This window comes from Phaseolus vulgaris, chromosome 1 (genome assembly GCF_000499845.2).
Source record: "Phaseolus vulgaris cultivar G19833 chromosome 1, P. vulgaris v2.0, whole genome shotgun sequence".
Classification (NCBI taxonomy): Eukaryota; Viridiplantae; Streptophyta; class Magnoliopsida; order Fabales; family Fabaceae; genus Phaseolus; species Phaseolus vulgaris.
The window spans coordinates 31,434,886-31,506,974 of record NC_023759.2 but is presented as its reverse complement, the minus strand read 5'-3'; the positions used below and the strand labels follow the sequence as shown (position 1 = coordinate 31,506,974).

Genomic DNA, 72,089 nt, shown 5'->3' with positions numbered 1-72,089 from the left:
TAGGAACAACCACAGGAGCAGAGACCTCCACATGATGATCATCAATAGAAGTTGTAACAATATAAGGATCACCTCCCACATTCGTAGATTCCAAACCCTCGAGAGAGGAAAAATGATTTTGCAGGACCAACGATGGGGGTGGTACAATCATAATTGTAGAGATCTCCACGTGATGACCATCAGTTGGAGTATTGATTGGTGTTGTAGAATCTGCAGGTGATTTAGCCCTCCGAGGAGAGGTGGGATGCAACGAAGATGGTACCGCTACAAGAGCCCGAACCTCCACATGATGATCCTCAATAGGCGCATGAGACTCTGAGCCCTTCGCTTGAATAATAGTAGGTAGCATCCCTTGATCTGGGAAATCTGAAGTGTGAGGGGACAACTCCTTCCTGGATTCATGATCCGAGGCATCCTCAAGAGGAGACATATCAGCAAAATAATCTTCCACTCCGCCTGGTTTATCAGAAGCAATGTGGCCCAAGGGGGACCCTGCATTAGCCCCGCCTGGAACATCAATGTTCAATGTGAAACTTTCTTCCGATACTCTTTCCGTTGTTTAGGAGCCGCGGTCCTCTCCAAATTCCGTTCATCAAAAATTTTCTTCTTAGAAGGTTTATGTTGAGGCCCAGAAACACTACCCTGAGCATGAACCACCCAACACTTAGCAAGCTCATCCCCTATCATCTTACAATGAGAGCAAAAAGGAGGAAGCCATTCATATTTCATACCAGCTACAAAAGTATAGTTTGGACGTTCAACCTAGATGTGATCGGGAAGAATGGAAAACATATCAATATCCACCAGGACTCTAGCAAATATACCCCTATTCTTTCTCATAGTACTCTCATCCAAAGACAAAGGAGTACCAAGACCTCTGATGATGGAAAAAATCGCCCTTGGTCTCCAATACTCCAAAGGCAATTTGTAGATTTGAATCCAGGTCTGAGTTTTGGTACTCTTCATAGTAGATGGAACAAATTCTATTGTCCAGGCAAACAATCTCAAGAAACCCGGAGATAACTTTAAGGAACCCATTCTGAGGGCCCATCGCATGTCTTCTAAAGAAGCGAACTCAAACCCATAAAAACCCTTTCCAAAAGGGATTTCTTTCCACAGTCCAAGAGCCTTCCACATCGGTTGCAACTTTTTAGTTAAATCCAGGTGTGTGTGAGGTTTATCTCCCTTAGAAAGAATAACTTGACCATGTAGATGGGTCTTGCAATCCTTAAGTTCAGCCAAATAATCTGCCTCATCGATCCGGACCATAATCATGTCTCCCTTAATATAAGGAGTAGGTAACTCGAACAAAGGAATAGTTCCCAAAGCAAAAGTTTTCCTTTGGCCAGGCTTAGCATACACATTCTTCCCAAAAGATACGTCACAATTCCATGGGATAAGGAAGCCTTAGAACCCTCCACCATTTCCAACAACTAACAAGTTACCACCATGAACCGCATCGTGCACACACCGCACCACCGTCGCACACCAACCACACCAGAACGTCGCGCACTCCAGACCACCACTGCGTTACCGCCTTCGCCCAAGCTGTCATACGTCCATCGCGCTCGGAACACCACTGTGTGAGCCGCCGTTGTCATAGACCACCCCGAGCAGTCCCGCACAACGCCGCCTCCACCCAGCACGACCAGCGTCGCCGCCACCAGCGCAAACAGCGTCGCACCACTAGCAGCGCCGCCGCCCCTAACGCAAAAGATGCGACCTGTTGTGTCGCCGCGAGTCTGGGCCACCACGAAGCTCCACGGAACGTGTCTCTAGGCCACCGCGAAGCAGATTTGGGTCTTCTATTGGCACCGTCACAAAGCTCCACAGAACGCAACTCTGTGTCGCCGCGACTGGGATTGCACCGCCGCGAAACCCAGGCTTCTTTTTAACCTTCGACCTTTTTTTTAGCTCCACGGACTCGTCCTTTTACTTCAACTATCTCTTGATTTCATGTATTAATTCAATTTTTTTAAAATTATTTATGACTAATCTTTATTATTATCGTCTTCATCACCACTGTTATTATAATCATATAATCATATGGTGCTTGCAATAGTAGCAAATACAATGTTAAGAAATAGTTCTAGTCGTGGTGGTGGCAAAAAAAGTGGTTTTCATAATTGTGGTAATCAATTAGACATTAATGATAATGGTAGTCATGCTTTTTAAATTCAATGATGTAGTGTTGGAGATAACAATGTTAGTGACGACAACAATAATCATAGTGACATTGTGAAAACAGAAAAAACACAAGAAGGAGGTATTAAAATTGTGTTTTTGAGAACTTTTATGCACTTTCCATAGATATTGTTTGATAGGGAATACTTAGATAATAAATTTTTAAATTGATTAATTAGTTAATGGCAATTATATCTCGAAGATATTAAACTTAACGAATTAGTCTATATAAAACATTTTTGGTTATATGTCATATCACAGTGGTTCTCATTTTTCGTTAGTACAAATAACCATATATGCAAAGTAGAGAGATAGAGAAAAAGATCATACACACTATAATTTTTATAATGGTTTTGTTCTCGCCAACTAACCTGGGTCGGGTTCTGGTGGTGGATGTTCTCTCACTCTGTCTTTGTTGATTGTTTGTGACCTTGGAACCATTGAAGCTCCAACGGAGGATGCTCCACCTGTTAATTACACTCCGACGATCAATTCAATGAGAGCACTTATATATTAGAATGCAATGTATATAGCGTAGGATCAACTTACCTGGTGGTTAGGGTCTCATGGTCCTTTTATACTAGTAGTCAAGCATTGATAACTGCATAATTTATCCGTTAATATTCTCCCTTATATTTTGGGGTTATATCTTTGCAGAGTATCGTCTCTGCCTGTGTCTCTTTTCTTTCCACTCTTCCAAACAACTAATTGAATCAGATAAAATGTACCTTTGTTGTTTGGACTGTGTTAATTTTACCAAAAGTGAATGTTCTTTTGGAGATACTGGACCTTATCGTATTTGGGCCGATTTCTAGAGTTATGGTTTGATCAACATGTACTGCTTTGACTGATGGACCAGAGACCCAAATGTTTGGACTATGGGCATAGCATGCCATGATCGGGTTGTAGGTTGAACATGTCGAACAGTACACAATCCCCCAGCCTCAAGCCAAGAAGAACGAGGCGAAGAGGCTACAATGAGACGTAGAGGTGTCGTCAGTGACAAGACATTTTGCCAGAGGGTAGGTGTCGCACAAGTTTCGAAGCGTTTCTGGATGAAATGGCCATCTTAGAGGCGTACACGTGGCTTAACATCAACGATCCTTATTCCGTGACGTTTTTACTTCCCTTATACTTTCAAAGAGCATTCTTTTATCCCATTTTTACCTTCGCGCCTTGCTTAAAAGAAAAGTTGTGTCCTATGCGATAGTTCCTCGTCAGTTCCTCTGTCACGTTGGTTATCAGGTATGTGCAGTCCCCTCCTCGTACTATTTTTCCTGGGTTTACACTGTGTTTGAGATTTGTTTCTAGTGTTGCTTATATTTTTTAGGTTGGGATTGTTATTTGTTTCTGGGTTGAGATTGATGTTCTTTCTTTTTAAAGTTGTTCTATCTAGATTTTTGGTGTGTTTGTGTGCAAAAAATTTTCATAAATGGATTATGCATCCACCTATCCCTGGGCCAAAAGGGAATTGCTTAAGAAATCTCTGTTTAAAGATTAAAGAGTTGAGGGAGTCGGGGGTTTAAGTAAGAAAAACGAGAACATGCTTTCCTCGATCAACAAAATCGAGTTGGCTGAAAGCGCAAGGAAAATAAGGACGACCAAGGATAACTTAGTGTCGAAAGAGATTGCCCCGACTAGCGTCGTTCATGTTCAATCTGAACAGGATTAACGTACTGCTTCTGGGTTAGTTTTCAAGAGAAAGAGATCGGAAGTGTCGATTACTTCGGAACACTCGCACTCGGATGGTCAAGCTCCTACCCAGGATGCTCTGAAAATCCAAGAATGCGAAGTTGTTAGAAGCTCGAAAGGGAAGAGCCCGTCGCATCCAAGTTTGGATATCTCGGCCTATAATAAATCATTCTTCTTACTAGAAGATGATAATGCAAGGCTAAAGATTTGTGATGGAGACCGACTCCGCCGTGACGCTGAAAGTTTGCTCGGCCAAGCTACTACACTAGTGTGTTTGGCCAACATCAAGGTGGAAGTGCGGAAGAAAACTGAAGGTAAAAAAACTCAGCAGATTGTCGAACTTTAAAAAGAGAATGAACGCTTTCGAGCCTAGACCGTAGAGATTGATCGCTTACACTCGGAGTTGGCTTGCAAGACAAAGGAAGGACTTGTTCTGACCAGAGAGAAAATCGTTTTAGCTGATATGGTTAATATTTTGGAGAATATACGAGACCGAGAAAAGGATATGGCTCGTAAAGAGGTTGATCTCTCAAAGATGATTGACACACTGAAAGATGATGTGACTCAGTCATATGTCGTCGGCTTCGAGGCCACCATGGAACAAGCAGCCATTGTTCACCCCTCGGTGGATTTTTCAGAGCTGAGCCCATGTAAAGCAATGGTTGATGGGAAGCTGATTGAGGAGTCTTAATTATTTTTACCAATCCCCAAATCTACGAACAATGTTTAACCCTTATATGTATATTTGACATTTCAATTTGGACAATGTTTAATGTCTAACTGTTTTTTATATTTTAAACTTATAACTTCCTTAGTTATGCCTTTTTATGTGCCGTCGAATTTTCCTATTATTATACAAACGAATGCAACATTCTGAAAAAACTTAAGAAGTAATTTTGACAAGGTGAACACGTGTTAGGTTCTAAACATAACACGGTTAGGAAATTATAATTTACTGACCTGGTGTACCGATTGAATGCCCAAGCAGATATAAGACAATGGGGATGTTCTTTGGCATCGAGTTGGGTCGTCGTTGGGTTGCCCTTCTAGGGTCAGCCAAGTTGTTTGGTATCTTTGAGTTGATTCCTCTTTCGTTGTTAGTCAATTTGATATGCGGATAATGATGTTGCGTAGTTGGTTTGACCTTAGGGTTCGTTCACACCAATATGTGTAAACGATGTCATCAAGTTAGTTTGACTTTCAGGGTTCGACTAGAACGATGTGTAGAACATAATATTGCCGAGTTAGTTTGACCTTAGAGTTCGGTTAAACGATGTGTAGAGAATAACATTATCAGATTAGTCTTACCTTAGGGTTCGACTAAACGATATGTAGAAGATGATGTCACTAAGTTAGTTTGACTTTAGGGTTTGGCTAAACGATGTGTAGAGAATAACATTACCGAATTAGTCCGACCTTAGGGTTTGGCGAAACGATGTGTAGAGAATAATGTTATCGGATTAGTCTGACCTTAGGGTTCGACTAAATGATGTGTAGAGAATAACATTATCGAATTAGTCCAACCTTAGAGTTCAACTAAAACGATATGTAGAAGATGACGCCACCGAGTTAGTCTTGACCTTAGGGTTCGGCTAAACGATGTGTAGAAAATAAAGCTACCGAATTAGTCCAACCTTAGGGTTCGACTAAAAAGATATGCAGAAGACGACGTCACCGAGTTAGTCAAACATTTGGGTTCAACCAAATTGGTTCGTTTGTAGAAGTCGTGATGGTCAAGTTGGTCCGATCTTAGGATTCGTCCAAGTCGGTCTGTTTGTAGAATCATTAACGACCGAGTTGGTCCGATCATAGGGTTCGACCAAGTCTTGTAGAAACATTGTCGACTAAGTTGGTCTGATCAAAGGATTCAACCAAGTTGGTCTGATCATGTCCTTGGGATTACTCCTCTATCGAGAATTTCAATATGATATGCTCTGTTGCCCATCACTTCTATGAACCTGTAAAGTATAAAAGTTTTGTGTTGTACTGCCTTTAAATGGAGAGTTGCGATAGGACATCGACATAATCATTTGTCATTCTCGACACTTGAGTTATGACAAATTTGTCAAAGTGTTTATCTTTGTTGTATGTATCTTTTTTTAATCTTTTTTTTCATAGTTAAAATTGAATCATAAACTATGAATAATAATGCTTATTGGAATAATGATTATACACTGTGAACTAGTACCCAAGTAAGTTTCCAGGAAAGAGAGGTGGGTCACCAATGGACGCGCTTAAATACCAAGTCTTTTCTTGCCAGAACTTTCCTAGACATGTACTTTTACACTACTACGCTCTACATGCAGTACAAAAATAATTTCTCTCATGTGGGAGATCATGATAATGATGATGCTAATAATATCACAATAAATTTAAATGAATATTCATTTGCGTTATCTTTAGAATAACATGATAATATATTTAAATATATTTGTGATTTTTAGGATAATATGATAACAAATTTAAAATATCACAATAGGTTTAAATGATAATAATCATTTATGTTATCTTCATAATAATATGATAACAAATTTAAATATATCTGTTATTTTCATAATAATATGATAACAGATTTTAATAATAACAATCATACTTGTTATCTTCAGAATAATATGATAACAAATTTAAATATATATGTTATTTTCATAATAATATGATAACATATTTTAATAACAACAATTATATTTGTTATCTTTAGAATAATATCACAACATACTTAAATGATAATAATCATTTGTGTTATCTTCATAATAACATGATAACAAATTTAAATATATCTGTGATTTTCATAATAATATGATAAACAATTTAAATAATAATAATTATATTTGTTATCTTCATAATAATATCACAACAGATTTAAATGATAATAATCATTTATATTATCTTCAGAATAATATGATGACAAATTTAAATACATATGTGATTTTCAGAATAATATGATAACAAATTTAAAATATCACAACATATTTAAGTGGAAATGATAATTTATGTCACGGGTAGTTAGCGGGATCAGTTTCACCTACCTCACGGTGGGCGCCAAATGTTTTCGCCGACTAACTTGAGTTGGGTTCTAATGGTGGATGCTCTCTCACTCTTTCTTTGTTGCGATTTTTTGTGACCTTAGAACCCTTGAAGTAAATGAGATCACTTATATATTAGAATGCAGTGTATATAGCGTAGGATCAACTTACCCAGTGGCTAGGGTCTCATGGCCCTTTTATAGTAGTCGTCAAGCATTGATAACTACATATTTTATCTGTTAATATTCTCCCTTACATTTTGGGGTTATATCTTTGCAAAGTATCATTTTTGACTGGGTCTCTTTTCTTTCCCTTCTTTCAAATAACTAACTGAATCAGAGAAAATGTGCCTTTGGTGTTTGGACCGTGTTAATTTTACGAAAAGTGAATGTTCGTTTGGAGATACTGGGTCTTATCGTATTTGGGCCGATTTCTAGAGTTATGATTTTCTCAACATGTACCGCTCTGACTGATGGACCAGAGACCCAAATGTTTGGACTATGGGCATAGCATGCCCTGATCGGGTCGTAGGCTGAACATGTCGAATAGTACAAGTTCATTTTACCAAACAAACTACATTTAGTTCTCAATCAAATGATTGAGTTACACTAACCAAACTATTGATATGAAGTACAAGTTGAGTATTCTTTAGGCATATAACTATATCTAGTTAACCCCTTGATTATTCTTGACATAAGCCACTCCTAGCTTAACTAAGTATTCTTTAGATTCATAGTCACTCCTGACTAACCGTTTGAGTATTCTTGGCACAAGTCACTCCTAACTTAAGTGAATATTCTTTACTTAATAGGCACCCTTAGCTAAGATGCAGAAGTTGGATACAAAGTGATCAATTGATCACGTTGAAGCTTTCTAGAGAGGACTATCATCATCTAAAGACGTATGTAGAATTTGATCACTCTCTCAGTTAGCTTATTGAACTCCAATAGTGTTCTTTTGTGAAGCTTTAAATGGGCACAAAAAGTTTGAACAACGTTACAGTACTATACAAGACCCGGTCTCTCTAAAATGCTTCTTTTCCTTGAGATATTTTATATAGACTTTGAAGAAGGTGATTGTTGTGAATCGGGTTTTTCCCATTGAATTGATTCTAGTTCTTTTGTGTGTTCTTCTTTTATTTATGAGTTTGCTTGATTGAAATGCATTAAATTCATTTTGTATATAACATTAAATGCAAGTATCCTTTCCAAAGTATGCTTAGTGCTTAAAAATTGGAAAGAAGAAGCAACTTTAGTTTAACTCTAAGAGATCTTTTGATGTTGACTTTAGCTTATGCTTTTACCGAATCTCCTTCGTAGATGAACATTCCATGCAATATAGAATAATCATATAGATATATATTTTCGTACAAGGTTAGCTTAGACTATGTGAATATCATCTAATGTTTTATGTACATTTTATCATATCTTATATGCGCCTTATTAAATTTAAGAAAAGACTCCACAATATTATATTGTTTGTCAAACGAAACAATTGCGTCTTACATTATCGGTTACTTTTACAAAGCTATCATCTTAAAGACAAAGCATGATTATGTTTTATATTTAACTATTTTTAGCACTTAATCAAAATTCTAGGATATGATACTTTTGTTTTAACGAATACAAATCAAGAAAATAGCTAATTCTTTTATTAACGAATGAGTAAGATTTAGTCCACTAGTCCATTTTACCTTGTTTGTTTTGTATGGTGTGTCAATCCATTCCTTTTAAAATAAAATAAAAAATCAAATAATTGAGTTTATAATTGTTATAATATAATATTTTTAAGTTCTTTTGTATTCTTAAAAAGTCAAAAATATATGTTTATTATTGTACCGGTACTGGGCGAGGCTAGGACCTGCCTGGCTGCCCGATACCCAGTCGGTCTGGCCGATAGATTTGGATGCTTGGCCGAGAGACCGGGTGGCCGAGACCTTTGGGGACTCGGCCGAGGGTCCGAGACCTTAGAAGACCGAGCTGGGACGGTCGAAGACCACATGGATTTGGCCGATGGCCGACCCTCACCACGAGAAGGTGGCCGATGGTCGAACCCCGTCACAATTAATTCCCAGACCAAGATCAATGAACCTAATCCACCATCAAGGATTAGGTAATGCAACCCTAAGCGGTATCCACCTCGATAAACGGGCCCAACAAGGTAGGCCCATTAGAATAATATAAATAGCACACATTCCAAGGAGTAAGGTATGTCATTTATTACTGTTCACCTACCTGAGAGCTGACCACCCGCTTTACTGACTTGAGCGTCGGAGTGCCTTCGCAGGTACCCCCACCATCCGGTGTTCACCCGACGACCGAGTCCCAAGTGCTGAAGGATAAGCAGGAGGACGAGGAGAATCCCAGTTCATCACCCAGTCACCTGCCCGACCGAAGGAAGGAGAAGAAGACTTCAATAGTTCTCTAGGTCCCATCTCCCTAGCAGGAACAATTATAGTTAGTTCATTTTATTTAAGTGAAAATTTCCAATTTAGTTATAAAAAAATATATTTAATTTAAATTTAAATGTAGGTAAAGTTATTGGACAAAATATCAATTTTCTTGCTTAGAAAATATAAGAAATGAAAGACAAATCTCTAAAAAAAACTTGATGGCCTTTAGGTTCTAATAGAAATTCATTTGATGAGGTTGATTCTTCTATTAGGATTAGTCAAATAGACAATAGGGTGGTTCTTATATAGGATCTTTTACTAACACATTAGTCAAATTGAAAACTCTGTGTCAATTGCTTAGGTAAGAATGGTTCTCTTTCCAAATAGCCATACACACTTAATCATGCTCAACTAAATTACACAACACAACTTTTTATATACTATTTTAGAATTTCTACAACAGGAATTCCTATGTAAAGAATGCACAGAACCAACACCAACCCAGAATAGAACCAACATTTAGACGGTAAGAAAAATGCACGAAATGAAAACAAAACGAGTTTAAACAAAATATAATTATTAAGAAAAACAGCAATGTTAAAATTTTCTCCAATTCTGGCCTGGTGCTGAATACTAAACCCTAAACCTCCTTTAATCATGATTCCTCAGTGTATAACGGAAAGAATGAAGACATTATTGCGTGGATTTTTAAGGATGTCCATGAATGGAATAAAAGGAATTTGCACTGCAATAGGTAATGATTGTTCATTAAATGAACCAACTCTGCCAAATGAAGCATTTTATTTGGAACTTCTGAACCAGACAAAGTGAGCAAATAAGAACCATCTTTTAGATATTAGACAAATTGAAGAGCTACAAAAAGTAGAACTGGATCAGGAAACCTATTTTCATTTGACCAAGGGTTGGTGACAAGCTTAAACAGAAGAATTGATATGCTCAAAGGAAGAAAGCTACAGGACAAAAATTCAAAGATCTATTTTACCACTAAAAAAACTCATTAAGTAATTAATCTTGCTCAGTAATATGCAGTCAATCTAAGTCCCAAGCACAAGAAATTTGTTTTAACAGAATGAGAACACTTTTTAGCATCCAAATGCGACTACCGTGTGTAAAGAACCATTTTATAATTCTTATTAGAGATAATGGCAGAGAAAGACTTTGACAAGAGATAAAAACGAGGACATAGCTAGCACGTGAAACAACATTTGATGACTGTACAAATTCAAAAACAAATCTAAGAGTTTTAAAAAACTATTATTAAAAAGATTTGTCTGTATGTTGAGGACCCTTTCATTAGCCGACAAGTACGGCATCATATTGGTCAAAAGTGGAGTGCATCAATGATTCAATGTCCATTATTACGCCTGCGTTGATCCTAATCATTGTTATTATCAGAGCATGGTCTTCACCATGCTTGTTATTTTTCATCCATGTTAAGATTTTACATTTTGGAACACACAAATTTAGAACAACTGAGCTAATACAACATAGTGATAATTCTTTACAATTTTCATCAATTGCATCAGCAAAGCAATGGAATTGTGTAGTCTGCAGCATGATGATAATTTCCCACGTAAATCTTTGAACCAGGTGTCAAGTTATACATGCAAAACTATTTTTTTAACATAGGAAACACAGTTGCATCACGCAACTATAATTTCCTTTTCACAAAAAGAAAGAGAAAGCCAAAATTAACAATGCTAAATTACATATAAGCAACAACCAGAACACCAGAGTGAGAAAAGAATACAAAAAATAGGATTGAAAATGAATCACCGCACTTGCCACTTGCATCCAACTGTTGAAGGACAGAAAGAAAGCAGTAAATGCTCAAATAGTTTAAAAGCCATGTTCTGAAAGACCCTCTGAAGTGACTTCAATACCAGAATTCTGGTCTATGCAGCAGCCACTGATGGTTCCTGCATAAATGAAAACACAAAAAATATATTATCTTCTACTTATTATTCATTTTCCTTAACAAATGAAAAATTACAGGTTTAAAATTTGACAAAGGTTAGTTCCAGTTCTTTAAGCGTTTTTGGTATGGTTCTCCAGTTACGAAGTTTCACCTCGATAATCTATATAAAAAATTATAATAAATGATTAACTTAGATTATCAAGATATAACTAGAATGATGTTTGGAAAACAATATCACAAATACTTAAAGAACTATGTCCCAGTTCAGTGCTTAAAATTTCTTTTATCTTTATTACTAACATTGCAAGAGGATATCAAAATCAAACCTTTGATGCCAAGTTTGAAACAGCCAAATTAAATTTTTCTCTAGTTTTAGAACTTGCAACATGTCCAGCCTTTGCCACCTTGCTAAAAGCACCATTTAACCATGCTGTTCCAGCAGTCACATATCTGCATCAGACGAGGAAAACCCATTAACAAGTATACCTTATTATCATCATCCAAATAACACTCAAGGAACATCATGCATATTTCATTTCTCTCCAACCTGTAGTTAATCCATGTAGGAACTAAAGAAATTTCTAAATTTCATTATGTATTTCCTGGCTGGATCTCACCACAAACTCATCATAATTTCATGGAGAAATTCAAGAGTGGTAATGGAGATCATGCATCATATGCAACAATACCTGCTTGTTTTGACAGCCGATCCAGTATCATTCAGCTTCCTCTCCGCTGCAATTATTGCTGCCATTGTTTTATCTGAAACATGAAGCCTCTGATCCACAGATTTGACTTTCTGATTCACTGCAGCAATGCCTACTGTCCATTTCTCAGTCAGTCCAACTCTCTTGTCAAAAGAAATGACCTTTGCAGATGCATTGGCAGTCAATTGATGTTTTTCGTCAAATGCTTTAGCTTTGTTCACGGCGTCCTGTCTTATTGCTGAACCTTTTGCCAGCATACTTGTAACTGCATCTTGTGCTTTAGTAAGGTAGATTCTTCTATTGTTGGGGCTGGCTTTCCCATCCTGAAAGAGATATTAGCAGACCATGAACTCAATCAGAGAGAAACGTTAACAGAAATTTAACGGAATGAACCGCTGAAGATTACAAGGAAAAGATGCAAGATTGACACAATGCAAGAAGCCTCAAAATTTGGATGCAATTGATGTAACTTGCTGCAAGCAAAATATCATGACAGGGACTTTCTTTACTAGTTTAAGGATGCAATGTCCAGTAATCTGGTATATTCAAAGCACACTCCAATGAACTAACAAAGCCCTGGGTATAATATAAATAATTTCAACGAACTTTTAGTCTACTCCACATGCCAATGAAGAACAACCCATGGGGAGAAAAAGATCATGCAAAATCTTAATCTGGTTTCTGGTTTTACCTCAATATCTGTAGAGACATTTTCAGAAGGAGCAACATTTATAGCATTTTCCACCACCATTACTTCCTGCATAAATTGCTTCTGATAAGCACTAAATTTTATGTCAATAAGTGCATGTATGATATTATAGTTCTTGGAATTTTACCTGCATCTCACGATTTGGTACATAGTTCTCAGCTGGAGTTATCCTCACAACTTGGTCTACTATTGTTGCTCCCTGAGAAAAAGACAACAAAAAGTTTACTCGCACAAGCCAAAAACTGCAAAGGCATATATAAGATTTATATCTTCCCAAAACTTAATATCAAGACCAAATTGTTATGATGCAATATGAAAACAGGCCAGAGAGGGAAAGGAATCGACTCAATTAATACAGATATTCAAATAGACATTGCTAAGGAAATACAGACCTTTCTAATGTTAAAAATGGTTAAGCTCTGTCATTCGTAACTTTAATGTTCAACATATCTGTGTTTCAAATTAAAATGACATGATGCTAACAGATACTAAAAGTTTAAAATATAACACAACAACTTTCATATGCTTGCAATCTTCATAAGCTATATAATGGCATGTTATTCTAAAGGATTTTACTTTAAGGTTTCCTTGTAGAGTCACTCTCCTTCCATCTGTTAGCAAACACATTCAGTACACAATACCTAGTATCTACCATGATTACAAATCCAACTCGATAAACTGCCACAGCTCCAACAAAATCATAAAAGGAAAAGTGGCATTACCGATAACAACAATGCAATTTCAAGTGCTTTGGGATCTTTAAATGTCACATATGCAGTCTTTGATTTCCCATCTTCACTGCAACAGACAACACAAGAAGCAATCATAATACAGATTTGACTTCTTTCAGCTGGCTTGGAAAAATAAAAATAAAAATTCGTAATTTCAATAACTGAATTCAACGCACGGATTGTTTGAATTTTGAATACACAAGAAGAGTTCAAATCCTAAAGTAGAAGACTTTGAGTTTATCTTCAATTACGTTGCTTAGACTAAGATAAAGTAAAAAAAAAACAGGAGATTAATGCACTGCGACAGCACAGTTTACCCCACCAGCTTAACTTATTAAAAAGTTAAGCCCTTAACTGAACTGTCTTTCTTTGTTTCATTTTCCTTTAATTAATACAACTTTTTTCACTAAAACCAAAAGTAAGACCACCCCATGATTTCTTCTCTGAATTTTCCAACCCTTTCGCCCCCTTTTTTTTCCTTTCTGAGCACCCTTCAATCAGAGCTGGGAGGATTAGAACTAGCAGAAACCCAATTCAAGAAGCAAAAAAGAGGCAAACAAATATTGGTACAAAAACTACCCACCTCAGGATCTCAACATGCTCAATTTCTCCAGAAAAGGAGAAGAACTCGTGAATCTCTCTCTCACCAGCTAGATCTGAAAGCTGCTTAACTTGAACAGTCCTGGTCTGCAATAATCAACACCCACAAACAGAAAATTATATAATGCTCAAATTCCAACAAAAAAAGGGTGAAAAGACAGGATTTTGAATTCAAAGAATAGGTGAGAGCTTGTTACCTCAGTTGCCTGCATTGCGATTTACACAGCGGAAGCTGTTTCTGTTCAGAGAGCAGAGTTGTGGAAGAGCGAGAGAAAAGGGTGGCGCGTGTTAAGTTCTTGGGAGTGGTTTTGTGCCACCGAAAGAGAAATAGAGTTGTATTGAAGAAGAACACAGAGAGAAAGAGAAAGAAATAACAGAGAATGTGTGATGTTTTAGAATGTAATCATGTCCCAGCTACCTCGTAAAGACCAGAAAGAACAATGCAGTGATTCTCACGTAAATTCCACAATTGTCCCTTTAAACTTTTGCCCATTAACTTTTTTTTATTATTAAAACAAAACTTAATTTCTATGTAATTTCCCATTATTTTTAAAATAAACTATTACTATGCAGACCCATAAATTTACAGTGCATAATAATTTATAATTAAACGATGAAAAAATTATATTATAAGTGCATAAACTATTTATTTTCAAAATTTTGGAATAAAGTCATGTGGAGATTCTTCTAATAAAAAACTATAGGTTGGCTTATGTGTTAACCTTTCCTTTGTAACACGGGAACACGAAATTCAATGTTAAAAAAAGCAATAAGCCATTTAAATTGGGTAAATTTTAAGTAATTCATAAAGGCTTTATTAGGTTTAAGTTATTTTGTGGTTAATATAGTTTTGTCAAGTTCTTAAAAGAAATAGTAAATACTATTAAATGTAATGGGCTTTTTGAAATAATTATATTTATGAAATTTAAATTAAAAATATTACTATAATCTATAATATTCCTTGTATGAACTAATTCGAAGTTACATTTCAAATTAAATTAAGGAGATTATATTAAAATAATTTCTAATTCATTTCATACGTTATATGGAAAATTATAAATTTAAACATAAGTCTTATTTATTATAATGTATTAAGATAATATAAAAAATTTGAAATTCACAACCTTAAATCTTAAGTAAAAATTTAGAATTGTAAATAAAACTCTAAATTATAAGAATAAAAACACTTTTTTACAAAATAATTTTTTCCTAAGAATTTATTCAAAAAATTATTAGAATATGGTTTTATAAGAATTTTGTATTGTAAATTTTTTTTACATGAATTTTATAGCAATGATGTAATAAAGTGAGATTAGAAAATAAATAAATTAAAACCTCTGTCTCATAACCTTTTAATGGAGACTCTAACAAATTAATAAAGTAATTTTGGTAAAAAAAAGTATGGGTATTATATTTTGTTAAAATATAGCATGTTTGATTGGATTTGATTGAATTTATTATGAAGAGAGAATTTTCAACAAACAATAAATAGGAGAAGGAATCTAGTTCACAAGTGGCTGCTTATACACCAAATAACCAATACCATTAAATCATTGATATATTAAGATAGAATGACACCATCAATGTCCTTATGTAGAGTCGTGTGAATTGGAACTAGTCATACATAATACACATGAAAATTATGTTTAATAACAATTTTTAATATTTGTTAAGTCAAAATTTACAATAATCATGTTGGTATAGATTAATATGAGATAACTTAATTAGTATAGTGATTAGGTATTAAATATTCAGAAATTGTTCATATAGTAGCAAATTTGTATTTAATATCTTAAATATATGTGAAAATTTGCTAAATCAACAAAGATTATATTATTGTGAATGATATTAATTTCTAATTAATAAATTTGGAAAGGATTATATAAGACTGTATTTAATAAAACAATTGTAGAAATATTAAATAGACTTAAATATAGTTTTAGTTTATTAAATTAACAAGTTTTATTTTTAGTTTCTATGAAGAGAACTTGTTTTTCCTTTCATAAAATTTGAAATATCTATTTATAATTTTTATAAAGTATGTAAATTTTTGTTTTGGTTCCTATGAAATATTTTTTTCTTTCATTTTCATCTCTTCGAATTTTCAAAATTACTAATATTCATTTTAAAAAATACATAACATTTATTTTATAAATTTTAAAATATTTTATGATGTTAAATATTGGCATTCTATCACAACATCACCACTAATATGTGTCACTTAGAATGATTGTTTGACCTTTTCTTCAATATTAACTAATATCATTTAATATTAACAACCAAAAAAAAAAAAATTTAATTTTACAAGGACTAAAATAAAGAAAAAAATTTATAAGGATCACTATCAAAACTCATTAATTTGATTTTATGATAGCTAAAACATATTTAAATTTATTAAATGTAGGTAGATTTATATAGTTAAGATTTTATTTTCTCTTTTTAAAGAAGAAAAAGATAAAGCATTTGTGTGGTTACAGAGGCTTTGGGAATTCTGAACTTCTAGATTTGGAAGAAAGTCCTTATGCAAATACAAATAATACAAGCCAACTAGTCTTTTCTTTAGAGGTCACTTATCTCCAACTACTCTTTTTAACAAACCAATTATAGAATAAAATTTCTTTTGGAGGAAATTACGTTTTCTTTAGATATTCATATTTCTTTCCTATTTTAAAATATGTACATTTTTTTCTTTGAAATGGAAAGATGAATGTATTACATTAGAATTCGTTGTAATATAAATAAGTTTTCTATGATATATTATATTAAATAATAATTTAGTTTTAAAAATAAGTTTAAACATTTTAAGAAAATTATTAAATAAAAATTATTCTTAAAAATAAAAGTAATTAATTATTATTAATTAAATTAAATATTATTTTATAAATTAAAATTATTAGTATTTAAAATTATGTTTCTTATTAATAAAAACTTATAAATTAATTTTAAATTGTTATTTAATTAGTTATCAAATTTTAATTCATATGTTTGAGCTTCCAAACTTGAATCTGTACATTTTGCTATGTTACTAGAAAAATAAGAGAGAGATCTGCGGGTCACAAATTCATGTATGCGAATTCATTCTATTTCAGGAAATTATTAGTATTTTTATTAATTAATGAGTTAGGTTTTATTTGTAGTGTCCCCACCATTTTATATTTTTTTTCTTTTTTTTTAATTTTTCTTTCAATTTTTCTTCCATAACTTATCTATTTCAAAATTTGATCACGCCATGATGTAACTGAGGAGTCAGGGTACATTTCTACTCAATCAGATTTTCAAACAAAATTCTTAAATTTTGGAGTGGTTCACTAGTGTAAAATGTAAAAACAACTACTCTTCATTACAAATAGTCGCATTCTTAAATCATTTTTAACCCTAACTCTAAAGTGCGTCACTTACGTTTTTCATACTTTCTTCCTCTTCTTTCCTGCTCTTCATTTTAACCTCTTCTTCATTTTCTTTGCCCCCTTCTGTGTGCCACTGTAAGTTCATCTTGTTTGTCTCTTCTTATGCATTAATTGTTCGTTTCTCTTACTTTGTTTTTTTGTTGTTGCATTGCTCGAAGTACTATTGCATTGCCTTCACGTTTCTTGGGTGTGTTTTCTTTGCTCCGTCATTGCTGCCGCCAATCCTGTGTCACTATTCACCAACGTTGCCTTCACGCACAAGGTTAGTGGTGTTTTAAATTTTTTTGAATTTTTTTTAATGTTATGAATATATTTATTTTTTTGAATTTTTTTTAATGTTATGAATATATTTATTTTTTTATTTATTATAATTTGTATTTTTTAAAATTTATATTATTTAGTATTTATTATAATTTGTATTTATTATTAATTTATATTATGTCAGTTGTTAAAGTTCTTCCTGTTGGTCTTCTTAATGATTAGAATATGTGTAAATAAATTGGGCTCACTTAAGGAGTCCAAATAGTAGAATAAGCTAGAGTAGGTCCATATAGCATAAATAGGAGGTGTAGTTATCAAATTAGGCCTATGAGAAGTTCTTTAGGGAAGGAAGCTAAACCTACCTTCTAGAATGTGAGTAATGGTGCGACATTGACCAAAGTCAATACCCTAACCGCACCATATGTGTCCTTTTCCCATCATACCCTCCTTCTTGTTCTTCAAGGCTCCTCCACTTATAAATAGGAGGCCTCCCCCTTTGTATTTGACAAGTTGAAATTAATAGAAGAATAGTTACTCTCCACAAATATTGTGTGACCTTGAGTGAGTGCTATCTCCTCTCCCTTGGTCTTATCTTGATGAGAATGAAGCTCTCAGGTGGCGGTCTTCCACTCATCTTGATGGTTACCACCCATCAAATGGCGTGAACATTACTCTCATTTTCCATAAGTTTCCTTCTTCCATTCTCCTTCATTTTCGCCTTCCATTTTATGTCCATTGTCTTTGTTTCCTTCATTGTATTGTTTTCAGTTTTGTCTTTATCAATTAAGTTTTGCATCCATTCTCACCATATCTTGTCTTTTGATCTTTGCCTTTGTGAAATGAACCTTCACATCTACTTAACCACTTGGTTAAGTTAATATCCAGTGGGGATTTTCCTAAGGTTTTCACTCTTAAATTCCTAAAATCTCAATCTAAGTAAAGTGTCACACCATAAAATGAACAATCCTAAAATCAACTCACATCATGTGGTTATCAGAGCTTAGGTTCTTAAGATTATTTTGATTTGAGTTGATTGCCACTTTACATTCTTTACATTCAAGCACCTTTAATTTCTTGTCTTTAAATTCAAGTAACTTTAATTTTTTTCTTTACATTCTTGCAATTTAAATTTTCAGCCATTTACTTTCTTGCAATTTTCATTCAGCCATTTTATTTTCAATAGCTTTGTTTCTCTTTTGGATTGTTATTTTGTGTCTTATTGTGTTTTCGCCTTTTGCTTTGAGTCATATGTTCATTAGTGTTCTAGGAGTCCTTACTTTGCTTTTAATTTTGAAAGTTTGAGAAGCAATTGGAAACTTGTTTTAGTAGAAGTAGATTTAAAGTTCCAAACAAAAAGATTTCAAGTGTTCAATTATATTGAATCCTAAAATTTTTGTGAAAATTAGAGTTATTGGAAATTATGCATGATTAAAATTATGGACATTTCATTTCCATAATTCAAAAACTAGTATAAAAAAAAGTGAAAACGCAAATTTGTGGTATCAATTACCAAAGAAAAACATTTTCCAAATTTGGATTCAACTTGATTGGCAAATTGATTTCAACCATTGTGGAATTTTTTATCCTTTTGTTTTAGCAATTTCTAAAGAAAAAGTTTCATTGTTAAAAGTTTAGTAAGTATCTTTGAGTTCTTTTTGTGTGCCTTTTCTTGCTTGTCTTCCTTTTCAAGTTTTGTCATAATCTCTTTTCTCAAAATTGGTTTAGCTTTTCTTGATTGTCTTTTCAAATCTCTTAAGTTTTGTTGTGGTTCTTTGAGATCAAGTGTGTTTGGCTTTGTCATCTTTCACTTGAGAAGTTTTTTCAACACCAAGATAGACCTTTTTGAGAGGATCAAATTTTTCTTTGAGTGCTTTGAGTGATCTCTCATAAGTGGCGCAGACTTGAGAGTGTTTTGCTTACTAACTTCTATTTCTCTAATTGTTTGTCACTTAAAAATATCTAACTTACTATGTGATTGTTTTATTTAATCTGTGATGATCATGTATTTACACGAGAGCAGATGATGTTACAGGTGATAGAGCTCCTCAGTGAGAAGCTGAATGATGAAAATATTTTATTTCCTTTTGAATATTTGTTTTAATTTTATGTAAATATTTAAAATCTCATAAAGAGAGATATGTTTCGAAACATTTTAAGAAAGAGTTGTAGACATATTTGTATTATGTTTATATATTTATTTTAATATTTTATACAAATTATAGTTATTAGATGTGAGAAAATATAGGGATGTTACAATTTTAATTGATTTTATTTTTAAACCATCTTTTAAAATTTGTGTTAATTTTGAATTCAATTGATTAGTGTATATGTAAAGAATGAATGAAGTTATTTTTTATATTGCAAATTTTAGAAATTTTTTATAGTGATTCTAGCACTACTATAAAAAAAATCATTAAATAGATAAAATAATTAATTATTTTATTGATTAAATTAGTAACATTTTATAAACTTTTAAATTGTTGATATTTAAAATAATTTATATTATTAATAAAAAAATATAAATTAATTTTTAAATCCATATATAATAAATTATCAACTTTAGAATCTAAAATAATTAGTAGTCAAAATCGTAATTAAATATCAATTTAAAAATTAATTTAATTTTTTATTAATAATGAAAACTATTTTAAATAATAATAATTTTTTAATTTATAAATAATATATAAATTAGTTAATATAATAATTTTAATTATATTTATTTTTAAAATTAATTTTTATTTAATAATTTTGTTTAGTATAACAAGTTATACATGTAAGTAACTTGAGTGATGGCGGATGGAGAAGGAGGAAGTTGGACGATAGTAAAAGGATAATGTGTCTTACTTTATGTTATTTATTACTTAATGCATCTTTATAAAATTATATGAGGTGAATATAACTAATTAGACCATCTTTTAGATAGCTTGAAGACTTAAAATTTGATAGATTGTTTTCTTCCCTTATCATACACGATGAATGTTAGTTGATAATTGATAAAAAAAATTAATATTATTTCTTATGATTAAAATAGTGATGAATAAAAATTTTCAATATTGAACTAAACACTTAAGCCCTATACTAGAGTATGAGAGTAGATTGTCCAAATTCAATATTCATTCATAATTATTTTTTTAGTTTTAAACCTATAAAATCTATTTTTATAATATTAAAAACTAAAATAAGATTTTCCTATTATATATCATTTGTTGTCGTTTAGGGTTTGGCCTAGAAAACTATTGAGAGAATTCTTCTTTCTCCTTCTATCGGTCAGTTGTATTGTCCTTTAGCTTTCCTTACAAACTTTTCGCTTTTTCTTCCTAGTCTCGACTCTCGTTCTTCTCGTAATCCAAACACGGAGAGTACTTGCAGAAGACACTCTGACGCTCAAGTTAGGAAAGATATTTGGCACTCGGTTCTCAGAGCAGTGTATATGATGATGTACCTGATTCTTGGAATATGTGCTATTTATATTATTTTAGTAAGCCTACCTTATTAGGCCGAATTAGGGAGTTGAGTCATGCTTAGGGACATATTACCTAACTTTTAGTCATGGGTTAGCTTCACTGACCTTGATTGAGCGTAATTGGACTTGTGTTGTCGGTCAATCCTATAGATGTGGTCCTTCACTTAGGTCGGCCCAGTGATGGGGACCCTCACCGGTACATCATTCGTACGACCTTCACCGATACACTTGCCCCAGGGTTGAGGATGATTAATCCAAAGAGTCCTTTGAGAGTGATGTTTTGGTCGGGCTTCTGAATTTGATGTGACGATTGGGCTTCTCAATGCCTAACGCGGCGTCAGGCGGTGCCTACACGCATGACATGACTTGCATTGATGAGGGGTTTTTTAGGGGCCAAACGACGAGGACTGTTGGATCGAAAAGATCTAACGGTTGAGATGGTTGTTGTTGAATCAAGTGTATTCAAGCTTTGAAGAATCCAAACCCTTTGAAGGATGATGGAAGGCTGGATGTGCTTGTTGTTGCTGAGCTGTCTTTAGATAGGATCTGGGGTAGATTTTATATGTAAATCCACTCTTGATTGAATCCAAAGCTTAAGCACTCTCAAACCTTTTAAAAGAAAAGTGTTTTTCAAACTAAGTGAAAAACAACCTGTTGTTTTGTCGAAACAACCGATTGTTTTATACTTAGGAGTTTTTAGAAAGGTTGAAAACTGTTTTTGATGGTTGACTTGCTGTCAAACCAAAACAACCGATTGGTTCGTGAAAACAACCGATTGTTTGTTTTGGGACCATAACAAAAAACTGTTTGAGCTTTGACTGAGCATTAAATGATTTTATAATTGAATACGCTCCAGTTTTAAATGCTTTGACCAAGATTTGAATGCAATAAATAGTTTGTTCAGATTTTGTAACAAACAACTAAGTCTTAATCAAAGAAAAACAGATTTGAGTTTTTCACTGATTTTGCTTTTGAAGAGTTGAAGTTTTGCTTTGAGATTTCTTGGATCAAAGAGAGTGTGATATAGGATTTTCATCTTGTATTGATTTCAAATCTTTTCTGTAACAAGTGTAATCCTTTGTACCTTTGAAGAAACTTTGTGTGTGTAGCTGAGAAGTGTTGTGTATTCTTGAGGTTGTCAAGATCAGCATTCTTAGTGGTGTTGTGCTGAGCCAAAGGAAGTGTGTTTCTTGAGGGGATCAAAGTCACTTCTTTTGGTGGTGTTGTAAGTAATCTAGGGTTGATTGCTTAGTGGATTCCCCAGTGGTTTCTGGGAAGACTAGATGTAGCTCTTGGTTAAGAGTGAACCAGTATAAACCTGTGTGTTCAATCTCTCTATCCTTTGAACTCTTTAAATTCAGTTTTATATTTGTGAACTGGTATAAACAACCAATTGTTTCTGCGAAACAACCGATTGTTTTTCTGGTGTTGTGCTTATTTGCTTTGTGTTTTTAGCAAACTGAATTCTGATTCAAGTTTTCTTGAAGTGATTTCATTCTAGACTTAAAAGTTTGCGAAAACCCTCTTTAAACCATTCACCTCCCATCTAGTTTAAAGTCATACATTCTAACAGTTGTGACGCTTCGTCTCTTGAGACTCTCAAGGGCTATAAATAGTGGTCCCAAAAGTGCTGAGACTAGGGGTGGCAAAGTGGGGCGGGCCCGCTGAAAAAAACGCAGGGCGGGTTGCTTATTTCAACCCGCTGGCCCGCTTAGGCCCGCCCCGCATAACCCGCATAACTTTAAAATGTATAATTTTTTTTTCTACACCCCCATATTTTCTTCATATAACCTCATATTTTACATTTCGAAATTTTTAATAATTTCTTATTACACATGTTTCATTAATATAATATTATGAGACCATTACCTAATGCATCTAAATAAAAGAAAATCAAAATTTTATTTAAAAAATTATTTTTTTTAATAAATATTTCTTATACGGGCTGGCCCGCAGGCCAACCCTTATGTGGGGCGGGTTAGAAAAATCAGCCCACAAATTCTATGCGGGGCAGGCCAACCCAACCCGCTTTTGGCGGATCAAGTGCGGGGCAGGCCAGCCCGCATTGCCACCCCTAGCTGAGACACTGCGCTACTACTCCGACATTTGCTCTGAGACCCGAACGCTCCTCGTTCTCCTAAGCTGTTGTATTTCGGCTTTCATAAGGTTAGTCATATCTTCTTTGTCTCGTCCTACCTCTTCTTCTTCTTCGGCTCCCCCTTTTCCTCGTCCCGTGCATCCTTATTCCTCTTCTTCTTCATCTTCATCTTCTGTTTCTAATTCCTCTACGACCAAGCCTCTATCAGTCGGTGCAATCCAAGTGTTGCACCCGGTGGAGGAGGTGGTTAGGGGGGAAGATCCGGGCGGTGTTGTCGATTGATCGAACTCCCTTGAGCAAGTCATCTCCCCCCCGAAGATTGACTGGGTAGATCCTGAGGTAACTAGGATCACCTCTACCTTTACGACCGAGACCTGTGTCGCAAATTTTTTGGAGAGGGTCCCGATTTTGAAGGCAAATGCTAGCCTTAGCTTCTTAGGTTTGAGTCGTGCTTACTGACCGAGACCATATGTTTAGGTCGGTCTCCCACTGAGTCACCCTTCTTTTACATGTACTCTTGCCTGTTTTTAGACTTACACATTTCTTTGCCTTTTGATAACTCCACAGTGGGCATCCTTAAGGCGCTTAACGTGGCTCCTACTAAGCTCCATCCAAACACTTGGGCGTCCATCCAGGCCTTCCGCCTGATATGTGACATTCTTCGTTTGTATCCTACCCCTTCCTACTTTTTAAGTTATTACACCTCCCACCCAGTGGAACCTGTTCTGTAGCATTTATTGATCAATCAGTTGGGTAATGTTCTCTTTAACTCCTACACCACTTCGTACAAAAAGTTTAAAGAAATATTTTTCAATGTTTTCATCCGACCGGAAGCCACGCCATATTTCTTTTGATGAAGTCGGTCGGTCGAGGTTTCCTATGTCTTAGATTAGGAAGCCTCAGAAGTTTAAGGAGTGGCCTCGTCCGACCATGGGTGTCGAGGAGTTAGAGATTCCTTCTTTCTTCGATAAGCTATTGAGGAAACTCCCTACACGAAAGCTGATTGTCGTGTACGCGAAATCATCCCACTGGGCAGTCTTTAAGGGTATGATGGTTTCCTCTAGTCTCGGTCGGTTGCCTTGTTTTTAACTAACATTTTACTTCTTATTGTTGCAGAAATCATGAACCAAGACGCTTCTCAGTCAAAGGGCTTGCTTGACGCCTTTAAGGAAAGGGCCGCCCAACGGAAGGGCAGACCGAGTATTGAGGCCCTGGTTGTCGGGAAGGGATCGTCCGGTGGTGTTGGCCCCTCTAGGAAAAGCAAGAATAGGCCGAAGGAGGGGGGGGGGGGAGGGGTTAACATAGCTACGACCACCCGCTCCCCTGGGTTAATGCCAATACCACCTCCTTCGCGCTGGACGCTGATCGACGTTGACTCTCCACCAACGGACGACTTCAATCGGTCAATCCCCCTTCTTGCGACCGAGCGTACATTGGAGGTATCCATGTCACCCCTGTCGGTGTTGGGGGGTAACTTACAATTTGCAAGGGGGGGTCAAGATTGGTCTGCCCGAGCCGACGCGAGAGATCATCCAGGCGTCCCCTCGAAAGACTTGCTCCAAGGCAGCATCTAGATAATGTGTCGAGCGCTCGTCCTTGCCCACGTGGGTTTCGAGGATTTGGGTCACCACGCGGAGGATATCTCTCGGCTCGAGCACGAGCTTTCAGAGGCTTCAGGAAACTTAAAGTAGTCTCGCGTGGCTAACACTAAGTACGCGGAGAGGCTTGCTCAGGAAGTCGCTGAGCAGGAGATCGCCGAAGGTTGAGCGGCTGAGCTCGAGTGGCGAGTTCTGGAGATTATGACCGAGAATGTACAAATGAAGAAGGCCATGGCAGAGTTGGATAAGAATTTTGACGACACTTTGGAGTTGCTTAACCAAAGTTTTTTCCAGGTCGTCTACTAGGCCCATGTCCTCTACAATAGCCCACCACTGTTTGGTGACTTCGACCCCGAAAATGAAGTGTTTGAGGTTCGGATCTTGCCGAGGGCTGAGGTAAGGGCTTTGGAGAGCGCAACGCAACCTGCTTCGACTGAAGGTACTGAAGGCGCAACCAGTAAGTCTTAGGCTTTAGTTTTTTTGCTTCCTTCGGCCAGGATGTGGCCCTTTATCACTTTACCTTCGAGGTTGGGGTGTGGCCTTCTCCTTGCGTACTTCATATATGGAACGGTCGTTTTCTTCTATATAATAGTTTAATTTGAACACATGAATTGAACAAGTTAAGTTCCTCGGTTGAGATAACAAAGAAAATTGAACAAGTTAAGTAATCAACTTGATTGTGTTTGTAGTGCGAGGAATGGAAGTGTGAGTATTTTAGGGAGTGAATGTGTGGAGATTTAAGGGAGTGAATGTGTGAGAATTTGAAATGAAAGTGTGAAGAAAGTGAGTGTGTTTGCAATGGGGTAAGTTAGAGTGGATTTGTGAGGAAGGTTTATTCAAGTTTGTGAGTGATGTGATGATTGTGAGGATATTTTTATTTTGTTTACAGGTGTAAAATGTAAGATTACAAATTTATTTTTGTCTGTAAAAAAAGTAGAATAAATGCAACTCTTGGTTAAGAGTGAACCAATATAATTCTTTTGTGTGATTTCTCTCTTTCCTACTTTGATATGATATAATTTGTTTCCAGTGTTTTGCACATAAAAAGATCAATTATTTTTAAAATCAACAGGCTTAAATTTTGGTTATATAATTGTTAATCTTTTGATAACTAGTTTAATAGATTAATTGATTGGTTGATTCAATTGAAGTTTTCAATCTAACACCAATATTTGCAAAATCTTACGAAAACAATTCACCCCTCTTATTTCAAGCCACATATTCTAACACAAGTTATATATTGTGAAAGCTATGTGTATACTTCATCTACTTAACTCATCTATGTTGTTTGGTCTCTTCCTGACACTTGAGTGTGTCTTACATTTTTATCTTTGTCTTGTACTTCACTTGTCTAGCACTTCACAGTTAGCTCCACATTTGTTGGTTCTCAATACCCAATACATTCATCTATATAGCTTGGAATGCTATTAAAACATGTATATCTCATAAAATCCACCAACTTCATACTCACACTATATATCATCAACTTAGTAGTAGTACCTTCCTGCTAACTACTAATTTTTCACATTATATCGTCAATAACTCCTCTCAATCAATCATATTTTTTTTTCTTCATATAATTTCGTTTAAATGAATAAATCAGTGAAATAATATATAAATCATTGAATTTTTTAATATACAATATATATACTTCAACGATAATTTTAAGTAGTGAAATTGGATGTAGGTTAATAAAAAAATATCACTTGAGCAATATTCTTTAGTAGAATAGATAATTGGTACTAACTTGTTCTCACTGAAACGATTAGTCACAAATTAAGTGACTCTTAGACACTTAAGTGACATTTTTTCAAGATGAGCGATAATTGATATGACTTATTTCTTGCTTAAACTCTAATCACTATTTGAGCTACATTTGTACACTTGAGCGAGAAAGTGTCTAAATAAAAATTCAATTCTTGCAACCTCTATATTGCTTTAGTGACTAAATTGTTGCTTGATATATATATATATATATAAACAATCTAAAAAATAGTTACAAATGATTTAAACTCAACATCCTCATTTTATTTGTACCGACCAGTCCTCGGACGTCGTTGACCGCCAGTGTCTCGCAAGGCACGTGAGCCAAGGTGTCGAAGAGTGGTCAGACGTCGATCACCAGAACGTGTTAATGTGTCCTCGATAACAGAGTGAAGGCGATGTGATATCGGACATCGGTGACTCAAACAGTAGAGCTGAGCCACGTGAGGTGGATCCCAGACCATACACCAGTTATCAGTAGGGAGAAGCCTAGATCACGAGGGGTCCATGCATGTGGTGTGAATGACGCGTTCAAGCATAACACAAGTAAAGAGCCCCTGGAAGAGCTAAGGCCCATTAGGGTTACATTCCAGGGGTGAGGTGCATGCATGACACGTGAACAACTAGGGCACTCCCAGAACGGATTGCCCCAGAGATTAGGTGCACAAGTTGGTACCCAGGTGGTCATCCCATCAGAGGTTGCACTCTAGTAAGGGAGCCTTACGCGCTAGATTACCCTAAGAGTGGGTGATAGCGGCGCTAAGGCACACCCTCAGTAATCGTAATTGCGGTTAGCAGAAACAGCGGAAACCCTAGAGTATATAAAGGGTAGTATCAAACCTAATAAGGTACGCATTATTTACGCGAATACACACACAGATTACACAAAGCTTTTTACAGCTAAGTTTTGGTGTTTCCTAGCCCAGTACTGACTTGAGCGTCAGAGTGCAAACGACCTCTAGGGCGCCCTTTGTCTTTGTGATTTTAGGTATTTGATCACAGAAAAGCACGAACGAAAGGCAAAGAGAATTGGACGTGTGATCGTCGTAGATGTACGAAGATAATCGAGTCAACTGGCAGAAACATTAATCTATTTCCATATCAATTCTACTTAAAAATCAAACTTATATAGATCTAATTAGTCTCAAGTTCTCAAAATGATCTAAAACATGGAAATAAAATAAAAATAATTTTTTTTACTCCAATATCCCACACTTAAAACAATTTAAAAACTACACATACACATTTATTGTCACTACAAACATTCAATTCACACCTTAAAATAACATTTCAATTTTATTCCCAACACATTATAATTCACTAGGACATGTTTAAATTAAAAAAATTTAATCATTCTAATTTCTAATCCATACCTACAATTCAACAATTTTTCAACACTAGAAACATTTAAATTCGATTTATATCTAACCCTCCTACTAATTTCATCTTTAATCTCATAACCTATTTCAAAATTATTGTTAACTTCTCTTAGGTGAAAACATGTTGCTCTTTAAAGAATCTACTCCTATAAATAAAACAAACTGAGGATGTTTGGAAATATTGTAGTCTAGTCCCAAAAAGTCTAAACCTAACAAACAATCAAACAAACATTTCAACACAAATTCTCACTAGAAGAAATTCGTCCTTTCTAATTGGATCATATATACAACCACTTAAAGAATACAAACAAGTAAAAACAGTAAAGATGAGAACTTAAAATCCTAAGAGAACAAAAAAAATTATCTGTAGAAAAAATCTATTTACTTGAAATAGACATACTTTCGTCTATCTCTTAGTTTTTTGGTTCACAAAAAGGAAGAAAATCATCAAGAAAATCTAAAGGTAAAGTAAGTTACAGAAAAGTAAAGAATTTGAAATTTCAGAGAGATAATGTTTTTTTAAGAAAATAAAAATGATTATTTAATTTAATTTTATAGTTTTTAGAATTTAATTTAGCATACAATCATTATTTTTCATCACTTTAAACTCTCTTCTTTAATACTTATAAAAATAGTTTTTGACAATCTAGTTATTTTGTTGAATTAGTTCACATTGGGATAGAAATTAGAATTCGTTTTTATAGGATTTTACGTTTCCAAATTGGGATTTACGTGTGAAATGATGGGAATGGGAAGAGTAGAAGAAACAGAACACCTAATGTTCCAGTTTTTCACATCATTAGGCTATTATTCATTAATGTAACTATTTTGTATTTTCTTTTGCAAATTTTACTTGAATGTATACTTGTTTTGTATCTAACAAAATTATACCCGAGAGCTGTAAAAAAAAGTGTACTTGAAAGTGAAATAAGTTATAGGAAAATATTCTTGGTTAAATATATTTTTTTGTCTATTTTTTTATATCAAAATTAATTTTTATTTTTAATTTAAATTTATAAAATTAATTTTTTTAATCTAAATTTTACATCTTTTAAATATTTATAATAATAAAAATTTAAATAAATAATTACTAATTGACAAACATATTTTTAATTAAAAATATAAATTAAGATATTAAAATATTTCATACTCATTTATATTTAATATAGATATTATAATATTATAATACCACCCACAAATTAAAAAAAAATTGTTAATTAAGTAAAAAAAGTTATAAAAGAGAGACAAAACATATTTAACTCATATTATCTATTGTATTTAATTAAAATTTATTAAAAATCACAAATTTTTTTTAAATTTCACTTTATATTTAATGAATTTCATTCCATACCCACAGAGAGCGAAACTAAAAACTACAGATTACATATTAGAATAATAAATAGCAGCGGAAGGATTTGAGATATAACCAGATGCTTTAGACATAAAAGTTTCAGATGTATAACTCTTTAGGAGTTGAATTTTGACGTTTTGGTCCAATTTCCTCTGACAACAAAAAATCATAAAATAATAATTTTCTATTTATAAATTTTTTAATTTTAATGTTTTTGAACTACTTTTTGAGATTAGAAAAAGTTAAATACAGGATATAAATCACTAAAAAAAGTCAACTTTTTCTTAGCTTTTATAATATAGACTTAAATTAGGTGATACTATACATAACATTTTGAAATGTTAATATAAAACTCCTTGTAGTACGTGTTACATGCTAATCCAAAATAAATATAAAACATTAGCATATTTGATTTTCGTCTCACTTACTGTTTTTAAAACAATTTCTCACTACTGAGCAATTAATTTTTCACTCAACATCTACGAATTTTTAAAAACTATTTTTAAATACCTGTTTTAGAAAAGAAAAGAAAAAACAGAACCTAAAGTAATCCTCAAGATGTAATTATAAGAGAGAAACAAATTTTAGAGAAAACTTTAAAACAGTAAACAAATATGGTACGAGTAATCCTCACAATGATATACTTATATCTGGCCCATATAATAATAGTGAGGAAATTCTGTGACAGTATGAAGAATAAATGTTGACAAACTCATTCCAAAATACAAGCCTAGCCTTGTGACAAATCCTTTTATTGAGATATGAGAAGTAATGAAACTCAAATGGTAAAAGCCAATCATCTTAGAATTCCAGGATTTCTGTTCCAAGACAAGAATGATGGATCTCCAAGAGGTCTGCATATACAACAACATAGCAATGTCAATAATCTATTTGGCTCAATTGCCAAATTTTGCTTAAACAGTTCAAGATAAACAGATGCTGAGAAAGATTTAAATCATGTAACCAATAAGAAAACAAAACTATCAATTTATTTTTTGAAATACTACCCTCTTCTAAATTAATTCTTAAACAAATGAAACTGTATAAAAGTCCTTGAGTATAAGAAATCAAGCTATACAATCCCTCTGAAAAATTCTTCAAATTAGTCTATTTGGTAAAATATATCAACATGAGAGTAAATTCATGAAGATTCAATAGTTTAGGGATTACTTACATAATTACATTAGTTCAAGAACTGTTTGGAAGAGGGAGTGTTACTTTAGAGAGTAAATTGATGATTTATTGATAGAAAAAAACCATTATGAAGAAAAAATCATGGTGTGTTTTGTTAATGTTTTACCCATAAAATTAACAGAAGTATATATGAAGTAAAGGAGAGGAGAATATGCAGTGCTTCCTCACCTTGGTTGCATCACATATAGAAGTAGGAAACCTACAGCCAATAACAGGGAAATCCCACCAATGAGAATATATGCCAACCCCAAGAAGTGGTTTCTTCCACCTACCCAAGCTGTGGTTGAAAGAACTATGCTCTTTCTGGCTCCAAACTCGTATGTATTATAATTGTTCTGTATTACAAGCATTACTTCTTCATTATCTTCTATGTCAGTCTCAATCTTTCCGTATAGTTTTCTGAAAGTAGGTAGTGCTGCTGTTCGCATCCAAACTATGAGATCCTCTTGTTCACTCAACTGGTACATGCCATGAAGACAAAGATTCAATTCTCAAAATGTCAAAAAGTAGAAGAATTACAGTGTACTTTTGTTTCATTTTTTCCCTTTTAATCTACAAAATTACCACCTTGGTTTCCTGTTGTTAAATATCTGTTATAGAAACATTCAAAACAACTTTTATTCTGTTTTCTTAGTTTCCTATACTAATATTTGAAATCAGGAAACAAGTTGAGAATAAGCCAAAAGAAAGAAGCGTAATTTTCTCACAAAAGATGAACATAAATACAAAAATATGCTTACAGGTATGCTCTCGTTAAGTCTAGCACCCCCTATCAAACCTCCAACTTGAAAATTCTTTGGATAAACATCAGACCCGAATTTCCCATCTTGGTCACTCTTCCATGCTATATCCTTTTTGTTAATCACCAAATCCTTGTTGTTGCTTGAAAGTTTGTACGTGTCATTAAACATACTCCACGCAATAAGGCCACAAGGAACAATTGGTTTATGACCCATGTCATTTGGTGTATAATCTTCGGGACTACACGAGCCAACATCATTTTCAGATGCTTTACTCCTTAGTTGTTTATCATCTCTACTTTTAACGTATCTGAAAATATCATCCAAAATCCAAGTAAGGAGGACCATTTCAACATTCATCGTAGAATCAATTGTTTCTCTCTCATATGAGTGAGTTTTATACAACATGAGAGTGTAAAGAAAGCACAAATAAAAGTCAGTGAAAACCAAGAAGTTCTCAAGATAGATGTGTTCAATCCTGATATGAAGGATTCCACAAAAACCATAAGAGAAAATATAGAGCTAAGCTATCTTTTCAGATTAAGTTAGGTCGATCTAAATTTAAATTTAAGAACACGATTGAAGAGGTCATTCTACTAAAAAGGGAGCCAAAACAAAAGCATTGATGATGTAAAGGAATAAAGGGAAAAAGTTACAGGTTCACTAAGCTTACCGTCGATGGTTTTGGTAAAAATTATCAAGTTGATAATAGACATAAACAGGGGCCTTCATTTTACTCTTAACCTGGAAAATTTGCAGAAATTTGTTTTACAAAAGTTGCTGCCTAAACTACATATGATATCAAAAGTGGAGAAATGAATTCCTCAAAGAAAAAGTAGAACTTTATTTTCAACTATACTGGTGATAAGCAATTGTACTGACTGTCAATTTCTTATTGCAAGTTTTGTTTGCCGTATCATCTTTAATATATGCCACTGCGTCATTTTTGCGATCGGGTGGAAGACATTCCTCATCATATCTGAATGGAACTTCCACCACCTGTATCAAAAAACCAAGTTCAACACACATTCCATTTGAGTACCAAAATTCTATTTGATACTATGCTATACACAAGGAGACAATTTCTTACACTATCAGATGCAAACATTGAAGCAAGACCAACCGGAATGAAGATTAGTCCTATAACCGTAAATATTGAAATGGCCTGGAAAAAAATTAGTGGATAAATATTGAGACAAACACAGTTGTATACTATGATTCTGTTGTAAAACTAAGAGAGTTATGTAGGAAGTTGTACCCAACTAGGTGTTAGAATTGGCTGCCAGGCATGAAGTTCTTGCTGTGAGAATCTAGAATCTATTACAAATACAAAATTTCATGAGTCACATGGCAGATAAATGTTACAGAAGACACATAAACTGCAAAACATAAAATAAAAGAGAGAGAGAGAGAGAGATCTTGTATACCATTCTAGAAAGAGAAATCAATAGAATTCAATTCAATGTATAATCACCATAATATCATTTGATGAAACAGGGAACACTGTTTATATGACAGTACAATCAATCAACTATGATGGTACAAAATTTCATGTGGATGAAGATGGGAATCAAACATTTTTGGGAAACCTAAATGAACATTTTATCAAACACCCTTTAACCTGTTCAAACCAAAACTTCTATTTTGAAACTACATAATGATCAAACCCTGTGAATTTACATTTTAAAACAATATAAATACAAGAAAATGCCTCATTGTTACGCAAGGACATTTCATAATGAAATTCACCTAAATTCCAAAATCTAAATAAAAAAATTTAGAGAAAAGAAGAAAAATTTACATTTGGGTTTCTTGGCACTCTTGGATTGTCCATCTGCGACGGCCACCGAAGTAGATGAAGGTTCTGCAGACATACCCACTAAATTCAATGTAAACAAATGAATTCAGGAAAATGTGATTGAAAACAACATGCAAAGTGGTGACATCTTTAATATTGATTTCTCTTTCTAGAGGTTTTGGGAAAATAAAAAAAGTTGGTCTTAATTTTTCCTCTCTTCATCCATAATATTTAGGAAAATGCTGTTGTATCTACCTGTTTGTTATGGTTCGAATTTTTGAGGAAGGTGGTGACAGCTTTTTGAATGAGAAACCACCACACATTTTGAGTATATAGTATGCACCACTTTTTTTAATTATTTTCTTATATAATTTGTTTCATTGTGACACTTTATTCTATAAATTGTTGTGCTATGTACAACTTTAATTCCTCTTTTGGTTTAGGATGGTACTGCAATTTTTTTTCAAGTTTGCAACAACTAATCATCAAATCAATGAATGTATCATCTCTCCTAATTGTCAAATTCTAAAAATGAAGACCATGCAGCTAATAATATGCACACTTATAAAAAGGATCTGCTTTTTATGTTGCCCAAAATTGGAACCTGGTACACTGCTAAAACCCATTTTATATTTATTGAAACCTTGATAAAAAAAATCAATATAACCCTTTAGTTAAAGCCTAAAATTCTCTCCTTCACGTTTCCATAACCCCAGATGCATGCCATGACAATGCACTTTCCTATTGAAGATATCAAGAAATAAAGTAAGGTAATAAATGCTTCATAAATAAATAAATAACATATAATGAAATTTTATTTATTTATTTATAATATTTTAAGAAGTTTTTTATTTGAATAGTTTATGTTATTTGTCCAACTCACTCTAATCTTTTATTATGATTCGATTTAATGATTGCATATTACCATTAATCCGGGATGATGTCTTATTGCTAATATCCTCTAATATTCTCATAGTCCAAATTATACTAACACAAAATTCATTCTCAAATTATGGCCACATATAAGTTAAGTGTGAGATTAAAAAAAAGTAACATACACAAAAGATTACGTATAAAAATGAAAAAAAAAATCGAGAATAAAAGTATTACTAAATTTGTTTACAATGTTGATCGGGTAATTATTGGCTTCTTAGGTAACACGTTTAAGTCGAATATAACATATCGTTTTAGTTGAATATTTAGTACCTAACCTAAAAACCAATTATTGTGTAAGTGGTAGAAAAGGTTTTATAGACAAAAACCAATGTCTGCCACGATTATAATGATGCCGGAGATGCACGAGGATGCCAAAAACCATCTTTTTTTTATTATTAAATAAATTTATTTTTCAATTTTACAAAATCAACTTATAAATTAAAAATTGTATTCACTTATATATTATAAATTAGTTTTATTTTTAGTTGATATGAAATATCTAACACACTTTATCATGTAACATCTTGTGTATGTATAAGACTAGATTCTTTTTATCAATAATAAATAAATAAAATTAAAAGGGATACTTCATTATATTTTAACCGTATACAGACCCAAAACTAATACACCCCTCTCATAGATTAAATAGAATTACACATTCATAAGACTAGATTCTTTTTATCAATAATAAATAAATAAAATTAAAAAGGATACTTCATTATATTCTAACCGTATACAGACCCAAAACTAATACACCCCTCTCATAGATTAAATAGAATTACACATTCAGTAACTTCTAACAGCTAAACCAATAACATAACCACTCCAAAAACAGCAGCAAGGGTGTTTAAACAAAAGTATAACAACATAAAAACTATCCTACCACCATCCATCCTTATTTGGTAAGGAAAGGCATAGCCTAAGAAGATACTAAAGAAAAAACAGCCACAAGAGGCACCAAACCCACCAGCCCTGCAGACTAACAGCTTAACCACATTGCCACCAGGGCTCCCCTTTACCGCATCAAAGCACCGCACCATATAACTCCAGAACAAAGAGTTTCGCAGCAATGATGCCTTAGAACAACCTGCAGAGACCAGAATTCATGTTTGTTGGGATGACACCTTTACCATCATAACTTCATCATATAAGTTTTACAGCCGAGAGGTCAGAGGAATTAAATACTACGGAAATTAAACATATGCATAACTCAATGAGGGAACTAGTGAATAGGCAAAGGAACAATAAGACATCATGGTGGCCTTTTGCATTTAACTCCAACTCCTCCAAGACCATCAACAACCAACTCCAGCACTCTAAACTTATACCATATAGACCCGGACCGTTCACATCCAAGGCCCTGTGTTCCAAGCAATATTCCTCTCCATATCAACAAACATTTTAGGAGTATAATACAACCTCCTTTCCATTGCAATGATGGAGGACCAACATAACATAAACAGCATAAGAGATGCCTACATAACGCCCAGAACCTGCTGTCAATCCACTTTCATGGCCACCACACTTCCTTTACACATAACACCCTTCAAGTGCTTCCTACATAACTATGTACCACCATCGTGCACTAGTGGCTAAACTCCTTCCTCATACACCCAATCTCTTTACCATCTCCATGTGGCCCTAATAACAACCGTACGGGTTCCAGTAAATGGAACCTATGGGAACAAAGAGAAGCCTGCTATCTTAGTAAAAGTACCTTGAACAGATAGAACCTGAACCAAGGCTCGAGCTCGTGCCAACCCCACTACTATTTTCTCCACACCAGGAAAATTCTAATGTTGCTCCATCTAAGACTGCTCCTAAACCAAAAACTGGCTCTCTAACTCACAGGTATTCTCCAGCACCAACAACCTCTTCTACCCAGCCAAACACCTCCAGTCTATGGCTTGCACCCAACACTTCCATCACTCCCAACCAAAACACCCAAACACTTCACAAAAAACCTGCTTACAAGCAGTATTTGTACCCGGAACGAGTAGCAATGTGTTGTATGAACTGAAGGTTACGAAGAACCTCTATGACACCCTGCCCTCCCTTTTCCTTATTGTTCCTAACTCATAGCACATATTTGGGCATCCTCTCACAAATCCAGCCTTCATCCTTGGACTTTATCTACAGGTGCCAAAGGGTCCTACTCTTCCACCATCTTCCTGTATTGCTTGTAAACAGCTACTTGTAGCTATTGATACAGGGCCATGGGTTCAACACCCAATCTGAAAACGAGTAATAGAAGTTATGTCCCTTATGCTTTAACCACAACAAACGATTTAAGTTGGGCCTAATGTAACACCTCTTCCTCATCCACTACACCTTCATTGAACACAACTGAATTTCTATGCTCCCACAAACATCGAACTATAGCTGTCCACACCCCTTTCCAGACCAAATTTTGTTTACAGCTACCATGTATCAGATAAAAGCTCTCAAAATGGGTCGCGATATCATTATGTTGGACGAACAAAATTCCAATCCATCTAAAACACAGAGTCCATGCCCGCCATGCGTGTTTACATTCCAGGAAAAGGTGTTGGCATGACTCCTCCTCGGACTCACAAAAGCACACACAGTGGAGTTCAACAACACCCCTCTCCTGCTCAAACACATTCTTGTTGGAATTCTGCCCAGCAGCAACCTCCAGGCTGTAAGCAATACATTAGGGAACGTCTTCACCTTCCAGAGGTACTTGAACACCTCTTTTTGGGGGGGCCCCTCTCAGACTTGGCTAAACACTCATATGCTGATCTCACCGAGAAACACCCAGATTCGTCACTTCTCCACACCTGGGTATCCTTCACATCCTTCCTAACAATGACCCTAGAAATGTGGTTACCGAGCTCAGATACCAACAAGGTCTTCCACTCAAATCTACTTCTCCTCCAGGTTAAGGTCCACCTCCACACCGAATCGTCCCACACTCCTACATCATCCACCTTCTGGCCTTGATTCAACGATAGCGAGAACAATCTTGGGAACAAGGTTTTCAGGTTAGAGTTTCCAACCCATACATTGATATGATTCCAATAGCAAGATATAGATGATTCTTTGACATTTTATGGAATCAACTTGAGTTGGAGATTGAATAGGCACTCTTATAGAAATGGATCAATGTTTTATGTTTCAAGAACTCACCAAAACTTGCACCAAACACCAAACACCAAAGCTCACATGGAAGTTCCATTTCTTGTCAATTGAACCGATTAAAATGCTTAAGAATGCAAATGAACCGATTAAATTGCCTTAAAATTGAAATGAACCGAACAAATCAATAGAAAAGGAAGAAGAACCGAATAAAACTCAACAAGGAAGAAGATGAACCGAACAACAAGTGAAAAAAAGGCAAAGCACCGAATAGAATTGCAAGAAAAGGCCTAAGACATGTTTTATGAATTCAAATGGACATGGAAATGGAAGAAATAGATGGAGAAGAAAGAAGACTTATGTGGTTGTAGTTCTTGGTTGATGAACATGCCACTTGAAGTGTGAAAGCTCCAAGATAAGTGTGAATTGCCGCCACTTGAGGGAACCAAGGCTCTCAAGATGAGACTAGGAAGAGGAGAAGGCAAGTTCTCACTACACTCAATCACCAATTTGGGAGAGTTTTGTTACTTCAAACATCAATTCTGAATTTAGAAGGACCCAAGCCCTCCTTTTATAGGAGCAAGGGCCGGTCATGAGTTACAAAACTTGTACCACAAGTTACCTAAGAGTCTCCTAAGCTAACACCTATAGTGACTTATGAAGAGTCACCTTCTAGAAAATTCTAAACTAAAGCCTAAAGATGCTTTACAAAAGAGGTATCTAATGTTTCCCTCCAAGCACCTTCCTAAAAATTATGTATTTAAACATTCTACTTTTTATACAAAAGACACTATAAAAAGAGAAAACAATCTACCACTACTTCCTAATTCCTTAAACTTGCTCCTTGTAAGCCTATGAGGTAAGCTAATGACTTCTTGAGCTTCTTCAACTTCGGCCTCTACCTCTTCTTGTCCTTGATCTTCGGCCTCTATTTCTTCTTGATCTTGATCTCCATCATACATCCTCTCAAAATCTAACTTTATTTTCACTACATATTTTCCATCCTACTTGTTCTTGAAACCACCTGTCTCTTCCTCCTTCTCTACATACTTTCAGCAAGTCTCTCCACCACCAGGATTGGGATTTCACGGGTGTATGAACATTATGAGGTTTCAGGACATACTTTGAGTTCAACACTTCCTTCCACCTCCCTTTCTCGTTAGAGATACACCTCCATTTTCACTTAGCCAGCAACGCATAATTGAACTTGCGGATGTCTCTAATGCCCGACCCAACTTCCTCTCTCGTTTTACATATGTCTTTCCAACTAATCCAAGAGATTGGCCTCTTCTCCTTACCCCACCCCCACAGGAATCTTCTTTGGATACTGATAATGCTCTTGCAGACCACCTCCGGAGCTTTAAACAGGGACAAATAGTAAAGCGACACAGTAGCCAAAACAGATTTGATTAAACATAGTCTTCCTTCCATAGATAGGAATCTCCCTTTCCACACACTAAGCCTGGATTTTAGCTTACTTAGAACGGGCTCCCAGAACTTTTTCTTCCTCGGGTTACAATAATGAATAACACAATAGGTCTAACAAACCATATTAGAATATGTTATAATACAATAATAGAAGTAGATTTATGTTTAATTGAATCTTACCAAATTAACTTGTAAAATGTGTATTGTTCTAATTTATATATTATAATGGATATTAGCATACTTTTTGTGAATACTAGCGGGAACACAGGCGCTCCCGCACCTGTGTATCCGCATTTTTTTATTTTTATCATTACAATACATGTGACACCATTAAGCAATAAACCAAATATTCATCCTCAACTTAATAAACATTAATCATGAAAAATATTACATACAAAAGAAGAAAATATAATAAAATATGCTTATCTTTTCTTTGCCTTGAACCCGCAGAGAGACTTAGTCAAATCGTTCATATCCTTTACCACCACCGTAAACCACTTCCCCTCCATATCCTTCCTCACCACCATCCCCCTTATTCTTAACCCTCCCAATCAAATCCTAAGACGAACCATTTTTTTTTCTATTCACAAACAAAACTACCAACCTTTCCCTACACTCTCTCGTGGATGTAGAAGCGCATGCAACTCTTTTTCAAGGATGCAACACGCACTGAATCCAGATTACACACCACTCTTAACAATGTTCCTTTGCATTGGAACCTTGCGCTTGAGGGGTAAGCACGATAATTATAGGAACACGCGCGCGAAATAGTTTCTTGGGGTTCAATGTCTTCCTCTTTTTATGTTTTCTAACTGAGTTTCTCCTTGTTTGAAGATTGTGAATAAGTAAATCATTGGAAGAAACTTTTCCGTAAAACATGAAGAAATGAGAACATATTTCAGTCATTGTTCTGTATGATTTGATTTAAATCCATAAAATTGTTTTCAGAAAACGTCTTATGATCAAGGAGTTTCATCACTTACCCTCTGCCTCCTCTTGTTGAGTCTTTCTTATACCTCTAGTCACATGTTTCAATCACAAGCATTGTTCTGTATTTTTTTTATCAGCAATGAATAATTAAATAAAAGAGGGATACTTCAAGGGTATCCCAACCCTTATACAAAATCACAAGACTACACGAAGGCCAACACCCAAACTGTAAAGAGGTAGCCTAAAAAATAACCAAACCCTATGCCTACAGAACTGCTAAGGGCAACCTCTATAGAGGGCGTGAGCAGCACACAACAACAACACTCAAAGCTCAATCTAGCTAAAGCAATTATGCAGCGTGACTCCCGTTAGCAGCACTAACAACAGCAACCAACATATTGCAACAACCAGCATGTGGTCAGACTCCCGTTAATCTTTTGTTCAACCAACTTCTACTCTAACTTCTTATAACCACCACAGGATAATAAGTGTGGGGTCTCATTATGTGCCTAATTAGATTGTGTTTTCTTCCGAACATCTTGTCATCAAAATTCAAAAGTTAATAATACATTATTAACATCTAAATAAAACAAGTAATATTAACCTATTATTCTTGCAAGGGCCTAGAAACAATTTTCTTCTTACTTCTAAGCATTTGATTTATTTCTCGGTCTTTTATTTCGGTTTGGATTCTTGGTTCAAGTTTTCAGTATGTTATTCTTATGGGTTATTTGGGCTTGGTTTATAGGTTTTTACTTTTCTAGGTTGAGTCAACTATATCTCATCATTTTTTATCTTTAGGTTAGGTCTCTCAGTTTGGTCTCCTCTCACGGATGGATGTGTGTATTTGCAAAACGCTTCAATGTTAAAATCAGAATCAGTTCTTGATAATAATTAGATAATATCACTCTACCTACCTCATGAGCTACTCATCTATTTATAATGCCCTTTTGTTGGGCTCAAAACCTATTTGGGCTTTTCTTTTTGCACCTAATATTTATTAAACACAGATCTACTAATTTCATCATATTTCATGAATTTTGCTACAATAATTAATTAATAATTAATTTAATATTATTTATTTATTTTCCTTTCATTCTATCTTTTGGCTTAGTTTTTTTGTCTAATCTTTCTGATCGACCTTTCGGTCTATATAACACCGTCAATTAACCTCTCGGCCTACACAGTACACCTGCCATTTCTCAATTTCTTGGATCTTCACAAACTGCTGCCAAGTTTCTTCATCAAGGCATGCCTATTTTGTAAGGATTTTCTACTTTCCTTACACTATATATATAAGTTGTTGTCAATTTTGATTTAAACTAACGAAACTTGACACTCATTGAAGATAGAACCTTCGCTCTCAACGTTTCTATATTTGGGATTTCGTAATGCATCTACATTCCACATTGGGGACAATTAGTTCATAATAAACTTCAGATTGAACAAAGTAAAAACAATTACATACTAGAATATCTTGCCAAATCATATTCTCTCATGCTCGATGATCCCAAGAATCAGTTAAGATAAAGATCCTTTTGCAAGCAACTACTCTGAGATAACTGCTAAAATTCTATGAATTTGGCCCAATAGCGACACCAGTGTTGACATTGATAGTCAATGGCACTTTTTGAACTTTATTTATCCTCACACACATTGTCTATAATTTAGTAGGTTCTTTACCAATTATTGAACGAGGAACTTCATCATTAGCCTTGTTCCTGTTATCAAACAAATATGATAAACATTAAGAATATGAAACATAATAAAAGTTATATATTATAAAACTAAACCTGAAAACATGCACATAAAGATAAATATTCCTTTGTCATGATCATTTCGATTTGCATGTACAACATTAGGAACATCCTCGTACTCTTTATTGATCATCGTTCTTGTAAGTGATTCAATCTCACAAATGTCATTATTTGGTTCTTCATCTTCTGGGTCATTATGTTGCTTTTTTCCATGTAGCACAATGAATCAGTTTTCAGACGTAGTATCTTGGATATAGAAAACTTGGGAAGCTTGATATGCCATTATGAATGGTTCGTCATGATAACCTATCTTTCAAAATTCAACCAAAGTCATTCCTGATTCATCAACTTTGACACCGATCTTATTGTCAACCTACTTGCATTTGAAAACAAGTACAATAAACTTGGTATAATTAACTTCCCAAATCTCTACTATGATATCATAATAAGGCATTGATCCCACAACAGGATTTTGATCTTTTGAAGTTGAAAACTGCATGGACTCTGCCTGCAAAGTAACTCCACTATTTTGCATTGTACTCTTATCATCTCGAGACTTTGTGTAAAATAAACAACCATTTACTTCATAGACAGAACAACATAAAACATCAAACTTTAGACCGTTTGCAAGCCATGTTAATGTTCCAGATGCTGATGGATCATTCATAATATGTTGCTTAAACCATTACATGAAAGTTTTGTTATGCTCAATTAACACCCATGTTTCTTATTGCCTTGGATTCTTATATTTGACAATGTCTTTGTGTGTATCTAAGTATGGTAACACCTCATCAATGTTATTCAGGATATACAAATGTACTTGCAAAACCTTTTCTCTATATTTGCTTATAACATGTACACCTTTTGAAGATTTACTTATCAGTCTACGAGAATGCCAACATTTTTCATGAACTCCTATATATTTGGCTTTTGACAAGTACTCGGAACAAAAGTCAATAGATTCTTCTGAAATGTATCTTTCAATAATGGAAGATTCTGGACGATATTGATTCTTCAAATATCCCTTCAAAATCTTCATGTATCGTTAAACATGATACATCCATCGCATATAAACTGGCCCACACAATTTGATTTCTCTTATAAGGTGAACAATCAAATGTACCATGATATCAAAAAATTATGGAGGAAAAAACATCTCTAGTTGACACAAGATAATAATAATTTCTTCTTCAAGTTCATCAAACTTTTGAGAGTCAATCTCTTTATTACATATCGAATTGAAAAATGAACATAGTCGAGTGATTCTATGTCTAACATTTTTTGGAAAGATTCCACGAATAGCCACCAGTAGTAATTGTTGCATTAGAACGTGACAATCATGAGACTTTAAGCCAATTAGTTTCAAATCATTCATAGATACAAGACTCTTAACATTTGAAGAGTAGCTTTGTGGTACCTTAACACCTATAAGACATTCACAAAAACTTATTTTCTCTTTCTTCAACAAAGTGTAACATGTTGCAGGCAAGTATGTATGTTTACCAACTTCTCACGATGCCAATTCCTCTCGTATATTCATCTCAATCAAAGCCAGACGTGCAGTTTCACCATCCTTTTTTTTGCCTTTAATGTTAATAAGTGTTCCTATTAAACTGTCACACACATTCTTTTCTACGTTCATTACATCTATACAATGTCTCACATCTAACTTACACCAATATGGAAGATAAAAAAAAGATCGATCTCTTCCATATTTTAGTCATAATTTGCTTTTTCTTCATCCAAAAGGCACATTAACATTTTTTTTATCTTTTCATAATTTTGAAGGCCACTTAATGGAATGGGACAAATGTCATGTTCTTGGTATCCGTTGAAAGTTTTTTTCAATCTACGATATGTGTGGTATTTCGTTAGAAATCTACAATGCTTAAGATACATGACCTTCCTTCCATGTTTCAAATGCTTATATGGTGTATTCTCTTCACATATTGAACATGCTTTATGACCTTTCACGCTAAAACCTGACAAGTTTCCATATGCAGGGAAGTCATTGATAGTACAAAATAACATTGAATGCAATCGAAAAGATTCATTCTTAAACGCGTCAAACACATCAACCCCTTCATTCCACAGTAATTTCAAATCTTCAATTAATGGATTAAGATAAACATCTATGTTATTTCCAGGTTGTTTTGGACTAGAGATTGATGGAGATCAAGCTCAAGTGGACATGGAGGCCAATCAACAAGATCAAGAAGAGGTAGAGGTGCAAATGGAGGACGCCCATGGAGGTCAAAGCCCACCTCAAAGGCTTACAAGAAGCATGTTCAAAGCTTTAGGAGCTAGGGGACAATTATTTTCTCTTTTTGTAATTTCTTTGGTTGAAGGTGATTAGAGGGAAACATTAGAAACCTCTATTGTTATAGCATCTTTTAGTCTATAGTTAGGAGCTTTAGGAGGGGGGGTGTGTTAGTAGATAGGTGTAGGAGTAGAAAAGGAGGTGCCAAAGTGAAGGAAGAGGTCACACCTTCCTCATGCTTGGTTTAGGCGCCGGTTCTAATAGCTTTAGGAGGGAATTTTGAATTCTCTTAGCTTTGTTTTTCAGCACCCTTAGGCTATAAATATAGGTGCTGCCCTTGTACATTTCAGATTTGAATTTTAATTAGAGAAACTATACTCAAATTTTGAGAGAGCATTGGAGAGCTTTGAGCCTTCTTCTCTAGTCTTATCTTGATGGATCCATGGTTTCCTCAAGTGGCGGCTTGCACACTCATCTAGGAGCATCCGTCCTTCTAGTGGCGTGATCATCCAACCATACATTCATCTTCATGAGCTTTCTCCTCTCCTTCCTTTCTTCTCTTTTGTTGTTCATGTTTTGAGTTTGTGTTCTTGAGTTTTTGGTTCGGCTTTTAGTTTTTCCAGCAGCTGTTCTTCTCCTTCTTTGTGTTTGGTTCGGTGCATTTCATTTTCCAGCACTCTTATTCAGTTTTCTTGCCTTTTAATTCATTTTGTTCGGTTCATTGTTGTTCTTTTTCAATTCTATACGGTGCAATTGCTTCTTCTTCCACTTTAATCGGTTCAATTTGACTATAATTGGAACTTCCATATGAGTTTGGATTTGGTGCTAGTTTTGGTGAGTTCTTGACTTAGAACATTGATCCAATTCTAAGAAAAAGTGCCTAACTATTGTCCAACTCAAGTTGATTCCTAAGAATGTCAAGAATCATTCTCTTCTTTGCTATTGGAATCACATCATGTGATTTCAATCTAAGTCTTAAGTTTCTTAATTCTTTTCCAAATTCAGAAAATTCTTTATCAATGTTCTTCCACTGCAAAGAATCAGCTGGATGACAAATTAGTCCATTACATTTTCTATTATCTTCATGCCACCTAGGGTTTTTAGCGTCATTTGTATTTGCAAATAAACACTTAAGCCTTGGATTTTATTGGAAGATACCAAACAACCTTAGCAGGATGATCTTCCTTTGTGAATTCATCAATTCCATCATTCTGACTAACTTTAACCTTATAACGTGACAAACCACACCTTGGACATCTTCTTAAATCTTCATACTCATTTTTTGTATAAAATACAATCATTAGAACATGGATGTATTTTTTTATATTCCATACCTATCGGATAAAGTTTTTTTTTTTGCCTCGTAATTTCGATTGGGTAATGTATTTCCTTTTGGAAGCATGTCCTTCAGCAATTGAAGCAATTCTGTAAAGATTTTGTCGGTCCATCCATTTATTGCCTTCAAATTCATCAACCTTAATAATACTATTGATAATCGTGTGAAGTTAGTTAAACCAGGATACGAAAGAGTCTTTGCATCATTAGACATATTTTCAAAAACTGTATTAGCAAAAGATTGTGCACCCATATCACGAATCACGTCCTCTAATCTATCGTCCATTGAGAAATCAACAAACTCCAAAGCTCCGCGCACACTTTGCAAGTGTAACAATTCACCATCCCACTTCCATATTGTATAATTTTTCAAAAATCCATCACAGAAAAGGTGTTCTCTAATTTTGGAAATATTTAATATCCTTTCATTCAAACAATTGACACAAGGACACCATATTCTTACTCCATTATGATTACCAACAACATTATGTTCTGCAAACTGTATGAATTCTTCCACCCCTCTTTCGTAAGCATCACTTATTTGTGCATTAATCCAACTCATATCCATAAAATTGGTAAACTAAGAAAATCTAAATCAAAATTGTTGAGGGTCGGACACCCTGGACTCAGAATCAACATGTTCAATATATACAAATACTACAATTAAATCAAAATTGTCGAGGGTCAGACACCCCAGACTCAAAATCAACGTGTTCAAGATATACAAATACTACAATTAAATCAAAATTGTCGAGAGTCGGACACCTCCGAACTCAGAATCAACATGTTCAATAAATACAAATACTATAATTAAAACAAATATGTTGAGGGTCAAACAACCCTTAGACTCATAATCAACATGTTGAACACATACATATATAAACCAACACATACATGCAAATATTTATTATAAAATTAATTAAATGAATTAAAATACTAACTAATCAACACATACATGCAAACATTTATTATAAAATTAATTAAATAAATTAAAATACTAACTAATCAACACACACATACAAATATTTATTATAAAATTAATTAAATAAATTAAAACACTAACATTCTATTTTTTGTGCGCACGATTGTTTTTTCACAACGTAAGGTGGAGTTAAGGGTGCGAGGAAGTCGGATGCAGTGGCAGCGAACGATCTAGAGTGGTGCAGCTCGCTGTCTGACACAGAGGTTCAGTGAGAAAGGAGGCGCGGAGTGGCTGGGGGCACTGATGTTCTAGCAGTCTTTTCTTAGAATTCTTTATTAATAATTATAGATTACCTAAGTATTGCTTTAGTTAGATTTTTTATATATGGGTTTTGGTCTAGTCTCCCATATTTGTTTGTATTTCCTTTCTTTCTTTCTTTTTTAATAATAATTTTTTCATATAGTAGCAGGTGATTGTTGTTTATTACTTGAAGTGTCACTATAGTTGAGATGTCAAGTTTTATAGTGATGTCTAATATGAAAGTTTTTTTTTTTGAAAAAAAGATTTGTTGAGATTTGGGGACATAAATATATTTTATTATTCTTTACCTTTTTCTAATTTTAAGAGATTATTAGCTTTTATAGAAAAAGTAAAAAGAGGTCGAGGTTGATGGTTTCGTTGCCATTTTTTTACATATCAACCATTGAGTAGTTCTAATATTAATGTGGTGGGTTACTTTTCTCACTTTCATTTTGATTAATTTAAAATGAATTTTACATAATAAAAATTAAGTTAACAAGTATCTTCTTAAAAACAATAGATTTTCATCTTTTGCTATTGTTATCTGTAATATTTTTATTTTGTTTAAAATATATTAAAATAATAAAAAAATATCAGTGTTTCAAAGTGAATTTCTTCTAGTATAGTATTATTCACATGATTTTTATTTTAGATAAAATTATAGGAAACAAACAATTAACAAATAAAATGTAAAAGTTTAAATGATATACCTTTATACTTATATTTAGTTTTATTTTAAAACATGCGTACATGTTGTCTTCCTAAATTTTTTAATGTTTGGTTTTAATTTTATTTTGGTCTCTCTAATTTGAAAATGAAATATTTTTATTCTTTATATGTAGTTGTTTCTAATTGTTATTATTCACTGTATAAATCACTTTTAAGACAAAAATAATATATTTTAAAATTAGAAAAATGCATTAAGTAATTACAATATTCGATTTTAATATTAAACATTTTTTTTATCAGCAAAATTTAGTATTAAATATAACTATATGTAAATGATAAAAATAAAAAATTAATAATAATAATCAAATAATAATTGTTATAATATATAATCATAAAGATTATTTGGTGTAGTGGTTATAAATTCCATTTTTACTCGATAAACACTAAGAGAAAACAATGAATTAGCTTTCACATATTTGCGTGGACCAAGTGTGAACACGGTTTTCGTCGGCTAAACCCATGCAAAACCGACACAAAGTAATTTTTCTTGGGCCATCAAACGCATAACGGACGCAAGTAGAGATTTAAAAAATTTACATGATAATAAATATTTATTTAAAATTTATTGATTTTATATTTATTTAATATATAACGTGATAATAAATATTATAATTTTTACTTGTTTATTGTATTTATTTTAATTTATTTTAATATTATAATAAAAAAATTAATTTTAATAATTTTGGTATATGTTAGTTAAATTAAATTGATTACGTATTTGTTTTTAAATTATTTTAAAAATTATCTTAAAAAAATTAAAAATAATTGAAAAATGTTAAAAAATAATAATTGTGTAAAGGAAAAAATGTATTTAAATTTTATAAATGTTATATAAAATACTTAAATATTTTAAAAATTAATTATTTTAAGTTAATTTAATTTATAATATTATAATAAGTATTTATATTTTGATATAAATTAGTTAAATTAAATTTATTAAATTGATTAAGTGTTTAATTTAAAATTATTTAAAGAAATTATCTTATAAAGTTTATAAAGAATTGAAAGATGTAGAAAAATAATAATTGGGTAAAAAAATACATATTTAAATTTTATAAATATTATGTAAAATATATATAAATTTGGAAATATGAATTTAACATGAAGTAATTAATGTATGTAAAATGTAATGGATGTATTTAAAATAGAGAATCATTTTATCTTAAAATCTGAAATCAAAGTTAAGAAAATAAAAAATTGAGATAAAACTTTTTATTGATAACTTCAACAAATTTGAATGTCATATTTGTGTAATGGTTAAATAAACTGGTAATTTTACTTTGATATCCATTGTGGTTTAAAGAATGTTATTTGTCATAAATAAAACATAAGATCATTTTAAAGATTTATCGAGAATATTTATGATAGAAACATATATATTAAGACTAAACGTGTGAGTAAGTAACTTATGCTTAATTCTTAAATTACCCTAAACTTGATCACATGTTTTATAAATGTAATTGTTATAGTTATTGAATATAATCTCCAAAAAGACATTTATGTTTACCAATTGAAACACATACTAATATAGTAAGTTTTGAGTCACGAGATGATTCATGTGCAATATTCCTTATAAGTGTGTTAATAGAGTTTCCCAATGCACTAAATAACAAATTTATAGATTTAGGTTATTTTATTGTATGTCATTGACCTCGTATTAAAGATCATAAATGTTGTACCATGTAAAACAATTGTCATTGCATGAATAGTAGGTCTTTGACATAGTAATTTTAGTAGACTTAGTTCTTAATAAATGTAACATATATACCTCCATTTCAATTGAGTCTAGTATATAATGAATTTAAAATCATGGAATAGAGTTGATCATTAGATTTTGGATTATAAGTTTATAACCGTAGCCCATTGACATTTTGGATTTAAGGTATATGTACTTGTGTTTTTTTTATTGCAGTTGATATGGTAAGAGTTGAACTAAAAATTCGATTATAAAGACTAAAAGAGAGTTTCATAAGCAATTTTAATAATTGAGTATATTATATTCATGATAGCAATTTAATTATGTATTTATTTTTGTTCTATAAATTAAATATATTTTTTGTTGTATGAATTAAATATATTTTTTATTCTATAAATTAAATTAAGTTTTTGTTGTATAAATTAAAATAAATTTTTGTTGTATAAATGAAATGAATTATTTTTGTTGTATAAATTAAATTAAATTATTTTGTATAAATTAAAGAATTTTTTTTATAAATTAAATATATTTTTTTTATACATTAAATTCATTTATTTGTTGTATAAATTTAAAATAAAATAAATTAAATTTTTGAAAGTTTTAATTTAATTTTTATTAAATTATATTTAAGCTATGCGTTGAACGTAATTGACACATAGTCTACCTATCTAAGAAAATTTTGATCGTGTGTGCCCGTCCCACTCACGTTTTCCCTATTCAAAAAACCTAAATTGATTCTCCCCTTTTTTACTCTGCCTCCAACTACCCTGAGCTGCCCTCCACCACCGTTGGTCGACCGCTGCTCCACCGCTGCACTCACTCAACCACTGCATAGTCTATCGTCGCTGTCAGTGCTCCACCACTGGTTGTTTTTGTTATCGTCTTCCTTTTCTGCCTCTTCTCCATTTGCGGTCCCATCTCCTGTCAATGTTTGTTTTCTTATTTTTCATTTCAGATCTTGTCTTCTTCACGCCTCTTTGTTGAGCTCCACCTTCTGCTTTACATGTTCAGGTTGGACAGGTAAAGTTTTAAAATTGTTCTGTTGCATTTGTGGTCTCTGTTGGGCTGTGTCTTGTGGTCTCTGGTGGGTTGTGTGTTGATATGTGAATATTGCATGCGGTGTGAAGGTTGATGAGACTAAAATTTTAAAAATTTTGAACAAGTTAATGAACATATTATTTGAAATTTTTTTAAATCTGTATACACACTATTAATATGGATGGACTGTTAATATGGACACTGTTAATATAATACGGACATTTTGTTAGTGTAGATGTAGAAGTTTCTTATTTACTTTTTCCATGGATTATGTTCAATTAATGATTATGTAGAAGTTTCACACTGATTATGTTTTAATAATTAAATGCATTTAGAAGTTTTTAATTTTTGTATTGTCTTTAAAAGAAAATATTGGTGCTGCCGAGAATAGACTTAAAAGAAAATACATTTAGATCATTTTTCCATTGGTTATTAAAAAAAATTAAAAGGTGATGCATGTACAAAATAAAAGGTGTTGCAAAAAGTAAAAAAATGGGCAACAGATTCGGCGAGAAAATTACAAATAGTGATATTGGGTGTAGAAATTAAATAGGGGTTGCAAAGAGTAAAATATATGGACAGCAGATTGGGCCAAAAAATTACAAATAGTCACGTGGGGTGTAGAAATTAAATAGAGCTTGCTGAGAGTAAAAAATATGGGCAACAGATTGGGCCAGAAAATTACAAATAATCACGTGGGGTGTAGACCTGAGAAGCATCCCTTATTCTGGTATTTTACCACCGTCTGATCCTGGTAATCCATATATTTCATCTCATTCCTCAACACCGTCTTCCACCGTCCCCTCGTCCTCTGGGCATGGAGAATTTCGGTATGCTTATCCACACCCCACTATATCACCTCATCACACACATATTTCATCATCTTCACACCCTCTTTGTATTCCAGTACCACCAAGGCCATCATTCTCTATTCCGACTTACCGTCAGACTGTCCCTACACCACTCCATAGACTTGGAGTTTTCCACCCCTGGTACATTTGTGCAGCCCACCCCGGGTACATTTGTGCAGACCACCCTTGGTACATTTGTGCATACTACTCCTTATCCCATTGTCCACACCACATCTTCTCCATTTGTCTCGACTACTGTTGGCTCTGTGCAAGGCCTCTTTGACCATGTTGACAATGGTGCCACTGCTGCTTCAAAGCATGACCTCCCCCCTGAGGAGGTCCAACGTGACCCTACTGGTAGGGTCATCATCCGACTTCTTGGTAGAGGGTAAGTCATCCTAAATGTATATTTGATTTTATCTTTATATTACTATGTTTGTAATTTGATTTGTTTGTATTGTAGTTGGACGCCAAATCATTTTGTTAGTAAGGTCATTGGACATTGCATTCGGTCTCAATTCAGAGGTCCATATCATCATTATGATGTCATGCTTGAGGAGGACAAACTGAAATGATGGACTGACTTTCAAGTAATTTTAATTTTTAATTACAATTTCATATAGATCAACCAAAATGGGAAAATTGAAACAAACTATTTCTTGTTTTTAACATACTAGAGTCACTTGGGCACCTCAAGATGAGTGCCAAATTAAAAAAGTCCACGAGTCTAATGTCAGAAAAAGACTTTCTGACATGTTGGCCAAAGCTAGGGCAAAGAGTGTCCGACCTAGTTGGATAGGTAAGCAAGCATGGGCTAAGCTTCTAAACTATTGGGATTCACCACAATTCAAAGATAAATCAACTCAGAATAAAGCCAATAGGGGTTCAGCTCGTGGTGGAGCACTGCACTCCACAGGTCGAAAATCACATTCAGATATTGCAGTGACCTTGGTAAGTACTTGTCATTGCCTTACATGAAAATCATTTTACATTTGCAACCTATAATGCTTTTAATTGTACAACATTATTAGGAACGTCAATATGGTCGTCCTCTAGAACTTTATGAACTATTTATGGCCACCCACACAAACAAGAAGGGTGAATGGGTTGATTCTCGTGCTCTTGAAACTTATGTAACTTATTCTTTTAAATTTTTTTATATTTATATTTTAATTTTCTAACATTTTCATTTCCTAATGATCTATGTAGGAAAACTATCACGAGCGCTTGAGGGCCCTTCAAGTAAATAGTTCTCAAGACTCTAGCACTAATGTCCACCAACTTGATCCTGCAACTAAGCTTCAAACTTGGAAGGAAGTTGCCGGAAGAAAGACTAGAGGTTGAGTGTATGGTACGGCAGACTTGGCTGCTAATTTCTGCCAAGGAGTCTCTTCCCTCACTCAAGCCTCTGCTTTCGGCACTTCACAATCTGAGCAAGTGATTGAAAATCAAATGCTTTGTGCTGAAATTAGTATGTGGAGTCAGAAGTATGCACACTTGGAGGATGAGATGAAGGTTATAAAGGAAAAACTTATCTCAATAGTACATGACAAAAATGCTTCCAATAGCACAACTCAATTCGATCACGAGTATGATCCAGAGCAGGATGATCAACCTACTTCTTAAAGTGCATCATATACTGTAAGTTTAATTATTTGACATTTTTATTATATTCTAAGTATTTTAATTATTTCATTTATTTATTTATATTGTTTGTATTTTTTTCAGTTTTTCATAGACCACATCACTCTGGGATTCATTTTAGTGCTTTTAGTTAAATTTGTAAAGTACAATTTTAATTTTTGTTTTAAGTATTCACACTAGTACTAAAATAAGAAAAGAACGTTCCTTATTTAATGCGGTTCAGCACTTAAACGCATTCGTAAAAAACGCGGTGGCATTTTTGAAATTATTTTGATTTACAAATGCGGTTATTTAAATAACCGCATTTGTAAATCAAAACGCTTGATTTACAAATGCGGTTATTTGAATAACCGCATTTGTAAATCAAAACGCTTGATTTACAAATGCGGTTATTTGAATAACCGCATTTGTAAATCAAAAAGCTTGATTTACAAATGCAGTTATTTAAATAACCGCATTTGTAAATGGTTTTGACCCTAAAAATTTTAGGCGCTCAACAGTTTCGTTCATTCTTCGTTTGCGCTCACATCTGTTCTTTGTTTTCTCTGGTTGCGAAGTTCTTCATTTTCGAAGGTACGTAACTGCATTGCCCCTTATTCTCTTGTTTCCATTGCTCCTAACAACTGCATTGAACTCCAATGGCTTTCGCTTTCCATATTGCTTTCGTTTTTAATGAGTTTCGCTCTGCATTTTGAAGGTGTACTCTTCCATTGCTTCCGCCGCTGTCGCATTTCGCTCTCGCCGCTCCGCCACCGCTTCCGCCGCCGCACTCACCGCAGCTGCCGTGTTTCCTCTTCTCCCCTTCCACTCTTCACCAACAACGTGCCCCTAAAACCCCAGCTCATTCAGAAGAATATACAAATGCGAGCTCATTCAAAAGAATATACAAATGCGGTTATTTCAAATAACCGCATTCGTAAATCACATTTACAAATGCGGCTCTATAGCCGCATTTGTATTTCTCTGATTTACAACTGCGTGCTGATCAAATGCGGCTCTATAACCGCATTTGTAAATGTAAAATAGCCGCATTTGATTAGCATTTCTGCGCTAGTGTCATATCCATTTTGAATATTTGAATGGATCAAAGACTTTGTTTAACTATTTGTATTATTTTTGTATTGTGGATGTATTGTGAATGATAGCAATTTGTATGAATGTGATTTGGTTGGTATTTATTGTTTACAATGTAAACTAGCTAGAAACAAAATAAACTGTTTTTTTTTTCATCCCTTTACGCGTCGGCTTTTGGCCCACACCAGCTTTTTTTAAAATATTAATTAATATGTGCATTGAATTTTGCGTGGGCCTAGCCCACACAAAATCTGGTATTAATTTTTTTTTTCATTTCGTCGACCAAACCGACGCATAGGCAATATTTTAATTTTATGTCGGTTTGGCTCATGCATAAGCCACCGCAATTGCGTCACTTTGACGTCGGTTTAGCTTATGCAATTTGCGTCTGTTTTGTGTGGGCTTGACCCATGCAACGTGCGTCGAATTCTTTCGTCCACGCTAATTTCTATTTGCTTCCAAGATTTTGGACTGCTGGCCAACTAAATCTGACGCTTATGCGTCTGTTTTTGGCCTATTTCGTCCGTTTTTTACCCACGAAATATTATATTTTTCTTGTAGTGAAATCAGGTTGAATTATCTCTAACACATGGTTAATATTAATAAACTTTAATAATAACATATCATTGTTGTTTTTACTCAGAAAAGTATATAAAAAACATTAGGTAATTGTTCATACAACACCTCAAACTAAATTTAAAAAAAAAAAAATAAGAATTAATAATGGCATTATAAAGTATTGGTTGACTTCTTACCACAATTTTTGCTTTGAATAAAAGTTAGTTTTCGGTTGCTTCCTCTCTTTTAGAATTAATAGTACATGGAACCTTTTTTATTTGTAGAAAATATTCATTAATTCTCATGGTTTGCTTCCTCGTATATCATTTACATGCTTTGTTATCACGAATAGAACAACATGAATCGAATGATCCCATTCCTCATAGAAGTATATCTCTCTAAATATAAACCCTAGAAATTACTAACCCTCGGGGTGACGAGACTTGACAAGGTTAACAAGGGATAATTCTTGTTCAACACCAACCCCAAAAGAAAACCCTGAAGCCCTTTTTACCTTACAAGCCTCTTCTCTTCTTCATATCTTTTAAAACAAACTATATTATTTGGTTCATCTTCAACCTAAAAGTATCTCACACAGCAAACTTCTGGAATTGATGGAAATTCCCAAGCATGCACATGCCAATAGGTCTTATGAAGATTTTGATCCTTTGTTTGTGTGGCGTAGAGAAGAGGGTCGTGACACCCTTGAACTTCATCTTCCAGGCATGTTCCATTGCATTTCTCCAAATATATCAACTTCGCATGCTTTTCAATAGCTTCATCTCTTCGTAAAAAGCATTTTTGTTGAATCTTCCTTCACTAGTATTCAAGTTATGTTTAATTATGCTTTATCGCCTGATTATGCAAATCCGATTTTAATTTTCCAAATTTTAAAAATAACCATTTTAATCCATCAAACTTTAAAAAATCCATTTTTAGTGTACACTGAGTTAAGAGAATCCAATTACTTTTTAAAACATCTAAATAGTAATTTTGAAGGGTCCAGATTTTTTTTAAAATTTGACGAACTAATAAATCATTATTTTTAAATTTAGGGGACTGAAATTCATTTTACTTCAAATATCATAAACAAAATAAAAAATAATTTTAATTATTATGATGGGTGACTTTTTTATTTTAAATATTTCTTAAAAAAATAAATATATTTCAGTTTTGTTATGTTTTTGTTTAATCAGATAACTTTAAAAATAAACGATTTTCGACCTTTTTATAAATAAATCATATCTATTTCTGAAATTAGTAATTATTTCAGAAATTATTTATTTAATAAAACCCTTACCATTATTTGATCTTTAGGTTTTAATTGCGCAATTTGGATCCTCAAAATATTTCAATTTTTGGTTCGTTGGTCACTCTTCGTATTTTTAACACATGGGTTGTTTAACATATATGAAAACAAAAACTGCAATTAAGGTAGGTCAACATATACGTGTCAAATATATAATATACAAGATTAATGAAGAAACTAAAATCACCCCATATTATGATAATTAAAATAATAAAATGGAGTTAATTTATAGAAATGCAAGCTTTAGAAAAAGTTATGTAAGAATGATAGAAGGAAAAGTTGTTTTCAGGTTTTAAGAGAGACCAAATACGAATTCAGATAAACCATGTTGGTTTGCTGATAATAACTGGGGAGCGTCCTTCGGAAGGAAACAGATGGAAACGTTTCAAGAAAGAATTCGAAATCCCATCATATTGCAACGACGATGCAATTCATGGCAATATGATGCAGAGCATTCTTTCGGTGGTGATGCCGAAGAAGAGCCCTCTGATTCTTCATGAGGAGCAAGAAATGAAGGAAGAGAAAAGGGGAAATAAGAGAAAAGGAGAAATATCAGAAGAAAATGATATGGAAGAATACCAGTTTGAAGAAGATGATGATAAGAGGGTAGCGCAGGAAACAACTAGAGATGTTGCCCTAAAATTCATGCTTGTGATGGTTCTCATATTGGTTGCAGCAAGTTACATATCAGATGTAAGCAAAAGCCTCATGGCTCAAGCTCATTCCTATTTTCACAACTAGAATGCTTCTCTAAATTTTAATGATGTCAATAACGACAAACTTCCTATAATAATTTACTTCTTTTATGTTTATGAGTCCTTTGCTAAGTCTGATAAAAGTGATTTATTATTTGTGAAAATGGAAACGCAGGAACATCTTCAATTTAGATCCAATTGTTGAAAAACATAATAAAAACATATTTTTGTATCTTATCTTTTTTTACACTGTTCCACTACACATACAATTAAACATAAGAGAAATATAATTAAATTATAAAAATATTAATAAAATAGTTATAGATAAATATTATAAAAAATTATAATTTAATTAAAATTATAATAATTATATTATATTATATGTATAATGGATTATACGTTATATTATATATAAACATAATCGAGTATGTTATATACCATAATCGATTTTACATTATTATATATATATATATATTTATATTTATATTGTAAAATAATTTTTTTTATCGGTAATGAAAAATAAATAAATGTGAACCATTTTAGGGATGCTTCAACCCTTATACATACAGGACAAAGAAATCCTCAATTTTCAAAACAAATACAACGTACCCTCACAACAACAAAACAACTACCTAACCAAAGATAGATCACTTGTTTTTAACTGAAAACATGTAAACCAAAGGATCAAGACACCAATGTGAAAAGGAAAAACAAACTGAAGGAACTTTGGGAGTAACCCAAGACCATACCTTCAACTGAGCCAAGGAGAAAAATTCAAAATGATCAATCACTCCTCCCTTAAAAATATGCTTATTCATATGACGTCAAATCTTACTTACCATAGCAATCCAGATATTTCCAAAAGCTAGATTAACGACAATGGGAGCGTCAAACAAGTTAAAATTCAAAAAATGTGAGGCATGCTCAAGATGATCTGTCAACTTCAACCTTACCCAAGCATAACAAAGTCTCCACATGAGTCAAGTTATTCTGCATTCAAAGAACAAATGGCTTGTAGTCTCCTCTTTCTCCCCACTGAAGCAACAAAGCAAATTATCCACTACAACCCCACGCTTGCCAGATTGACCTTAGTAGCAATCTTATTCTCCAAAACCCTTCAAGCAGTGATGTTAGTTGAAGACATGACCTCAAAATGTTCATCTTCAAGGGACCCGCATGTAGTTATCCTCGGGACCTTCAACGTTTCCTGGACCATCGAGCAATGTCTTTTCCCTTGCTCGGGGCTGACCTGCAAAATCTCCAGGTGACCCACCCTCGACAACTCCTTTGTAGTTGTCCTGGGTTGCTTTAAGGTTTCTTGGATTATCGACCTCTGTCTACCTTCCTTTCCCGAGCTAGCTAGCTTAGACAACAGGTCTGCTTGCGAGTTCTGCTATCTTGGAATATGAGCAAGGTCAAATGTAGAAAAAATTACTCTTAAGATCTTTACATATCTGAGGTACGAGGTTAGTTGCGTGTCCTTGGCTTGATATTCGCCTATGACTTGCCCAGTCACAAGCAATGAGTCGCTTTTCACCAACAAACTCTGAGCTCCCAACTCCTAGGCCAACAACATTCCTACTATCAAGGCTTCATACTTGGATTGATTGTTGCTCGCTTTAAACGCAAATCTTAGGGCTTGCTCGATTAAGAGCTCATTCGGTTCTTCTAAAATGACCCCAACTCCACTCCCTTGCTGGTTAAAGGACCCATCCACCTACAAAACCCATTGGAAATCATTAGGATCGGGCTGGGGGTCTTTGGATGTAAGTTCCACCATAAAGTCTGTATACACCTAACATTTGATTGGGTGGTTCATACTGTATGTCGAACTCGGAAAGCTCAACCACCCAACGGACCATCCGACCTGCTATATCAGGCTTTTGGAGGACCTTTCAGATGGGCAGGTCGGTCTTTACGATAACAGTGAAGCTTTGGAAGTAATGGCGAAGTCGCCGAGCTGTGAACACCACAACTAGGGCAACCTTCTCGGTAGCTTGGTACTAAGTCTCCGGCCTTTGCAACACTTTGCTCAAGAAGTATATTGGCTTTTGGATCTTCTCATGATCTTGTAAAATGACCGAGCTAATAGCCCGATCTGTTACTGAGAAATACAGTCGAATGGGAACTTCTAGAATTGGCTTACCAAGAATTGGTGGACTGGCCAAATACTCCTTGAGCGTAATGAAATACATTCATCAGTCCACGCGAAATGGTTATTCTTCTTGAGGCATTGAAAATAAGGATATCCCTTATCTCCACTGGCTGACAGAAAACGAGACAAGGCGGAACATGTGCTCGGTCAACTGTTTCACTTCTTTCACATTGGTTGGACTCCTCATGTTTATAATTGTTGCGCATTTATCCAAGTTTGCCTCTATTCCTCTCTTGGTCAACAAACAACCGAGAAAATTTTGTGCTTCAACACTAAACACATATTTCTCAGGGTTTAACTTCAAATTATGCCTCGCTATAGTGGCGAATAACTCTTTCAGGTCGGCAACACGTTGATCTTCCTTCTCCGAGGTGACGACCATGTCATCCACATACGCCTGGATGTTACGCCCTAGCATTGGTGAAAGAATTCGGTCCATGAGCCTTTGATAGGTCACGCCAACATTTTTCAGACCAAAAGGCACCTTGTAGCAGTAACTGGCGACCTCAGCCATAAAAGTTATCCTGCACTCATCCTTCAGGTGCATAAGAATCTAATTATACCCTAAAAATGCATTCAGAAAACTCAACAACTGACATCCTGAGGCGCTATCCACCAAGGAATCTATGCTCGGTAGAGGGTAAGAACCTTGGGGTAGGCCTTATTCAGGTCAGTGAAGTCAACATACATCCTCCACTTCCCATTTGCCTTCTTCACCAATACGACATTCGTCAACCACTCAGGGTACTGGATCTCCCGAATATGGCCAGCTGCCACAAGTTTCCTTGTTTCTTCTCAGATGATGAGACGTTTCTCTTAATTGAACTTCCTTCTTCTATGGACCACGGGCCTGACCTTTTCATCTATGGTAAGTCGATGGTGCAAAATGTCTGGATCTATTCCAAGCATGTTGGCGAACGACCATGCAAAATTGTTCATGTTCATTGAGATAACATTGGCTTCCAATTCTTTGCGCAGCGTGGTACCGAGCTTGAATTTCTTCCCCTTTATCTCCCTTTCCTGAACCTCTCCCGTAGGTCCTGGTCGCCTTTCATTGCTAGTTGGCACCTCTGTTATCCATCCTGGCTCTCCAGATAGTTACTGCATAAGCTCCCCTATGATTCTTCAAGCTGCTTTCATAATACTTTCGTGTCATCTTCTGGTCAACCTTTATAACGATCACCCCTCCTTCCGACGAGGGAAACTTCATTTTCATGTGGGCGGTTGAGGCTATTGCAGATGATGCATTGAGGATGATGAGCTTTCGGAAAATCGTACCTTTACTCAAGTCTCAAGTCCCTTTCATAGACATTCATTCAACAATTTTCATAAATGAGAATATAATCTCAACATTCGTAATATAATATTTAACAATAATTTGTTCACCGTATACCTATTAGTTTCTGGTACAAACATTCTTAATTGTTTTTATTTGCATTTAATAATATATTTCAACCAATTCAATTATTTATTCTGTTATTTTTAATTATCTTTTCCACATAAACTTACTAAAAAATCTAGGTTGACCTCGTAACACATTTTTGGATTCATACCCGACACAGACCGAGGTAGACATAACTTGCACAATCGAGTTGACCATACCTAAACACTTGGATTGAGGTTCTGAACACTCTGACCAATACAATTATTATTAATAATATTATTATTAAAATTAGTATTAACATTAAAATTAATAATAATAAGAATAAATCAAAACAAAACAGAAAGAAAAACGAACCTTCCACTGTATAAGAATAATTTTTATAACTATTGAGAAAAGCTTAACGAGAAAAATTAACAAAAGAAAAAAAGTTCTAAAATAAAAAGTGTAACCAAAGAATTAGAAAGAGTTTTAAAAGCACGTGAAAGAATTATGATTTATTTATAAATATAAAGGTAATAAGACTAACGAATCATGGTGTTGTCCACAAACATTAATCTTACAGTCCAAATCAAATCAGACATATTATTGTCATTGAGACGAGCGTAAAAGAAAAACAACAAAACGAATGATGAGAATGCATCGAACAACGAAATAAGAGTGTTTGGTCTAAGAATTGGTGCTATGGCAGGTGCGTTGATCTCAGACAAGGATTGGTGCGAGGGCAACGATGAGGGCCCCAGAGAGAGAAGCCATGAGAGAAGAAGCGGAGGAAGTGGGAGCGGGTGCGGGAGGTGCAGCTTCGACGGTGATGAGCAGTTTCATTTGATGATTGGCGCAGTGGTTGCCTCTGCTGCAAATGTACCACTTCCTTCCTTCGGCTTTCAGCGTGATGCTGTCCTTTCCGGTGGAGAGTACCTCGTTCTCTGCTGTGAAACTGCACTCCTTGAACTGTGTTCCGTTCACTTTCACCACGTTGTGGTTCGCTTTCGCATAGTTGAACCCTGCCATAAGACACTCTTCATCTTAGTGGAGGAACTCCAAATATTTATAGTATCAAACCACTCTACTTGTGCATCATTTTTAAACTAATCTTTAATTTAAAATATTTAAATAATTTAACCTGATATATAACACAGTAAAGAAAGAAGATTTCAAAAGCAGATATAAGAGCATAGTGATAATTTTGAGAAGTATGGAAAGTGGGGATCAAACTGAGAGGAAGTAGCTAGGGTTTTGGAAACATACAAAGGGTGTCACCAACATGGAAAACCTTGTCCTGTGCCCACGTTGTGTAGTTAAAATCAAGAGTCCAACCCTTGTCATCACCCACAACAAAATCAGTAGCCATAGAAAGTGATGAAAGCAGAAGCATGGAGATGGCAAAGAAGGCAAGGCGAGCTGAAGAAGAAGAAGAGGAAGCCATTTGATTTGGAGTAAGGAGTTGTGGAGGTGCTAACAAATGTGTCAATGCAAATGTTATTGCTTAGATGAATTGTTAGCTCACACTGATTTGAAAATGGATAAGGATTATATATAGGAGTTGTTATTGTGTTGATTTTATCGACATACATGGCCGGCTTTTACCCTCTATGAGTTGTATTTACACTTCAAGATACAACTTTTCTTGGACTTAATCTTAAACTCCACATTCTGAATTATATCTCTCTCCTTTTTAGTGATTATATATAAATAAATTAAGAAATGTTTACTATGTAAAATCTTGCTCTCTAGTGATTAATATAATTAAATAGTAGTATATTTGAGAAAAAAATATTAGTTAGAGTTGGCATATTAAAACATCAATTGTTTTAGAATAAAATATTTAAAGGTCTAAACTTATAAATAAATGTAAAAAATTACAATAATGTTAAAAAATATATTGTGTATTTATTTTTTGTTTAGAATGTATGCCGTGTGGAAGGAGGGGAATGGATAGAGCGTTGGGAGAGAGAATATTTGCTCCGGCGGGCCTGCCTTCTGCGCTATCGTACTATTATTGCCTGCAGTGCAGACTTAGATCATATATACCCAAACAATAGCTACCGTTTGATCATGATCATGATGGTCATTCATATTTTTGGCTCTTTCGTGAAATGGGAGATGAAGTAAATAGGTCAAAAAAGTTGGTCAGAAATGAGGTGGAAATATATAAGGATTTCGTTAAAGAAAAAATTAACTAAAAATACAAAATAATCATATAAGAAAAAATCAAATTATTACACCATAATTACATATTAATAGAATTTTTTGTATATAGTTTAATAATAATGAAAGATTTATATATACAATATATATATATATGAAGTGATATAAGATATTATGTATTTTTATAATGAGATAGATCTTACTTCATTTCATATATATAATTATCAAATGTAGCATGTTGTTTTATGATTCATTTTGATAGAAAAATTGATTGACTAAGTGACGAAAAATTTGATCTCGTCGGTCACTACTGACGGTTGTGTCTTCATTCCAATTTTTTTTTCCTTCATTTCAATTTTTTTTCTAGGAATTTTGAGAGAAGTGGCGGAAGCTTGGTGTAGGAAATATGATGTGAGTTGATTTTTTTATGGTGATACTTTGTTTATGAATTTTGATTTTTAGCAACGATAGTGGGAATCCTGCTGCACACGAACTTAACCAAATGGTTAAGTAAGTGTGAATGTACACTTCATAAGGGTAAAGAGATGAAGAGAGCTTGTGGAATAAGAAGGATGTCACGCCACTTGAAGAGGGGAGGACTCCAAGATGAGTGGCGCAAAGAGCCGTCACTTGAGATGTTACCCACTCAAGATAAGACCCAAAAATGAGAGCTCACAAAATCACTCCTGCAGAGTTTCTTTTCTGTATTCAAAATCAAGTCTGAAATACATGAGGCAAGACACTCTATTTATACGAGAGAAAGTGTCTTAGAGAACAAAATAGAGGGGTAGGGGTGTCATTTGTGAGAAGCCTTCTAGAAAGTAGGTCAAAGAAACTCTAAACCTAGAAGCACTTGTCATGAAAGGTGGGTTTGGCACGCCCAAATTACTAAGCACATCCTACTCAAATTACTAAGCACACCCTACTCAAATTAATAAGCACACCATACTCAAATTAATAAGCACACCCTACTCAAATTAATAAGCACACCTTACTCAAATTACTAAGCATACTTTACTCTAGTTTATTCTTCTATTTGGACCCCCAAAGATAGTCCAATTTATTTACATAACTTCTCTTGTGGAAAGACAATAAGGAAGAACTTATGATATTCTCGTTTATATCTGGTTCTTCTTATGCTGGTGCTCTCTTGAGGTTTGGTGGGGCCTGGCTTTGTATACTGAGACGACTGATCATAGTGTGAATTGTCGCTTGTGTCCTTGGTCATTTGCTTGGCTAACTGGGTTGTATCAAAATGGAACAAGGAGGTCTCCAATGGAGTTATGAATTCCTTGAAGGTGCATGAAGAGTATGGAAAGTAATTGGTTGGACCATATCACCTAAACAGGCGATGAAGAAGACCAAAGGTGTCTATCCTCGAGAGGTTTAGACAAAGGAGTGTAAGAGCTAGCAACTTGGCAGTATAACACTCAAAATTAATCTTATTAATTCATGAGTCAAACACCCCTTTAAATTGGTTTGAGGTCTGGCCAAGGGTTACAAAAAAGAGTGTGAAAATTCAAAATGCAATGGGTTTGAAAATGGCGCCTAAATGAAGTCACATTGCAAGCATGACCTAGGTGTGCTTCATGTGACTAATTTAGGTCTAAATGACCGGTCTAGGTTAATTAGGAGTCTTAATGAAACCCTAATTTAACCTAGGTTGATTTTTAGATGCCTAATTTCAACCCTAATTCAAATAAGAAAAATTACAACTAAATTTCCTACTTTACTTGAGCAAGACAAATAAATTCTACTCTAGAGAAACTACACTAGGTTATGGCATTTTTTAATACATATAAAAAGGTTTCTTTGCCATCAGTAGCAGAGTCTCAACCTTCTTGAATCCTCCTTTCCATTGACCTACTGGTTGGTCCTGAGCTAGACCTTCTGATCAAGCACGAGCAATGCAAATTGTGTGGGCCAGACCGACATAAAAGCGACATAATATCATCGACTTATGTGTGGGCCAAATCGACGCAAATGTAATGCATATGCGTCAGTTTGGCCAACGAAGAACTGAAAAAAAAAATGGCATCAGATTTGGCATCGGCCAGGTCGGCTCATAACTTGAGAAAAAAAAATTAAAAAACACTTGTGTGAGCTTGGGCGATGCATTAATGGTTTAAAAAAACATTTTTTTTCTAGCAATTTTTACCTATAACAGTTACATAATAGAAAATCTCAATCAAATTCACAATTCAAAATAACAAATGCCCATCATCCCCACCACATTCACAATAGACAAATCATCCAGGTAAACAAAGCCATTTAAATAATTTCATCCATCCAAATCATTCAAATTGAATAATAATACATAAAATAGAACTTAGAATTAAAATAAACCATAAAATAAAATTGTACTTTAGAAATAAACTAAAAGTACTAGAACTTAAAATATTCAATAATACAATTACATAAAAAGAGTGCAAATGAAATATAAAATGCATCCCATGAAGTAGAAATAGTAGTGATGTGATTTGTAAAAACCTGTAAAAAAATACAAACAATGTGAATAACTAAAATATTTAGTATATAATAAAAATGTGAAATAATTAAACTTACATTCTGGGATGCACTTTAAGGAAGGGGTTGCTCATCATGGTCTAGATCATACTACACTACAAGAAAATCATGAAATAGAAACCATTTTTTAGAGACCAAAAAATAATTAGTTGCTATAGTGACTAAATTAGAAACCATTTTAGAGACTAAAAAAAATTTGGTTTCTAAATTAGTTTTTATTATTGTTAAATGGTTTCTAAATTGGTACCTAATTAGCAACCAAGGTTTTTGCTACCAAATTTAGAAACTAAATAATTGGTAGCTAAAACCTTAATAGCTAATTAGATACCAATTTAGAAACCATTTAACAATAATAGAAATTAGTTTAGAAACCATTTTTTTTTAGTTTCTAAAATGGTCTCATTAACTAATTATTTTTTGTCTCTAAAATTGGTTTCTATTTCATTTTTTTCTTGTAGTGCTAGTGGTGGAATTGACTTGTGCTAGTGAAAGCATTGTCATGTTGCAACACTGAGACAAGTTGTTCCTTTATGACCTTCATTTCGTCCTCTAAGTGTGCATACTTTTGACCCCATATATTAAGTTATGTGCAAAGTTGTTGATTTTCATACAATTGATTAGATTCTGAAGCCGAAAGCAGAGCGTTGAGTGAGGGAAGAGACTTCTTGGTAGAAGTTACCAACCAAATTTGTCGTACCATACACTCGACCTCTACTCTTTCCTCTGGCAGCTTCCTTCCAAGTTTGAAGCGTTGTTGTTGGATCAACTTAATGGACATCAATTCTAGAGTCTTGAGAGCTATTTACTTGAAAGGGCCTCAAGCGCTCATGATAGCTTTCCTACATAGGTCATTAAGAGATGGAAATGCTACGAAATTAAAAAAAAAAAAAACTTATAACAATAACTTAAATAAGTTTCACGAGCACGAGTATCAGCCCAATCACCCTTTTTGTTTGTGTGGGTGACATAAATAGTTCATCAAGTTCATGGGAACGACCATATTGACGTTCCTAATAATGTTGTACAATTAGAAGCAGTATATGTTGCAAATGTAAAATGAATTCCATGTAAGACAGTGACGAATACTTACCAAGGTCACTACAATATCTGAGTGTGATTTTTGACTTGTGGAGTGCAATGCTCCACCATGAGCAGAAGCCCTATTCACTTTATTCTGAGTTGATTTTGTTAGAAAAGATGGCTTTAAACTAGAGGGGGTGAATTGTTTAAAGGGGTTTTCGCAAACTTTTCAAAGCTAGAATGAACTTATTTCAGAAACCAATTGATTCAGCAATTCAGTTAGCCAAAACAGCAAGCAAAACTGTAATACTAGAAAAAAACAATCGGTTGTTTCTTCGAAACAATCGGTTGTTTATACCAACAAACAACAAACAAACTGAATTTAAAGAGATAGGGATAGAGAGATTGTACACAGTTGTTTATACTGGTTCACTCCAAACTAGAGCTACATCCAGTCTTCTCAGAAACCCTGAGGATATCCACTAAGCAATCACACCTTGATCACTTACACCACAACCAAGAGAATGACCTTGAAAACCTCAAGACACACACTCTCTTTGGCCAACACTAAGATTGCTGATCTTGAACACCTCAAGAACACACAGCCAATCTCAGCAACACATACAAACGAATTGTTCAGCAGTTTACAAATATTACACTTGTTATAGATGAAAATCTGAAATCAATACAAGTAGAATCATATTCAACACCTTGATCAATCTCTCAACTCTTTTGCAATCTCAGAACACTTTGAAAAACTCTTAGATTAAAAACTTTGTTTCAAGATTCTTGAAACTTAAAAACAGTTTTTCAGAATATATCTAAGAATATAGTTTGTTATCAAATCTTAACAAACTCTTAATTGCATTTAAAATAGATTGGTCAAAGCATTTAATGACTGGAGCGTATTCAGTTAAAGCATTTAAAGCTCAGTCAAAGAAAACAGTTTTTCTATTATGGTTTTAAAACAAACAATCGATTGTTTCCTCGAATCAATCGGTTGTTTTGTTACTTAACAAAATACACCATTCAAAAACAATTTTCAAACTTTCTCAAAACATCTAAGTGTAAACAATCGGTTGTTTCGACAAAACAATCGGTTGTTTCAACTTAGTTTGAAAAACATTTTGCTTTGTTAAAAAAGAGATGCTAATTGCTTTGAGATTTAATCTAAGGGTTGATTACAACATTAACTACCCCAGAACAAAGCTTAAACCAGCACAGCAGCATCAAGCAAAGCAGAGGCTTCATCATCCTTCAAGGGATTTAGATTCTTCAAAACATTGAACACCACTTGGTTCAACAATTTCCCCCTATTTGATGAAGACAAATCCCTGATGCTTCTGTTGTTCTTGATTAAATCTGAAGCAGTTCCTGCAATAGAACTTTGAACAATACATTGAACTTCTGATATTCTGTTAGTATACAGATAAACAATTAAAGCTTAAAACATCTAATATCAGAACCAAATAACATCACCCAAACAGTTTTTAACAATATGAAAAACAGAAACTTAAAACAAATTGAAAACACAACATATATCTCCCCCTATTTGTCTTCACAAATAGACAAAGATAAGAGATAAAATAAGACATTGTTCCCATTACATCAGAATAAACCAGCAACAGCAGAAGGAAAGAAATTTTAAAACCAGAAAAGAGAACAGTAAAAAACAATCGATTGTTTCGATGACCAATCGGTTGTTTTTCTCTCAATCTTCTTCATCAGCAAACTGAAGATCAAATATTTGATTCTGGACAGCTTCAATCTATTCGTCCAGAGTCATAAACCTTGCATCCATGTTGTCAAACCTTGTGTCAATCCTCTGAAAGTTGCTAACACACAGATCATGAAGGCTTCTTTGATTTTCAGCAAAGCTATCTAGCCTATTCACCATGAGTCTTTCAAAAGGAGACATGGTTTGCATTCTTTCTCCTTGATGTTTAGCATCAGCACTAGGTCCTGCATCTTGAAAATCTTCAGCTGGATCTTCATGTTGAACATCCATGTCAGCAGGTTCATCTTGTTCAAGATGAGCAGCACCACTTGATGAGGCACCATGATCACCATCCTTACTTAACCATTTTCCACCTATTTTTGTAAAGCCCATCTTGCTGAGTGATCCATTGTTCAACTTTTGAGTTGACTTGACCAGCTCAGAAGTTTCATCTTCAAGATTAACTTCAAAATAGAGTAGAAACTTAGATATTAAAACAGCATAGGGATAGTGATAATCGCCTAACCTCATGGCTTTTTGCATATGTTCCTTGATTATGTGAATCCAATTGATCTTCACTTTCTTGGTGATGCAGAAGATGTAAACCAGATCTTCTTCAGTCAACACAGAGTGATTACTCCCCCTTGGAGTTAGGATCCAAGTTACAATGAGAGCAAACAACCTCTCATCAAGCTTCAAGCCTCCAACCGAGCAAGTGCTAACTTGAGATTGATTATTCTTCAAGCAACTTTTGTAGAACTGGATTTTGTTGAAATCTTCTACCACACCAAGGTTTCCTTTGTTGATTCTTAATCCAAAGAACTTAAGTCCAGCTACAGCAGCCCAAACCTCATGGGTTATCTCCATCTCCACACCTTTCACATGAGAGACTAAGTTGTTTCCCTCAAACTTCAAGTTGGTGTAGAAAACCCTCACCAAATCTGGATATATGTTCCCTTTGAGCTCCAGAAACTTTCTGAGTGATTGGTCCTTGAGAAGCCTCCTCACTTTGTCAAGCTTTTGACTTTTCAGCCAGTCAAAGCACACAACCTTGGGGTTGTTTATTTTCTTGACACTTGTTTCATATCTATACTTCTCAATGAGATCGGTGTCACCAGAAAACCAGTTTTCAAGCCTTCCTCCAGACCTTACAGCTCTGGTTTTGACTCTTTTAGAGGTGGGAGGGGTTGATTCCATGACAGCAGAGACGAAAACTCACTGATTTTCAGAGAGAGGACTTGACTCTGTTCTGCACTGAAAATGTCAGAAAAAGCTGAAAATCACATGGTCTTCACATGTGATCTTTGACTAGTCATTAAGGCTCTTGAATTTCCAAGATTTTGGAATATATTCCTTTATGACTGTTGTGACTTCTTTCTGAACGTGATCAGCTTTCAACACAGATCCTTTGACCAAGATTCTCCCTTTGAAAAATATCTGCAACGGCTAGAAATTCAAAAATCAGTTAAATCAATTTCTTCACAGTGCTGTCAGACTCAAAACAATCGGTTGTTTCGAAGAAACAATCGGTTGTTTTTCTGCAGCAGTTAAAAACTTGATTTTGTAATTTTTAACCATAAACAGAAACAGATTAAAGCACATGACATTGATTAAAAGACAATTAATCATAAGAAAGAACTTTGAAACAGAAATTGAGAACAAATAAAAGGAGGGTCTTATCCTTGTGTTGTTTCTTCAATGAGCCAATTGCTTGTTGATCAAGAAAACTTCTTTTCACTGTTTTGATCTTTTGCATAGCATTGATCCAGCTTCAATGACTTCATTTTTCTTCAACAGCTTGATCAGATGGCTCAATTCTTCCTTTTCTCTTCATTTTTCCTGCATAAACAAATTCAAGTTGCAAGATTTGGTCCCCTTACAAATTTGGGTCCATTTGGCTTTTCTTTGCAGTTAGAAACATCACATCCCTTTGGAATCCATTTCATAAGACCTTTAGGAACATAATATTTTCTAATTTTGCAAAATCTAACAGAGTGGCCTTTCTTCATGCAGTAAAAGCATGTAACAACCGGATGTTTCGTCTTAACAATCGGTTGTTTTTCTGATTTTCTCAAAAAGCTTTTTGAAAACCTATCTTGCTTGTTCTGTGGATTGAAGCCTAAACCAGCCTTTCCAAAAACACAGCTTTGAGATGCTAGGACATTCTCAAAGTTTGACTTTCCTTTTGAAAGCTTGTCCACAGTTTCAACAAGATAGTGAACCTTTTTCTCAAGATTTTCACAATTTGTGCAATTGAGAGTATCACACTTGCAAGAGGCATTTTTGAAATCTTTTTCCAATTGTTCAAAATCACTTTTTGCTTTTCTCAGTTCCTCTTCAAGTGATTTAACTTTCTTTTCAAGCCCATTGTTAAGATCTTTCAATCGGTTGTTTGAAAGAACCAATCTATTAGCTTCATCATGTGTTTCTTGAAAAGCTTCAAGCAATTCACTATAGTTTTGTTCATTTAAGGAAGCACATGAACTTACCTCACTTGAACTGCAAGAATCATCATCATCATCCTCAGCAACTAAGCATATGTTGGCTTTTTCATCTTCACTTGATGATGATACTTCATTTTCATCCCAAGCAATGTAGGCTCTTTTTGTCTTGCCTTTCTTCTCCTTGTAGCTTGTCTTTTTCTCTTTGCTCTTGTTGGGACAATCAGCCTTTATGTGACCTTGCTCACCACAACCAAAACAAGTATAGTTATTTGAATTAAATTCATTGGGTTTCTTGTTTCCATACCTATTCTTGTTGTTGTCTTTGTTGCGGTTTCTCTTTAAGAATTTGCTGAATTTTCTTGACAGCAAACTAAGATTTTCCTCATCACTATCATCACTTGAATCTTGCTTTCCCTTATGTTTGGATGCTTTCAAGGCTATGCTCCTTGTGTGCTTATCTTCACTCTCTTGAACATTGAGTCTATTCATCTCTAGCTCATGTTCCCTAAGCTTTCCAAACAAAGAGGCAACACTTAATGATGTTAGATCTTTAGATTCGGAAATAGCAGTTACCTTTGGTTGCCATGCTCTATCAAGACATTTTAAGATCTTGATGTTCAGCTCTTCTTTATCAAACGTCTTGTCTAGGCTCATAAGGTGATTGATGATGTGTGTAATCCTTTTCTGCACTTCAGCTATGGTTTCACCTTTAAGCATTCTAAACATCTCATACTCTTGGATGAGAGCATGCTTTCTAGCTCTTTTCACCTCATTTGTTCCTTCATGAGTGACTTCCAAAGTATCCCACATTTCTTTTGATGATTTGCATTGTGAGACCCTGAAAAACTCATCAGAATTTAAAGCAGAGGTTATAATAGTTTTGGCAATGCAATCGAATTTGACCTTTTTACTTTCTGCATCAGTCCATTGAGACCATGGCTTCTCAATTGCAGAACCATCTTTTTCAAACTTTGGGATAAAAGGGTCATTTTCAATTGCATCCCAAATTCCTTTATCAAGAGATTCCATAAATATTTTCATTCTAACTTTCTAAAATTGGTAATTCAAACCACAAAACAAGGGTGGTCTGTTTATTGAGGCACCTTCCCCAAACGGTAGTCTATCAGCCATTTTGAAAGATTTTAGGATCAACTTGAATGACTTTCAAGAACCAAGCTCTTTATGCCAATTGTTAGAAAAGATGGCTTTAAACTAGAGGGGGGTGAATTGTTTAAAGGGGTCTTCGCAAACTTTTCAAAGCTAGAATGAACTTATTTCAGAAACCAATTGATTCAGCAATTCAGTTAGCCAAAACAGCAAGCAAAACTGTAATACTAGAAAAAACAATCGGTTGTTTATACCAACAAACAACAAACAAACTGAATTTAAAGAGATAGGGATAGAGAGATTGTACACAGTTGTTTATACTGGTTCACTCCAAACTAGAGCTACATCCAGTCTTCTCAGAAACCCTGAGGATATCCACTAAGCAATCACACCTTGATCACTTACACCACAACCAAGAGAATGACCTTGAAAACCTCAAGACACGCACTCTCATTGGCCAACACTAAGATTGCTGATCTTGAACACCTCAAGAACACACAGCCAATCTCAGCAACACATACAAACGAATTGTTCAGCAGTTTACAAAGATTACACTTGTTACAGATGAAAATCTGAAATCAATACAAGTAGAATCGTATTCAGCACCTTGATCAATCTCTCAACTCTTTTGCAATCTCAGAAAACTTTGAAAAACTCTTAGATTAAAAACTTTGTTTCAAGATTCTTGAAACTTAAAAACAGTTTTTCAGAATATATCTAAGAATATAGTTTGTTATCAAATCTTAACAAACTCTTAATTGCATTTAAAATAGATTGGTCAAAGCATTTAATGACTGGAGTGTATTCAGTTAAAGCATTTAAAGCTCAGTCAAAGAAAACAGTTTTTCTGTTATGGTTTTTAAACAAACAATCGATTGTTTCCTCGAATCAATCAGTTGTTTTGTTACTTAACAAAATACACCATTCAAAAACAGTTTTCAAACTTTCTCAAAACATCTAAGTGTAAACAATCGGTTGTTTCGACAAAACAATCGGTTGTTTCAACTTAGTTTGAAAAACATTTTGCTTTGTTAAAAAAGAGATGCTAATTGCTTTGAGATTTAATCTAAGGGTTGATTACAACATTAACTACCCCAGAACAAAGCTTAAACCAGCACAGCAACATCAAGCAAAGCAGAGGCTTCATCATCCTTCAAAGGATTTGGATTCTTCAAAACATTGAACACCATTTGGTTCAACAAATTTATCTTTGAAAATTTGTGTATCCTAAATAGTTCATAAGCTCAACGAATGTTTGCTCGCCTATCCAAGTAGGTCAGCCACCCTTTGCCCTGGATTTGGTCAACATGTCACAAATTCGTTTTATGAATTTAGACTCATAGACCTTTTTAATCTGTCACTCATCCTGAGATGCCCAAGTGACTCTACTCTTTTAAAAAGAAGAAAATATTTCGTTTCAGTTTTCCCATTTTGGTTGATTTGTATGAAATTGTAATTAAAATATGTGTGTGATGAGGTGATATAGTGGGGTGTGGATAAGCATATTGAAATTGTCCATGGCTAGAGGAGGAGTGGGTGGAGGAAGACGGGCTAGAAGATGGTGTCAAGGAATGGGATGAAATATATGGACTACCAGCATCGGATGTTGGTTAAATACAAGAATAAAGGATGCTTCAAGGTCTATAGCTAGCTGACCGTGCATCCATGTAGAAACTCCACGTCTCAGCTGGCCACGCCTAACCATGGAACCATCCCTCCCTCTAGTCCTAACCATTTTTCCTAAAAAATTATTTGTTCATAATATTAGTATAATTATCTAATGATGATATGTTTGTTTATAATTTATTAAAAGTAATATATGTTAGTCATCATTGTTATCAAACTCTGAATCGATATTGTTTATGTGATGTTCCGAGTAATCTTCATTTAAAAGGTCAACATCTTCATCATCGTCATGATTATGTGCTTCAATATCATCATCATCGTGATTATGTGCTTCAATATCATCATCGTCATCAATTACTTCAACAATAGATGTG

General features: G+C 34.2%; 5 protein-coding genes across 23 annotated transcripts; 2 read left to right on the top strand and 3 right to left on the bottom strand.

Annotated features, from left to right (window-relative positions):
• Positions 1-10,868: 10,868 nt before the first annotated feature.
• On the bottom strand, positions 10,869-14,444 carry LOC137813924 (binding partner of ACD11 1-like). Its single transcript, XM_068616410.1, has 8 exons — positions 14,175-14,444; positions 13,961-14,064; positions 13,369-13,444; positions 12,774-12,845; positions 12,629-12,694; positions 11,920-12,260; positions 11,557-11,680; positions 10,869-11,231 (listed from the first exon to the last, which is right to left on the bottom strand). The coding sequence occupies exons 1-8, from the start codon at positions 14,187-14,189 to the stop codon at positions 11,208-11,210; spliced, it is 822 nt and encodes a 273-aa protein (XP_068472511.1). The 5' UTR covers positions 14,190-14,444; the 3' UTR covers positions 10,869-11,207.
• A 15,445-nt stretch (positions 14,445-29,889) lies between these two features.
• Positions 29,890-33,346, bottom strand: LOC137816145 (ALA-interacting subunit 3-like). Of its 4 annotated transcripts, none has more exons than XM_068619230.1 (9): positions 33,286-33,346; positions 33,034-33,111; positions 32,491-32,549; positions 32,323-32,397; positions 32,115-32,231; positions 31,906-31,976; positions 31,233-31,542; positions 30,661-30,950; positions 29,890-30,152 (listed from the first exon to the last, which is right to left on the bottom strand). In XM_068619230.1, exons 2-9 carry the CDS (start codon positions 33,104-33,106, stop codon positions 30,095-30,097), a joined length of 1,053 nt encoding a protein of 350 aa, XP_068475331.1. In that variant the 5' UTR covers positions 33,107-33,111; positions 33,286-33,346; the 3' UTR covers positions 29,890-30,094. The 4 variants fall into 4 exon arrangements, with proteins under 4 accessions (XP_068475331.1, XP_068475332.1, XP_068475330.1 ...); XM_068619231.1 differs by having other exon boundaries at positions 33,034-33,096; positions 33,286-33,315; XM_068619229.1 differs by lacking the exon at positions 33,286-33,346 and having other exon boundaries at positions 33,034-33,254.
• A 15,729-nt stretch (positions 33,347-49,075) lies between these two features.
• On the top strand, positions 49,076-53,113 carry LOC137813922 (uncharacterized). 16 transcript variants are annotated; one of them, XR_011081542.1, is made up of 8 exons: positions 49,082-49,269; positions 49,378-50,290; positions 50,368-50,699; positions 50,775-50,901; positions 50,989-51,262; positions 51,343-51,417; positions 51,521-51,952; positions 52,040-53,113. XR_011081542.1 is itself a non-coding variant. In XM_068616406.1 (6 exons), exons 4-6 carry the CDS (start codon positions 51,065-51,067, stop codon positions 51,653-51,655), a joined length of 408 nt encoding a protein of 135 aa, XP_068472507.1. In that variant the 5' UTR covers positions 49,082-49,269; positions 49,378-50,699; positions 50,775-50,901; positions 50,989-51,064; the 3' UTR covers positions 51,656-53,113. The 16 variants fall into 16 exon arrangements, 4 of the variants coding, with proteins under 4 accessions (XP_068472507.1, XP_068472508.1, XP_068472509.1 ...); XR_011081541.1 differs by having other exon boundaries at positions 49,378-50,699; positions 52,653-53,113; XR_011081543.1 differs by having other exon boundaries at positions 49,082-50,290; positions 51,343-51,409; positions 52,653-53,113.
• A 957-nt stretch (positions 53,114-54,070) lies between these two features.
• On the top strand, positions 54,071-55,706 carry LOC137816144 (inactive protein RESTRICTED TEV MOVEMENT 2-like). Its single transcript, XM_068619227.1, has 2 exons — positions 54,071-54,310; positions 55,186-55,706. The coding sequence occupies exons 1-2, from the start codon at positions 54,202-54,204 to the stop codon at positions 55,635-55,637; spliced, it is 561 nt and encodes a 186-aa protein (XP_068475328.1). The 5' UTR covers positions 54,071-54,201; the 3' UTR covers positions 55,638-55,706.
• Positions 55,707-59,829: 4,123 nt separating this feature from the next.
• On the bottom strand, positions 59,830-60,553 carry LOC137815866 (blue copper protein 1a-like). Its single transcript, XM_068618978.1, has 2 exons — positions 60,376-60,553; positions 59,830-60,131 (listed from the first exon to the last, which is right to left on the bottom strand). The coding sequence occupies exons 1-2, from the start codon at positions 60,551-60,553 to the stop codon at positions 59,830-59,832; spliced, it is 480 nt and encodes a 159-aa protein (XP_068475079.1).
• Between the last annotated feature and the right edge of the window lie 11,536 nt (positions 60,554-72,089).

Excerpts from the sequence above, each read along its gene's own strand:
- LOC137813922 (XM_068616406.1), top strand. The coding sequence starts at position 51,065 with ATGTTGGCCAAAGCTAGGGCAAAGAGTGTCCGACCTAGTTGGATAGGT. Across the intron at positions 51,263-51,342 it reads CAGATATTGCAGTGACCTTG|GAACGTCAATATGGTCGTCC; the intron begins GTAAGTACTTGT and ends CAACATTATTAG. Across the intron at positions 51,418-51,520 it reads CAAACAAGAAGGGTGAATGG|GAAAACTATCACGAGCGCTT; the intron begins GTTGATTCTCGT and ends TGATCTATGTAG.
- LOC137813924 (XM_068616410.1), bottom strand. Across the intron at positions 13,445-13,960 it reads GAGCATGTTGAGATCCTGAG|TGAAGATGGGAAATCAAAGA; the intron begins GTGGGTAGTTTT and ends TGTCTGTTGCAG. Across the intron at positions 11,681-11,919 it reads TCGGCTGTCAAAACAAGCAG|ATATGTGACTGCTGGAACAG; the intron begins GTATTGTTGCAT and ends CGTCTGATGCAG.
- LOC137816144 (XM_068619227.1), top strand. The coding sequence starts at position 54,202 with ATGGAAATTCCCAAGCATGCACATGCCAATAGGTCTTATGAAGATTTT. Across the intron at positions 54,311-55,185 it reads CCTTGAACTTCATCTTCCAG|GTTTTAAGAGAGACCAAATA; the intron begins GCATGTTCCATT and ends AGTTGTTTTCAG.
- LOC137815866 (XM_068618978.1), bottom strand. The coding sequence starts at position 60,553 with ATGGCTTCCTCTTCTTCTTCTTCAGCTCGCCTTGCCTTCTTTGCCATC. Across the intron at positions 60,132-60,375 it reads CCATGTTGGTGACACCCTTT|GGTTCAACTATGCGAAAGCG; the intron begins GTATGTTTCCAA and ends GTCTTATGGCAG.
- LOC137816145 (XM_068619230.1), bottom strand. The coding sequence starts at position 33,106 with ATGTCTGCAGAACCTTCATCTACTTCGGTGGCCGTCGCAGATGGACAA. Across the intron at positions 32,550-33,033 it reads GAGTGCCAAGAAACCCAAAT|ATTCTAGATTCTCACAGCAA; the intron begins GTAAATTTTTCT and ends TATTTGTAATAG. Across the intron at positions 31,977-32,114 it reads CTTGCAATAAGAAATTGACA|GTTAAGAGTAAAATGAAGGC; the intron begins GTCAGTACAATT and ends CAAATTTTCCAG.